The sequence below is a fragment of the Thunnus maccoyii genome, chromosome 10 (assembly GCF_910596095.1).
Source record: "Thunnus maccoyii chromosome 10, fThuMac1.1, whole genome shotgun sequence".
Classification (NCBI taxonomy): Eukaryota; Metazoa; Chordata; class Actinopteri; order Scombriformes; family Scombridae; genus Thunnus; species Thunnus maccoyii.
In genome coordinates, this window is record NC_056542.1 from 27,275,881 (window position 1) to 27,336,828 (window position 60,948).

Here is a 60,948-nt window from a genome sequence, read left to right on the forward strand (position 1 = left end):
GTCCAATGGAGCTTTGACAGTCACCAGTAGCACATTTTTAGCCCTTTGTAAAAATGTGTGTGTTGTAGCTGGGCTTGCGGTTCTAGTATGCATCTGTGGGGAAGTGTCAGTATGTAGCCATAGCCCTGCTGTTTATCATGGTTAACTTTTCCGCCATCAGTGATTGACCGATCCACCTGTCAATTTCACACTCCATCTTACCATAACTCATGAACAAGATCCTGAGATACTGAATTGAACTCCTCCTCACTCCCAACCCAGAGGCAGTAGTCCATCTGTTTCCGGCATAGCACCATGGCCTCAGATTTGGAGGTGCTGACTCTCATCCCAGCCACTTCACATTCGGCTGCAAGTGCCTGCTGGAGGTCACAGTGTGTTGAAGCCAACAGAACCACATCATCTGCAAAAAGCAAAGAGGCAATTCTGAGGTCCCCAAACTGGACACTCTCCTCCCCCCAGCTGTGTCTTGAGATTCTGTCCATGAAAATCACAAACAGAATTGGTGACAAGGGACAACCCGAACTCCCATGACCCCTCAAGTATCCTCTCGAGGGTGAAGAGCTGGTCCACTGTTCCACGGCCAGGACAAAATCTGCATTGTTCTTCCTGAATCAAAGGTTCGACAATTGGCTGGAGCCTCCTCTCTAACACCCTGGCATAGGCTTTCCCTGGGAGGCTGAATAGTGTGATCCCCCGACAGTTGGAGCACACCCTCCAGTCCCTGTTTTTGACAATGGGATCCACCACCCCGGTCTGCCAGTCCACAGGCACTGTCCCCGACCTCCATGCGATACTGAAGAGGCGTGCCAGTCATGACAGCTTTTTTGACTGCCTCAGAGATCTCTGCCAGGGTTATGAGTGAGGCTTCCCTCAAGTCGTCCTATATGATTATATGATAATGTGTGCACTGTAAAAAAAAATTGTGTTTAGTTACCCTTTAAACTAGTAGCCTAGCCATGTATGTAGTGGTTTTCACACCTTGAAACCTTGTAGTGTCCTCCCCTGTCCTTGCTAACAGACTGCAGTACATTAACACTGCCTAAAAACATTTTCCTTTAATTTTATGTTTAAGTGTAAATTAAACAAGCACATCATCTAAATAAGCTTTAGAGTTGTTTGTAAGTGTGTTTTTTTAACTTTGGACAGAACTAGGCTATTTCTCCCTGTTTTCAGTCTTTATGCTAAGCTAAGCTAAACACCACTCCAGCGCCCTTCTAAATACACAGATATGACAAATTTATAAACATTCTCTGCTCACTCAAGATGGCAATGAAGTTTATTTCCCCAAATTTTGAATTGATCCTTTAGAGGTTCAGAATACTGGCACACATGCACAGTTTAATTCAAATGTATCACTGGGCCTTCAAAAACTATATTAATTGAAGCCATTTTCATCTGTGTGGTTTTGCAAGTATGACAGAGGGATTCAAAGAAAAAGGAATTTTCCTCCTCATAATCAAGCTAATCTAGTCTTCAGACGCTATGCTCCATCTGTGTGTGTGTGTGTGTGTTTTGCATTTCTGTGTGCCTGCGTGTAAGAATTGCATTCAACTGTAATAATCAAATCAGCACTCAATCTCAGCCAACCTCATCTAGTTGCATTGTGCAGCTTTCAAAAGAAAATCAATATCTCCTGCCAGGGGGTTCTCAGCATTTCTCCTCACCCGTAAGACTCTCCTACCAATCAGATTTAATTGGAAAGTAATGACATTTCTTTTTAAGGAAATGATACACGTTTTATGAGGATCATCTCGTTGGGGAGACACAGGATAGCCTTATCTCGGTTTGGTTTTACGTGAAGGTAGAGTCTGCACCAGTCTGCTCCAATTCAAACGAGAAGTGTCTGGTCCTTTCACAATGCCCTTGTATGAAATTACCTGGCTTTTATATCAGCCCTACCATCTGGGTCCTATTACCTCAGCAACTGATGAGCAAGCCTAAAATGGTTTCATTTGTCTCTGAGAGAAGAATATTGCGGTTTACCAGCAAAGGTTATGTTTGTTATATGGGGCCGGCCTAAATGCACACCAAATTGCTTGGATCCCATTCAGTTGTATTTGCTCCTGTTGTAAATGTAAAGCTATTTTGAGACCTATGTTAATACTAGAGATGATAATGAAATTATGGTATTCCATGTTATACAGTACATCATGGAGGTCCAGATAAGAAGCAGAAGCCTAAAATGTCTTTCAAATCACCGACATGTTTTGATGAGGAGAATATGATATATTTTATCTCAGTATTTGAGAATTTGCAGTCGCAGTGTGATGGTTTTAAAGTTACTATAAAAAGTCTGAAGAATGTATATTCAAATAGAGCAGCTGGTATATTTGAAGCAGTGACTTACGTCAGGACTACGGACGTCATCTGTTTCAAGGGAAAGACAGTTTCAAAGGGGGGTCAAAAAGCCACAGCAACAAGCAGGATGATACGTGACAGCCAGTCAAAAAGGCTTTTCTTGGCCCGTCATTAAGGGTCCACAAGAACCAAAACAGTGCAATGACAATAAAATGACTTAAGATAAACATTTACTGTAATATCTCAGCATTACCTGATCTGAAGAGCCATTTCAGTTCAAACTGTGGGTATTGATTTCAACTTTTAGACTAGTTTTTACAGGCGAGTTGTTCGTGTGCACTCTGGGGGATTTTTAATGAATGAGTTCCCTCCATTCAAGCAGCTTCATAATGTCTGGAGGTCTTCTGCTGACTAAGACAGTCAATCAACTCACTGTCAGCAGAACATCTTCCAAAACATCACAATGCAGGATGATGGTATGTCAGTTTTATTTTAGCTCAATGATGACTTACCGCAAGACAGACATGAAACAAGGAATATATAACTTAGAATATAATAATCAGAGGGACACATCACGATCACATTAGGTTGCTCACATCCGATCTCTGCTGTGGTTTCTCTCCCTAATTCTGTTTCAAATGAGCACACAAACATGCAGAGATGCAGCCTTGTCCATGCATAGCCACAGTGTATTGTGCTGATATGGCTGTAATGTTGTTTACTCTGGCCGTGTAACAGGGATACATTTTATTCTCACTTGTCAAGAGTGGTTAACAGAAACCACCGTACACATGTAGACATCATATGAGACACCCATGCAGTGGCAACCGCCTGCTCTTCAAAGCCACAACACTCACAAAGCACACTAACATGTGCTGTGAACATACTGTAAAGTAAAACTCCTCACAACCAACTCTGCTAAAACAGACATACATGCCTGATCAAAATTAGTCTTATTTTTATCAAAAAGAATGTCTTCAATGTTGTATTTGCTAAAACTGCTGAAATTGTCAATTTGAGATTCTATTTGTTCTATAAATGTTTACATGTTTAATGTATTTTTGTGATATTAAATCATCTGCATGTTACATTTATTTACACAAGAAATGAAACTGAACTGATCTTACACCACACAGGTACACTTCCTCATTTGCTTTATGTGTGTGCAGGTTCTGTACAGATCCAAGGCATAATTATGGCAATGTAATTTAGCTCATGTAATAGCCATTGCCTCCTCTGTTGAGAATATAAAAGGATTAAGCTAAATTACTAGCAGCATTAGCAGCTGCATCACAGCAAAATATTAATTATTTTACTTCTATTATGAATATATTCGTCCATCCATGTCTATTCGAAATGTATTCTTGCCATATTTTTGTAAAATGTTTGTTATATATATAAATATTTTTTTTGCACACAGTGAAAAGTGTGAAAATTAGAACTATTCATTATTTTTTATAAATGTTTCTTTAAATGGGCGAAATCAGTAAAAGATAAAAAGTTATTGCACTGAATGTTTCACTCTATGCATTTAGAATACATTTGAATTATATTTTAATATTTATATACACATATATACACATATACACACATTTATATAACTTATATAACTTATATCTATCCATATATTTAATAAAAACTGAAACATGTAGTTGTTCAGCATATACAATAAACTCAAAATTCAGCCTCGCTTCCATTCACTACAATACAAACTGTGGCTTTGGCGTTTCCAATTAATACACAAGTCTGACCTTTGCAGATCCCTTTTAGAGAATACAGAAGTGTTCACAATTCTTAAACTCGGGTTCTACTACCAGTCTTACAGTAATCATCTAGCAGCTGATGACGTTCATGTGCATGTAGGAATTAGTTTCTGTGGTATATCAGATCCCCAGTTCCCCAGACATGTCACATCATCAGGTCACATTTCCATACAAACAAGATTTAGTGAGAAAACAATTGCAGCTGAGGTGTGAAAATTCACAGTAAATGTAGTCATTTCACAATGATGCAACTCTTAGTTTGTTCTGTGAAAAAGTATATTGCTTATCAAATATTTATCACACACTGTTTATTAAGATTGACAAAAGACTTCTTTCTCTCTTCTCTCTCTCTCCATCTCTCTCTTGCTGAGGGAGAGAGGACGCTCATCTGTCCTGCAGGTTCTGAGACTTATATAAGATAAACCTGCTCACCTCGATGACACTAATCTCTGAGACGAGAGGATCACCTTCCCTCTCTGCCCTCCCTCACCTTTGTGACACACATACACACATGCACACGCACACAAACACACACACACACACACGTCTCTAGTCTTTGTGTCTACTCCTTCCAATCTTTTTTCCTTTTTCCACCTCATTCCCCACCTATAACCTCATCCAGTAGCCATGAATCACTCAGCTCCATTCAGTCGTTTCAGCTTTTTATTTCCTCCCAGTTGATACGGTCAGCTGAGGTGTACTTTTACAGGAGTCGATAAATCCTCAAACATCAGCAACAACAGCCATCAGCTCCCCGTTGGTCCTACCAACACCTGCTGTTGACCTCTCTTCCAGTGTCTAGTTTCTTTTGTGTTCCCCGTAAGTAGCAGACTACAGGTCATGACTAAACTAGTGTAAAAACTGGAGTTGCATTACCTTTTGTTTGACACACCTTTTACTTCACAAGACTATGATTTTCCCAGCTCAGCTCACTCATATCTGCTCCAAATCTGCTGGACAACATGATGTTGTTACAACATGTCACCACAGCAAATGTGGAATCTTACAACAGAACAAATGTCAGCAAATATGATAATTGTAATCACTGTTAAGTTAATTGTTTTCAGATGTGGAAGCAATTTAACATTTACTCCTAGAACTGTAATAGAGCTTCTTTATAGCGTGGCCTACTTTAAAAAAAAAAAATTAAAAGGTCTTCGTATCATGTTGCTCAAGTAAGTTAATAAAATCAAATACGTTATTAAATACATCTTTCCATAAGCAAGGGAAACTGAGGAAGTCTGAGGTATTTCAAATTAACATTTGCTGTAGTGGAAAAGAACGATTTTGATCACCCACTATTTTATAATTTTCAGTTTTCCTAATCAAAAAAACAAGACATGGTAGCGATCATGTATAAGTTACTCAGTAACTTCAATTCTGAGTAAATTTCCAAGTACATTTGATACTGGTTAAGCAGCTTTATGCAACAGTGCTTTCCAGCTTCAGTATAATGTCACTCAAATGACATTAATTTTACAAGACATTTTATTACTTTTCCTACCAGTGAATGTTGGATGTATTTTCACAGCATAAAGACAAACGGTCCTTATGGTCAAACAGGTGACAGCTGTTGCAGTGAAATTAAAGCTTCATTAATTGTAGCGGCACAAACTGTAAAAATGACATATAACATGTTAGCAGTTGTCTGTTTACACATCCACAGAACAACATTAGCATTTATTTGGAGCCATGCTTATTGGCCATCACATGAATGTACACTCAGATTTACTCTCCTTTTAGCTCTGTTTTGGTCTCCTCCAACTCCAACTGTTAAATGCTCCACTGTGTTCACCGGCTAGTCGCTAAACTATCTGTTAGCATATATTTGTTTATCTTTATTAACTTTTTCACTAAAAATAGCAAATGAGGTTGGTGAAAGTGAGCCAAAACAGTAATGTCGCTGGTCAAAAAAATCAAAACAAAGAGCCCAAAGGAGCTAAAACACTCTGTAGAGCTGCGGGGAACTGCAGTGTCTGATGATAATCATCTGTTTGTCACTACAAGTAACACCTGTCACATTACTTATAGTCATTGAGTCATTGTTAATTCAAAAAAAAGATTGGTGCAGCTTTAACAGGGCATTAGAGGCCTTTTTCCTAACAGTGTCTGTTGTAGCTATTTGATTTCACAGCCTAAAGGAAAATGGTCATATGGTCAAGCAGGTGACATCAATGTTATGTGACTTTAAGGCTGAAACAAGGTCAGTATTGAGTGAATGATAGCTAATATCTTATGCTGACGTGCTGTCTTTACAGTCGACAATTTTCATGCAAAATCAATTCTGAAAGGCTTCTGAGGCTCATGAGAAATTCTGGCCACCCATGTCAGACAGATATATCAGTCTAAGTCAGCTGTAAGAGTCTAATAGTAATGTGATGTATGTGCTGATGTAAGCAGGTTGTCAGGGAAATGTTTGAAGCAGGTTGTTGGTTTGGGGCGTGGTGACAGTAGAGGCCCAGTCCATGTTGTTTTATTAAGAACAGTAACTGTCTGTGACCTGCAGCTGACTTTCACTGTAACTCTTTATCTCCCCAATGCCTGTTAACATGCATGATGAATGTTTCCTTACTGTTTGTACAAACTCACCCCTCTGGAATTTGTTTACAAGCCGGGCTTGATGTGGGGGTGAGGGGGTGGGGGAGCTCTGCTCTCATGCTGTCTGCTCACTGTTATCCCACACTCCTTAAAAGGGTGAAAAAATACGATGCTGAAATGTTCTTATTACTGGGATTTTCAAAGACTGAGCCACATTGTAAATCGAATCGGTGCGTTAGCTTGGGCGCCGTCGCAACCCCACACCAGCGGACTTGACTCTGAACCGGGCCGACACCGCCAGTCAGTTTGGTTAAACCACCCTCCAAACGGTTCCCTCTTATTCCATAAAAACTTTCAACTGGAAAAAATTCTTCACAGCAATCGAGAGGAAAAACGGAGAGAAATCCCATGATGCCGGCCCCTCTCCAATCCTTGCAGTGGAAAAGCCATTAGAGAGCAGCCGAGCCCTCAGATGACCAGGAGCAATAGGGAACTGGAGGATGAATGACAAGTGTCTAAGCTATGCAACTATCCCTTTTATTCAAAGGTAAACAATTCATAAATAATTAAAATGTAATTCACTGGCACATTTTTCTGGATTCATTCTGTGATCTGCTTTAGCTCTCGTCCTCTGCCAGCTAGCTCTCACATGCATCTCAGTATGGTAAGACTGGAGTCTTTCACAGCTCCCTTAAAACTTTAACATCACAGCTCCCTCAAATTAAGAGGGCTATTTTCTTTTATGCTGCATCTCCAATTAAGGAACTGAGATTTAGGCCCCTTGGCGCCGTTCTCACATCAATCTGACTTCTTCAGGGCAAACCACAAATGAGAAGGTTTTTAAAAAGAGATTAACTAAAGTCATTCTTGAAATTAAGACTAGAAGACTAGAAGCACAAGCAGGTACAAAACATCGATCGTAAGCAAATAAGTATTCCTGTAAAGTTGCAAGCTATTAAAACCAAAACAATTAGCTGAAAGATGCTAAAAAAACTGTAGCTGAGGAAAACTGTGTCAGTTAATAATTCACTGTGGATTCAGTACAAGTGACATCCTTCAATTTAAACATATTAATTTGATCCATTTTTAATATAAAAATATTGATTAGAGCAGCTTTAAATCATACATTTGAGTATCACATAAGTGAAAATGTTAACACATCCACAGCTGTTGAACGGGACGTACTCTGATGATGTGAGGGTAAGTTCCATAAAACTGTTCACGCAAAATCCAACATGGCACATAACATCTTTCCTGATTACTTTGCAGCAGTATTACACTCAGTGCTGCCCCTGATGGCTAGCTTGCAAATATGATAATGCAAAAGGTACTGTATATTCGCTACTACATAAAAGATGAGAGATGAGAAAATGTTCTCATCTGACACACTGTAACAAGATGTAAATGTATCTTTAAATGCCAGAAATGGTGAGCGCCTCACTCAAGTAGCTGTCCAATAGTGTCACATTCCTGCATCAGAGCCATGTTGAACATAAATTTTCATCGGAAGACTTTAAAGGATAGGTTCACATTTTGTCAAGTCTTACTTAAAAAAGCACTCACATGCCCATGTACATTTAAATTGTTAGTGATTGCTGCAATTGTTCCTCTTGTCTTTACTAGCTGCCAAGAGATCCATTCTCAAACAATTCCAGTTTAAGTGATGGGGGACCAAATCTGCAAAATCCAGCTGAAGCTAATTTAAAACTTCAGCAGTCCAAGTTAACCAAATCAAGTGGCTATCTCCCAAAGTTACATTCTTTTTCATGCAAAACTCCCACACTTTCAATGTCCATATGGGCGTGTTAATATTGTTTTAAGACAGACCAGAAAAACACGAAGTTATCGGACAATAAAACATTAAATGTGCTAATAGCCTAAAAAATAGAAAGCGCACAAACTGTTTTTTGTATTCATGCCTGTATGTGCATAACTGTTCAACCTCAACCTGTCAATCATTCCTCTCATGGCTCAGATTAATGCGCTGTAAATGCGATTAAGTGAAAGCGATCATGTCCTTATCATGGCTGCTATATATAGCAATGGGTCATACACTGAATCTCTTATTCATTCTGAGTTTTCTTCTCCATATCCCTCTGTATCTAGGACAGTTTGTCATGTGACATGTGTGACAGTCAGCTCTGTTGTGGAGAGTTTTATTTCAGTCTGACAACCATGAGACAGTTGGACTCTGGTCTCTGCGGGCCTTAGCGCTGATCGTCACTGCATTGCTGTCGGTGTATGGGTGGCTGTTAACAGAGAGAATTTGATGAGCAGGCAAAGATATTCATTCTACAAAAGCGTTAAAGTCTCTTTTTTGGGAGGATGCAAATCCCCTCACATTCAACAACAGCTCTTTCTGGCAGCAGCGGGCCAGTTCTGGACGGGTTTCTGGCTGGGCCTGTTGGGCCCGGCAGGCCATGGCAGGGATTTGCCTTTCTGAGCGGGGAACCCTTCTGAAAGCCACTGAATGGCTAACGTCAGTGAAAAGAGACACTATGACCCTCCTTTGCAAAAAGAAATCTGAAGTTAATAGACTTGATAGGCGGATCGTTTGTGGACAAATGAGTAATTTTCTCATGTTTGGCACAGTTTATGTCTGGATCTGACTACGTATTCAGTGCAATAAACTTGATTTAGATTCAGACAAATAAAAAGCATGAGGCATTAGAAATCTGGTTTTCAGATATTTTTATTGTTGAAAACATCTTTAACCTTTTGACCCATTGGACACATAACATAACATAGCAAAAAAGCTATTGAGAACATATCCTTTGAAGCCCGATCACAGATTCAAAAGCACTGCAACAACTGCAGTGTCTAATACATTTATAAAAATAACAATCATAAAAAATATACATACAAGACAAGGATCTTTTTCTTTCTTTTTCAAAGTGTGATTTGTAAAAGACTGCATGAACAGAAACATATTTGAGACAATGCATACAAGACAATGCAGGAACCCACAATCTCTAACTGATAGGCACATTCACTAATTGACAGGCAGACTGGAGTTAGCTAGCTAGTCAGCTGTTAGGACTTCACTGAGTATAAATGACAATACATTGCCTGCACAGTCCAAAGGATACTATCGACATGGACAGTCACTGAGAAGAAGAAACAACTGAGTAGAGCAGTCGTGGATTATCAGAATTATCTGAGACAGAGGACGAGAAAGAAATGCTTTTTTTTTCAGCGAGAGAATTTCTCTTTTTATCGCAGTATTGAGTTGATGCTGGTCTCCTGGGCCTAACCTTGTATAAAACCGCCATTTCCTTTTCTCTATCTACCATCGGGAAAGGCTGCAATATAGTTTGCAAGGATTAAGTGAATTGGCAAAGCTGAAGCGAGTAATCATATATGTACACAGTTCTTTAAAAACGGTGTGGAACGAAGCATAAAAAACACATTAATAAGCATCAATAAAGAAACCTCTCAAATGAAACATCTTTTTGCAACTTAAAGTCTCCTGAAGCTGGTGTGAATGCATGCAATTTTCTTCTGTTTTCATGCTTTTTTTTAACAACAATCAGGTGATTAAAACAAAGAGCTGATAACAGAATGTTTTGGTCTTCCTAAAAGAAAAAGAGAAGAGCTGCAGCACTGTCCATTAAGTTGTAATTTCACCTTAACAGAGACAGTTTGTACAGTAATACATGGTAGCCCTACGGAGATAAACCCCATCACCAGCTGCACCCATCTCTCCAGACCGACTCACTCTCCCTTCTGCCTTTTTAACCACTACATTTCCTTTCCTTCCCCCCCTTTTTTTTTTTACTCTCCTCTGTCTCTTTTTCTGCTGTCTACATCAACACAGCATCTTGTCCCTACAACAAATTGCCTCATTAAACTTTAGGGCTATCAGGGGGCCACCAAAATGTTTGGCACAACATTTTCTGAACCCTGAACAGAGCGTCTGCAGACCCAACCCCAGCTAAGTTCAAGCTCTTCAGCAGCAGCTGAGGAATTCCCTGCCAGGGTGCTACAGCAAATAGTGTCTCATCATCTGAGGTGTCTCTGCAAATATCCCTCAAGGAGGAAGCATAGGAGCACACACCAGCTCTCTGTCGGACTCTCTCAGAATGCACTCTTTCCTCTCTCTGTCTCTTATCTACCTCTCGCGAACTTGTTTTTTTTTTTTTTGTTTTTTTTTTCCTCAGATGAGAAAAAGAGAAGCACCACTGTACAAAATATACAGGAAATCAAATGAAAATGCTAGTCAACCTCTCTCATCATAACTGAGCAATACCAGTATTAATTTGGGACATGCAATACAAGCATGTGTGGTTTGACAGCATCACTCGGAGCAGATGAGATCCATTCTGAGTTTCCGTGTATCCACAAGGAAACTCTCACAACAACCTGTCATGTGACTGCTACTTTACTGCAAAATCCACAGCTTCCACTTTAATTAATACGCTAACAAATGGTGCTCTTTTCATCCAAATGTACACAAACACTGACTGTGCATGATTTCACATTTACATTCACAAGCCTCTGGGGTGCTATTGTCTTGTGTGCCTGACTATTAACAGAGTGGGGCTAATTCACAAAATCATATGGCCTGCTCATTCTTTTCTCTGCCTGCTGAGAGGCAATAGGCACTTAAAAACACATGTTCACATATACAAATAGATAGAGCTTCATATTTTGTTTTTTTTTACCCCATAAAAACTGGGTTGTAACCTTAGAAACAATCAAAAATCTTTGGTCTGTAAACAACCATAATTATATCCAAATGCAAGGCGGAGATGCTGGTTTGTTATCCAAGCTAGTTTAACAGTATCTCACCTCGGTTCAGCTGACATAAAGCAGAGTCTAGGGTGCACATTTTGGGTTTTGCCCACAGTGTGTGTGTGTGTGTGTGTGTGTGTGTGTGTGTGTGTGTGTGTGTGTGTGTGTGTGTGTGTGTGTGTGTGTGTGTGTGGGCACCCCTGAAAGTTGTGCTGGAGTAGCTGTCAACTTCAGGGCACTGATGCAGCCGTTTGCTCTGCTGATGGAACGTGCTGGCTAATCAGTTCTTGACAGATTCAATCAGTCTCGTGCAGTTTCGGTGACAGCTCCGCCGCTTGCATTCGTCGATGTCACACATCTGCATTGAGCCATATAATTAGTCTTTTCCAAACCTGGTTGGCCTGGGCAGGATCAGGTGGGGTTGGCTTTTTAGAAATGTGAGATATTCACATTAAAATACGTACTGAAAGCCAACTGTTCGCTATTTATCATTCATACTCAACGTATGAACAAAAACACAAGCTTTGATGCAAAACATTAAAAAGAAGACTCCTTTTTCTGTCAGCTGTCAAACACTGGGCAGGTTTGAGGGGGCGACTATGCCGCTCACTCCTGTTTAAACAAATCACACTCTCTCCCTCCTCCTCTCCTCGGGGCTGACTCAGTTACAGGGCAGCCAGGTGGAGTATGCAGGCTGCTGGCAAGCAAACACCGGCTGTACCTGTGCTATGTAGTAGTTACTGAAGTTGCCGTCTGCCACATAAGGAGCAGGTTGGTAGTAACAAGTGACATTAGCCACGTTGGGGATGACGTTCTGCTCTGCAAGCACACGCACTGCCAGCATGGCTATGAGCCCTAAGGTCTGCCGCCTCTCGTGTCCCATCAGACACACCGTGCTCTCGTTGACCACCCCGTGGAGGGTCATCAGGTAATCATACTTGCGGTCCTCCAGGCCCACAAAGTGGTTTTGAAGGTAGGACTCCAGCTTGCGTTGCTGCTCACCAATGTCAGGGAAGTCAATGAAGAAGCGTGAGCACATGTAGCGCTGCAGGGACTTCATCTCAGACTCAGAGGCAGCCCGGAAACCTCTCACCAGCAAGTGACAGTACTTCAGCAGACCGCCGCCTCGGATCTCCTCTGGGTTCCGGGTGCAGATGATCTTGTGACGTAGGTGGTCCAGGGCCTCGCTGAAGTCCCCGTACACACTCTCACCCATGATGGTGGGGTGGAAGGTCTCGGCCATGGGGTTCTCTGAGCACTCGTAGAACAGCAGCAGGGAGTCCAGTTTGATCTGAAAGGAGTCCACACTGAACTCAAACTGCCGCCGAAGAGAGTCCACAAACTTCAGCTCCACATTCTTTCCCCGGTTGTTGGAGAGGGAGATGAGGCTCCAGCGGTCTGAGTCGTTACACACCTTCACCATCTTCTGCACATAGGCTTCCTGTATGTGTGTTAGTGTGTGAGGCAGAGAGAGAGACAGAAAAAGCATAAACATTTAATTAAGTAGATAATTCATTTTCAGCTGTATGCACATGCATATTTATGCCTTATTTTGCAGTTAGTTCTATAGTACTAGTTATATCAATTTGATCATATTAGTACATGTAAGTTATAGTCTGATGTTTCTGTTATTTTCTGTGTTATTTATATATCTGTGTTAAGTTTATATTAATGCTACTGACCCCAATTATAAAGGCCATAGAATGTACTTGGATATGAGATCTAGGTGGCTGAGGATCACTTCCAAATTGGTTTAACTCAATCCTCTTAAGCACAGAAAATCATCATTTTACTATCACTGAACTAATCTAATTGCACATTATGCTGTGCGTAATCGTCGATAAGCCGAATGGGCACAAATGCAGTTAAATCTTATCACATATCTAAAAGTAAACAGATAATGCAAAGGAAAAAAAGTGCAAAGTTATCCGAGTGAATGTACCTTTAACGTTAACGGAGTAATTTTCTCTTTATTCACACAGTCGGGTAAAAAATCCAGGAGACAGTCCAAAACTATGTCCTTCACAGTCTGGAAATCACTTTCACCTTTCATATCTGCGCAAAATATGAGGTCTAGGTCCTTATAGCCCAGTCCGCTATCCTCGTGCAGAATGTGACTGGCTGCGGAGCCGTTTAACCGAACGTCCCGGACGTGGATCTGTTTCTCCTCCATCCGACTCCGCACCACTTTAACGATCTGCCGGGGCTGCATCTCCAGCGTGGGGAAGTTTCCTCGGCCGTGGATCGGGATGGTCTCCGTCAGTATGGCGTCCAGCCGCTGCACTTGCTCCCAGTTGAGGACGCTGACGTTGCTGCCTTCTGTGTCAGACATATAGCTGGTGGTGGAGCTACTGTCGTCCTCTGACATGGTGGTGCGAGAAACGTCCTCAACGATTTATTTAAAATTAAACTTAAATATATTTTTTTTTTTTTCAAAACAGGAACAAATCACTGGTCGCGTCTTTATGCACAAAATATATACAGTAGAGTGACTGTAACTTTATCCACATCAGGATTCTCAGTATGTGAAGTCGTCCGAACTGAATAAAACAAAAGATATTAAAAAATATATATATGCCCAAGGCAAATAGTGAGCGGCAGTGCGTTACAGTTGCGCAGTAATTCTGCGGTTGGAGATCCAGCGGACCAGTGGCGCAGCAGTCGAGCTGGTGGTTGTGTTGAGGAAGAAGTGCAGCCAGTCAGCGGAGGCGTGTAGAAAATGTGTCCTAACTTTCTCTTCTCTTTCTCTGTGCTTTTAAAACATTTGCCCCGTTGCTGCTGTCAATGCGTCCGAGCGCTGTGCATCACAGTCTTTGAAGGTTGCTGATGATCCAGGAGGGGGTTTGCTTTTCCGGCTGTGACTCCATCGACCAAAGGCACGCCTATGATTTTATGAATTTGCATGAATAAGCTGCTCCTCAAGTCGCACTTTGGCACAATCCTCCCACCGACGATCAACCCCTCAAAGGAATCTTGTGGACTTTTACGCACAGCTCCTACATATTTTTAATTTCTTCTCACGTTGCCAACAAATAATCCCGTTGATCCAGCTTGCTTTCCACAAATCTGTTTAGTTCAACACATTTTTCCCACTTGTGGAGAAGTTAACCGTTACCTGCCCACTTGACATGCCGCGTCCTTCTGCAAGAGTCGGGTCTGTAGTCTGAAGATATCAGCTGTACTTCACCCCGCCCCCCTCTGACAGTCTGCTGCTCACTGCTAACCCCGCTCAACATGTTCACACTGTAAGACTCTACTTTATAAACCAGCTCCCAGCTAATTATAAAATACTTTTCATCAGAAGACCTGGAAGCGCTCATTTATATTTAACAAGATATTACTCCATGAAATACTTTCTGCTTCAAACTCTACTTAAAGGCACCTGAATTTATTCATGAGTCACAAGATAATTACATGTATGACCATTCTCCTATAACCAAAAATAAAGTTTAAAAAAAAAAGAAAAGAGAAGACAAAATAACATTAAGTATAAAAGCATTTTCTGATCACAGTGAGATTCAACTGGTGCTGATCTGCACATTCAGTTAACTTAACGTTGTCATGTCGCCCTCTGTGGGCTGATTTAGGTCTCGAAATAAAATGATGCAGTGACTATTTCCTCTAAAGTGTCACATTAAAGAATTATGATATACTTTGAAGTCATACCACGTGATTCAGCCATTCAGGAAACGGGACCTTTGCAGTTTAAAACTGACAGAAAATATTTTCTCCATAATCTCATAAGCCTGTTACCCCCCCCAGACCCTTCAGCTCAGGGTCTGCAGCCTCTCACTGATACGTCACCCTCAGCCTCTGATCAAGTGATTGGACAACTACTTTGCCCTGTGAGCTTTAAAAAGACACTGCTTAAAATACACTACAGAATCACTTGATTGGTTGTAAGGGTCTCATTAAGGGTTTGTGATAGGCTACTGCAAGTAGCACTTAAGGTATTTTCACCTATGATGTTGTTTTAAAAGCTTATACTGTATAATTCTGATTCTTTTCTGATGAAAGTTCAGTTTTTATTGAAGGTTTCAATGGGAAACCTATTTAGACAGTCTTTGTCATTTCCAAGCCCCAGACGGTCCCTGGTTCAGGCAGCATGTGAGGGGGTCAGGGGTCAGAAGAGAGCGGGGGTGGGACCCAGCCGGGCCGAGAGGTAAAGCAGCAGCCATGTCGGGGTGGGGCAGCTGTCACGGACGCTCCATTAGGCAGCGTAAAGCCCTGCGTCACTACAGCCACCCAGATCTGTAAACCCCGATTATCCCATTTACTCTATTGCACTGTCTTAACTCCGTGGCCCACACAGGAGCTCTGCCTCTGCACAGTGTCACTCCCTCTGCAGGACGGCACACACAGTCAATTATATTCAAGTGTTCATTTACATGGTGCAGCTTTTATGGTGAATACAGCTGCAAAATGAGCTAAATCACCCAAAATTACATACAATTAAAGTGAATAGCGAAGAAAGGGAAGAGGAGGCTTTTATTGTTCTGTGCCATAATTTTAAAGATTGGAACTTCAGTTCATTTTTTAAAATATGAATGTAGTTTTGTTTTCATACTTTGCTTTGGCATGTGTCAGACAGGTTGATCACAGGTCTCTGAAATTGAATCCCACATCTGGAAACGTACATGGAACTATTAGTCAGTTACAATGGACCGGGAGCTGCCTTGTCAATGTGTTTTCCAGGTGTGGAGAAAAGGTTGCTATGGATTGGACCGAGTTCCTCAGCGATGCACGATGCAGCCGCCCTCTGCAAAGCTAAATCAAAGCAGTTGTCAAAGACGAACAGCAGGTATACACATATAGTACGTCCAAAAGAGTGCCCTGCTGATGAGCTGTTTTGTGTAAATACTTGGCACCTCATTACTCACCGTGGGATGGATTATTCATTGGTTGGACCTTATTGAAAGACATGGATGAGATTATCTTGTCAAGAAAATAAAATTGAAGCAAGAATTAAAAGAAAACAATACACAGCTTTCTCCTCTGGTAATGTTGATGCCTTTCCCTTTCGTCAGATGGGTTTGTATTCATTTAGTCAAAACCCCGCAGCAGCTTAAAATATGGAAAAAATCTTTCCAAAATAGAAAACAGATTCCTCTCTCTGAGGAGATTTCTTCTTCTTTTTCTATACCTCATAAAGCTATCTTTTACAATCACACTGAACTTGCCTCTAGGGTCCATGAAACACTTTCTGGAAAAAGAAAAAGAGAGACCTGTTTTGTATTTCTGTGCCATTTATCTGACTGCATGAATTGGATTTATCTACCATGAAGTGTAACATCCCCACTGCCTTTGAGCTTTTCTTCAGGTCAGGACTGCAACGGACCATCAAACCTTCTCTTGTAGCTTTGATGACACAACAGTATCTATTAACAACAGCACTGATGTTTAACTTTTATTCCTGCTCAACATATAGACTGTACAGCACTGTACCCACATTAACGATGATTTACAGTTCAATATTGTTTTATTAAATGTTAAACTGTCATTTACGACTATCATAAAACCTGCAGTGAAGATTAGTTTTATTTACATGTCTTGTGTAGCTGTACAACTATTTTTCAAAGGCCTTGTGTCAGCAGTAAATACTTTTTTTATGATTTCAAAATGCCCTTTTTCAAAACTCTGTCTCAACTGTTTGTATTTCATAATGAAACATTTGACAGTTGAAGTGTCCCCACTCCTTGCCTCCTAACTTTCTAGCCAATCACATGCGCCCTCAGCCTCTCTCAGTCAGCAGGCTCACCAGCTTTTACCAGAATGTAACCAGTTACGTTAACTCCTGTCAGCTAGAGCAACAACAGCTATACCGAAGTACCAAAGCAGTAAGTTTAGCTTAACAAGGCTACACAAACAATAACAATGATGAAATTCACAATTATTTAGTTTACTGATTATTGAATTATTTCATAAGTTGTTTGTTCTTTTATATAGTTTACTCAATTTATTCATATTATTATTTAATTTCATACAGTTTCATTTATTTATTTGATATTGAAGACTTTGGGTCTCCATACTGATGCTATCATCCCTACCAAAAATAACTACAGCTAGTTTGCTTACAGCGACTTATGTTTGCTCTTTATAGTCCATGTAAAGAAATAATAAATACATGTGCTGAGTTTGTCACACCACAGGAAAATGTGTAATTAACCACCCAGCCAAATTTAAATGATTAAAAAAGTCGCCAAAGTATATAAAATTAGGTTTCAAAATCATGGAAAAATAATCAGTATTCTCTGCTTTGAAATGCTGGGGTCATGTCCGCTGGTGCTAAAAGCACGGCCCAACTACAGTTAATTACACTTGTACCAAACTCCTTCATAGAAATACATAATTTAAAATAGGCCTTGTTTGTAGGTGTAAGGCAAGCAGTATGGATGATATTTTAAAAATAAAGTAATGTTAAGCGCTACTGTTTAATGCGGCACATATTTTGTAGGTAAATGTGGACTTATTTCAGTAAAAACTCAACTTAAGCGACTAGTTAACAGTCACCAACAATCGTCATGTTAAATTGTAATTTTTTCCAATGGAGTTCTGTGCACTTAACATTAGCCACTTGTCTGCTGAAAAGTGGCTTCATTGTGGCCACTTACACTGTGTTTTTTGGTGAAGTGCTGCCTGCTATATGCTCCCTCTAGCTGGGGAACTCCCAGCCGCACAGCCGGTACTGAAGCCGAAGCTGCGGGTGGTGGCTGGCGGCGGCTGGTGTCAGCTGGTGTCAGCCGGTGTCAGCGTGGCGTCCATGACTCAACCTGTCCTCAAAAACCAAATAGCCAGTGCTGGAGCTGAAGCTGCTGGTGGCTCTACCAACAACAGACACTTCAGCTGTGTTTAAAATAACTCCTTGAGCGCTAACGTTGACTGAAAATGGCCTCATTCACTAGTAACAGCAGATTATCCAGAGTGAATCCCAGTTGTCGCCGATGAAAGTTTGTGAAACTACCCAATGTTAAAGTAGTAACTATAAGTATGTGCAGCTCTAGTGTTTGTATAGTGCTGGTAACCCCTCTACATCATCGAGCCACTATTTCAGGCTCGCCCAAAGAATCCTGAACACAGAAATGGTGAAAAACGTTTTAACACTCAAACTCCACAATTCAGTTCTATATAGTTCGCAGTCTTTTCTAGTCTTTCTAACATCTATAATGTGTTTAAAAAGAAATCTCTGATTTTCCTTTACACAGGCTTTAAAATGTTCTGTGGAGAGTTTTAGTCCATGTGTTGTTATCTCCTTTACAAGAGTAATATTTTGGAGAAAACACTGAATTCTTGCACACTTTGTCAAACTTAATATGGCTGAAACATGTAAGCAATTATTGTCTTCAGACTTTTAAAGACTTCAGCCTGATTTAAGCTATCAAAAGCCACCCATGAGCCTTTGGTAGGTCATATGGTTTGCCTTCATGAATCATCTTGCAACAAGAAAACCGTATTAAAAACATATTCTTGTGGCATTTTTTAAGGAACGAATTTTGTCTATTTCACAGTATAAGGCAAGACAGACATGAGGTTTAGGTTCCTCATAATTATTAGAATTTCTGTTTCCTTAGGAGCAACCCAGCAAACCTAACCTTTTTCTCTAGTTTCACATTCAGCAGAGGCAGACAGTGGAGCTTCTTGTTATCTTGTGCCAAAATGGGAGAAAGAGCCAATGAGCTGCAATAAGTTATAAAACAATGCTTTCAAGGAACAAAAGAAAAAGCTCTGTTGGCATGTCCAGAGTCTATTGGGATGATTTAAATGTAGAGTCAGATGACAGACATTTACCTTTTACTCTGTCAATAGAAATCTAAATCCTTTTTGCTGCTGGTAGCGTGACCTAGAGAAGTAAAGAAACTGGAATAAGTGGCTGTCAAATTTGATCAAAAACAACCTCAGAAACGTTGCATCTAACGATGACGGCCTCACTCATGATTGAGCAGTCTCTGAAGTGTCACTGAAGGCGATGTTGCCTGAGAAAATATTAGCAATTACATAACTATAAAACAAAGATTCACTCGTTGTGATCCCCTCTCTGTCTCTTCACTCCTCCAACCTCTTCTCCTCCTGCTCTCTTCCCTTAAAGATAACTGAATTTCCAGGAGGGTCACTTTGTCCCGGTTGTCAGAGAGATATTCCCACTGCTGACAGCCGAGTTAGTTTTGGTTGTGGATCAGAGGCACAAGGATAGAAATGGGATTTCCATTCCTTTTCAGTCAAACTGCTTCTGACCCCCAGTAACAAAAAGCTGGAGAATCACTCCGCTGTCAAAGAAACTGTAGTGTGGGGTTATGTAGGGTCTGTGGAGACAAGAAGCAGTAGCAATCACTTCAGTGCAGAGGATCCCTTTATTTCAGTTCTGTTTGATCCCAAAGTGATAGTGTGTGGTGTATTTGGTTTCGAATTGTTCTGGTAGACTAATGCTGGAGGTTACAGAGGGGGTCCTGTTTCACAGAGAGATAGAGAGGCCCATCTCACCTAATCTGCCTTATTATAAGGTCTTTGTAAACCCACAGCTTGCAGGTCCAGGGACAGTAAAGGAGCTGAATGCTGCTAAAGCACTTGAGAGACTAATAGATGCTACAGACATGCTGTGATCTTGGTACTGTATGTGCTGTCTCTGGCTAACTCGCATTCATTGGATCTAGCTTTAAGGTATGACAGCCTCTCCCCCCACGTGGACTTCAAATATGCTGAAGGCGTGCTGGAAAATATCCACATAAAACAGCCACACCTTTAACTCAACAGCTTTCAAGCATGGTTTTCTAATCTTTGTCATTGTAACTGCACACCTAATTGCACCCTTCATCTTTTATGGGTGTGCCTATTCACAATAGCAGCATGTCTTAGCAGTGTAGCTATTGAACAAACATCTATTGTGTAACAAAATAGTTAGACAATAGGCTTATTTGCTTTCTTGCAAATAAGTGTTTGAGGAGCTTGATAACGCTCTCACATCTGTGTGTTAAATATGAAGCTACAACTAGCAGCCAGTTAGCATAGCTTAGCATAAAGACTGGTAGCAGCAGCTAACCTGGCTCTGTGCAAAAGTAACTAAATCTGCCCAGCAACACCCCTAAGCTCACAAATAACATGTCGTATCTTGTTTGTTTAATTCATTAAAAGAAACAAAGTGTAAAAATGACAATCTGTGGCTTTACAAGGGGTTATATGCAGAACTTTGAATCTGCAAATGGTGCAATGAATTTCTGAATTCTTGTCCACTGTTTATGCTAAGCTAAATGCAAAGCCTTTGAACAGGAAAGAACTGAGAGTGATATTGATCTTCCCTTTTATCTCCTGCCAAGAGGGCGTAAAAGCATAAGATGTATGTTAAGTACTCTACTTTGAATAATAATTTGTGTCTGACATGGTTTTTCAAAGTTATATAATCTTGTTAAAATCCTTAAAATTCCGTCTCCTTCTCCTCCCTCAATAAAAATTCCAATATCTAGGAATATGCAAATATTGTTCATTTCAAATTTTTTTTAAAAGGTTATTTTCATCAAGTCAGACCAGGGATGTTGCAGTTATGTTGCATGCATTGTAACTATTCAGCTCTCAGGGCGTTCTGTCTCAAAGGTTTAAGTGTTGGACACAAGATGTTTCTTAATTCACTGTAAAGTCCATTCTCAGCGTATGTGCACTGGAGGCTTCAAGTTTCCACATCACACTTGTATAAGTTTTATATTGGACCATGACTTGCTCCAAACTAGTTGTCATGTCACAAATCATGATCGTAAATACATGCTTTAAACTCAGATTTAAGGTGAGCACACAGAAACTTTCCACTTTCTGCAGATGTGAAAACAGCCTTCTAGTGTGGGAAGGTGAAGAAGATAAGAAAGAAAAAGAGGAACTCAAGTTAGAGTGGGACCATGCTGGTTTGGCAATAACCAAACTCACAGTCCTGACAGAAATAAATGTTCCATAAACTCCAAACAGCCATGTGTGCAAAGACATTTTTCATGATATATCAGTTAAAATCGGGAGGGGTGTGTGTGCATAAGTCCAAAATTCTTGTCTTACAGAAAAAAGAATAGTGCATACATAAGGAAGAAAACTTTGCAAAAAAGAACACATTCATATAATTTGTCATCATACCCATAGGTTTGGCACATACTTTGTGACAAAGCTTTGGAGACGTCACAAGACCAGCAGGTCTTTGCCAGGAGACACATGGCTCTTAGGTTGTCAAACTGACAGCAGGAGGAAGCCAAGAGCACATCAACTAATGACAGCCAAGACAGCAGGAAGGCAGGCACGTTCTGGCCACACTCTTGGAATGAAACACCTCCTGAGGCCCTAATGATCTTTGTAAAGCAGCCGGCTGAGTGACGGCTATGGAGAGGTCAAGTAATCCAGGGCTAACCAGCTCCATGTCCACTAAATAGGATTGAAAGGGCTAGTTGAAACTTAACCCCTCTCCAACTGAGGCTATGAAGAGAAACAGCCGGAAGACTCTTTGAGCCTCAGGTCAGCATTCATGCCAAAGAAGAGTATGAATAACTCTTAAGTAACTCTTAAGGTATTACAGGTGAGTGGCCATGCATTTTCCGTCATTGCTGCTAAATGACCTACTGCTCAAACTCTGCACTCCGAAGAGTTATTCATGCTGCCATTCATAGTTTTTCTTTAGAGCCTCAGCCTGGAGTACACTGTAGCAAGGCGAGAAGTAAAAATATTCTAAAAGAAAAGATTTTGGTCTTCAAAGGGGAACTCCAACGATTTTACTTGTCAAAGTCTGTTTACAGGTCTTATGGAGTGCTACTGCAAATTGTGAAAAAAAAATGTTTAAAGCATTTGAGGTAAGCTGATAAATAGCCTCAAATGACATCATTTCAGTCAGCAAGAAGGCTGCAAGTTTGAAAATGAAAAAAATCTGGCGTTGTGGAGTTAGAAAGAAGTGAGGTTACCAGACCTTGAGGCTACACCTGAATCTCTACAGTCCAGTGAATGGACTCGAGTTGCATTGTGGGTAATCTAGGTGGCAGGTTTTGTCAAGGAAGAGGAATGTGTGGACTAAACAAAACAATATCTCTGGTTCTTCTGCATCAATTTTGATCCTTTTTTATGTTAAAGGAATAGAATGCTGAATTGGTGGAGTGCTCTTTTAAACCTAATAAGAATGTATTCAACGTACCTTTAACACCAGCAGAAGGCAAAAGATTAGCTTTTCAAACTGTATAATAATAATGATAATAATAATTTTATTAATATAGCACTTTTCAAGGACCAGGACAAATAAAAGAAAGCAGGAAAACAATCAAATACAAAATCACAGTCTACAAATAACACATGAAACAGTTAAAAGTAACAATAAAATAATGGATAAAAGTAACGTATAAAAGTATCATATAAAATAATTAAACAAAAGCCATATGGTAGAAGTTTTGAGAGAAGGCAGTTAATTTTCTAGTCTAAGTTCCTCAGGTAAGCTATTCCAAAGGGTTGGAGCCCTAACAGCAAAAGCCCTATCACCTTCGGTCTTCAGCCTTGACCGGGTAATAGCTCACAGGGCCTGATCAGGGGATCTTAACCTACAGGCTGGTGACTAATGATTTAGAAGCCCAGCCAGGTAGCTTGGTGCCATACCGTGCAGGGCCTTAAGTCAGGAGTAAAATTTTAAAATCAATTCTAAAATGGATAGGCAGCCAGTGAAGGGAGGCCAAAATAGGGGAGATATGGTTATGCTTTTGTGATTTGGTTAAAGTCTGGTGGCTGTGTTTTGGACATCCTGAGGCTGTGCAATCATGTTTTGGCCAAGACGTTTAAACACGGCATCCTGACAAGAAGTGATAAAAGCATGAATCACTCTTCGAGGATCATTAGAAGAAATAAAAGATCTAATTCTAGAGATATTTCTCAAGTGTAAAAAACACGACAGAGCTAGCCTTCAGGGACCCTGGAAGTTGGGGAACTGAGGGAGCTGCAGCACCCCCTACTGATGGGGGGCTGTAACTGCAAGGCAAAAAAGTTGACTAAACAATTCAATAAAAAACTTATTTTTTGAGATTAGCATTTTAGTGTACGCAGTCTATAAAACATGATTGTTTGTTAAATGGTTGAAATCCATCCTTGTTATTTTTTTTTATATTTGATTTTAGAACATTCAGTGTATTTTCTGTGTACCTAATGCACAAATGCAGAAGATGTGACTAGGCACAATAGATGTGTTTATTATTATGTTTCCTGCATAATAATGCATGTTTACAGGCTCACTTTGGTCTTGGTTACAATATTTATATTATGTACAGTTCGCAGTAAATTTCAGATGCCTTGTCGTTTCATTGTTTTAAAGGTTCTATTTGTAGGAATCGGAAATTCCTGCTCATTAGTGACACCGGAGGCCAGTAAGTGAGCTGCAGTCAACATCCTGTTGGAGCATGAGACTATTTCAGGTGATATCTTTTTCGCTTACACTACTTATAATAACATAAAAGATCTCAAACATCTCTAGCATCTCTAAGGGTAGTTTTGTTGTGAAACGTGTAGCGGTTGGTGGAGGCATCTAGCCATCTCTTTAGCTGGAGAGCTAATATCTCTATATATTTGTTGACATTAGTGGGAGAGAGGTAATTCACTCGAGAGCATGCAAAAACGTCACATCCTTTGGATTTTCGTGGAAAATCCGGCCTGGGTCCTTCACATAGAAATCTGTCCACAGGCTGTTACAGACGACCGAGTTATGTTACAACCTGTTCACTCATTGGCAATAAAAAAAACAATTAATACATGTAAATTGCTTCACAGTTCTTACATACAGAACCTTTAAACTTCGTGTAGTGGTGCTGCTGGACGATTAGGTAAGTAACTTGCTGCCTGTCTCTCAACTTCCTGTCTCACCGGTTGCAGGGCATATGAATTATATCATTTAGTAAGTTTCGTTATTTCTTGTTTCTGTCACAGATGTGGTAATATGACATGACTTGAATGAGAGCTAGAGGATGTCTCTGTAGTTGCATTTTATTCTTCAATGAAAGCCTGTTCAGAGTTACTCATTAATGTTTTCAGTTGCTGACAAAAGTTGTGTCCCCAGTTGGGAAAAAGCTGATTTTTGGGTCAGTGGTTAAGGTTAGGGTTAGGTTAAGGTTAGGGTAGGAGTTAGGCAATTAGTAGTTATGGTTACGGTTAGGGTAAGTGTCCAGTAAATTAATGTAACTCTATGTAATGTCCCCAAAAGTGACTATGATCTGATATTTGTAAGTGTGTGTGTGTTACAAAGTTCAAAGTATAGTGTGGCTGTGGCTCAGTCAACAATAAATTGTCTTCTGATCGGAAATAAACCTGCATTCTGTGTGTCCATAGGTGAATATGGTACTATATTGCTTTGACATAGAGCATGTTGGCGTTCAAGTTTGCTGTCTGTTGTAGTGTAAAATGTTCTAAAGCTAGTGTAAAATGTGTTGGCCATTCAAATTAATACAAAAATGCGCAGCATGTTGTGCAGCATTTAATATGATGTCATTATATAGACTTTCTCTCTGCACACTTTGTAAGTGAAGAGTAGTTGCAGTTTATTTATGTCTAAATTTAGTTTTTACTGTAAACTGAATTTAACAGATCAAATACAAAATTAATAATTTTATTGTAAACATGTAGTGTATCTATATAGGAGTACTTAAAAGTAAACTGAATACATTCTCTGAACTTTATAAACATATTATTTACCTTTTGTACACTTTAATATTGACTATAATATTGAGTTTTAGCATTAAATTTGGCTTTAAACACTGATGTTAAGTACTGCATTCACTGACCTGACACTATGTGGGCTATTGCAAGAGCAGTAGCACACACATTCATATTGCTGCCATGGTGAGTGTTATCATTTTCATCAACTTCCTCCCATTTGTAACTTCACCACGACTTCAGTTTAATTCTGCTTCCTATATAGCAAAATATGACACTGCAGTTTTGCAAGAGTGAACTAAAAACTTGATGATTATGGTGCTAAAACATCAAAAACAAAAACAGCAGTTATCAACATAATATAATCACACAAACCCACTCAACAGACAAAACAACCAGAAACTCAATACAAGGTCAGTATAGACAGCTTTTCAAAAAATATAACCTTGATAATCAGTTCAATATTTCAGCTGAACTAAAAAAAGCCCAATATTTCCATATTCAGTTGTTTCCATGACTATTGGACTGGAATACTTAGCATAAAAAAAGTTGGAGAACTACTTTACGGACATTTACAGTCATTAGACTGACAAATGACGTTGACAAGCAGTCTGATGAGTGATGAAATCAGGCCAGATAAATGGGGGTTTGACCTTGTTCCTCTTACTTTAACCCAGCACTATCCAGTCCGAGCAGGTTGGAAATGTAGGAGGTATTCCGTGGAGTGTCTAGTACGTCCCTTTTTCTCCATAAACAAATTACTCCTGAAGTTATCCTTGCCGTCTGGAGGACAGCCCTATGACTTTCCCATCTGCCTGGCAAGAGGACTAGATGGACAGGGCCTATCCTCCACCATCTCTCCACAGGAAGAGTGCACCTTCCTCAAATATGCTCCACTGCTCCATCACACCCTTCATAGCAAAATCTACCAGGGCAGAGGACAGTGAAGTCGTGTCCTCAGTATTTCTGGGTAGGGGGGAGCCTGGGTTACATTCTACTTTAATGGATATTTTGTCGGCTGTTTTTTTTAAACTCATATTCAACATTGACTACTTTTAGGCCAATAAATAAATACAGGATTCATTATATACCCACCAGAATTGTATTCTGCATAATCTACATCCAGAAAACCATGTGTCTCCAAATGTGGTGTTTTGCATTTTCTCTAGTAATCTTTTCTCATGAAATAGATTAAGTATTCCTTTATTATTAATTATCCCACTCCTTAGTCTAAATATTCCATAACCCCCCCTACCCCCCCTCCCCAACTGCATTGTCACAAAGATGAAAACAGGGCTGTTTATCCCAGCTCATGACAAGTTGACACTGGAGATTCATTATTTTCACAGAGCATAGCCTATACCCTCATGTAGGGAAAATAATAAACTGAATAAATGTTTCAATGATTCAAATTCAAGACTTTATGAATTTTTTCTGGGACAGAAGGGAGTCACAACCTCGTTAGTTCTAATTGTACCAACAGGCCGCCTGTGCTCTACAGCAGTGATTCCCAACCTGGGGTATTTGTACCCCAGGAGCTACCTGTCAACCTTTAAATGATTGAAAAAGCTGGCTAAAAGAACTGGTTACAGGTTAAAGTTATGGATAAATAGTTAAAATAGCTAACTAAAGACAGGTAAAAGTAATGCAAAAATGGTACAGATAGCTAAATGTAATGGTTGAAATAGCTGAATTAATGGATATTATTAAATAGTTAAAACATCCAGCTATTCAAAGTGGTAGTTACCAAAAATGTAACCAAACTGACCTAAACATTGACAGTTCACTTCTATGAAAAAGTACCTTAAGAATATCCCCTTTAATATCATTAATATATACCTTCCATTATGTATTAATACATATAAAATAATGTGTGTCTGATATGTTTTTTTCTACAAAACAATGTATAATTACCTTATTAAAATCCTTAAAATGGCATTTAGCCTACTCCTTCTCTCTCATTAAAAATCCCAATAAGTTGCATATTGGACCAAGACTGACTTCCAAACTAGTTGTGATGTCACAAATCTTGCTCATGGGCCCGCCACTTAAACTCTGATTTTCATTGAGCACGGTGAAACTTTCCACTTTCAGCAGATGAATGTAAAAACAGCCTTCTAGTGTCAAACTGCACATACATCATCCTGCACAGTGAAGCTCAATAATCCAGCTGACGGAACAAGAAGAAAAACACATTTTTGAGTGGAGGGGGGAATTTAAATAACATCCAGTTTAAAATCAATTCAAAAGAACTTATTTGGAAAATGTGGATTTGAGTTCATCTGACTAAACAAAAAAAAAGTTGGGAACCACGGCTCTGCAGCTACCACACAGATAAAAATCAATGTGGAAAGAGTATATTATGCTCAACTACATTATGTCGGCTGCTTTTTCACACTTGAAAGTGTAATTTTAAAAGATGTCAGGTGGCACCGACACTACCTGCAAACACACTATATTTATATTCAGAGCACAGACACTCAAGGAAGATCAATCCTTTTATAAAATTCCACATTGGTTTCCAGACCTGTGGTATCAATCTGGCCCATTGTGGTGTGACGCAAAGAGGCAGACTTTCTCTCCAAGGCTTTAATTCATGTGTTATCTCTGCACCGGCTAACAGATCCTAATCTGTAATTAATATTTCCCTCACGAGCCATCTCTCCCTGACTTCCGATGTGATGCTCTACCTGTAATTACAGCCAATAAAGTCCCTAAATCGCCACACTCTCCGTTCGGATCAGGGTCATCATAGTTAATCAGAGGCTGAGACTTGATAATGGTCGTTTGCTCATGCAGGGCAGCAAACGTGTCAGGAGACAGGCAGATTAAATGTTATCTTTATTAGATGCTGTGAGAGCCACATTTTCCAGTAAAGGACTGAGCTTCTGCAATAAAAAAAAAGACAGCAAGATAAAGCAAGGGAATAATTGAGAAAATTAAATTTGTCTCCCTTTTCATTTTGTCCACTGCAATCTAATCGCACTGAAACACTGACAAGAGACAGGGTCATTGCACAGGTGAGATATTTTATTGCATGCCATTTTCTCTTCACATCCTTAAGTCTCTCTCTCACACACACTCACACAATCATCTGAAGATGAGATTACATGGTCCAAAACTGAGGTAACTACACAGCTGACATTGGCTCCAAAAAAAGAGAACAACTAAATAATGAAGAAAGAAAATAAAGAAGAAAAATGATCCTCTAGCTGCTGTATGTGGTCATTATTGGATAAAGGCACACCATCTTCTTTAAAACACTTACTTCAAAAGGCTAGAAAGCCAGTTCCACACAATCAACCCCAACTGAGCATTCAACTGCAGGAAATAAAGCATTTTAAATATGACAAATATGCATTTTATTCATATTAAATACACATTTACTGATTCCAGCGAGATTAGCATGTCACTGCAAACCAGCTGAAGCAACCAATCAAAGCAATGTAGGTTTTAATGGAGAAAAAAAAAAAAGGACCATAAAAAGAAACTAAACGTACTGCCTTGGTAAACAGCTCAATTTACTTCTCAAGTACAGCTGATGCTCTGCCACAGTTGATAATTGGCACTATTACTTTCTTAATCACTGAGAGCTTCCACTGGTTTAACACACATACATACAAGCCCTCGAGGTGATGGAGTTTGGACCCATTTAGTGGTTTGAACATCTCCATTTCTTTTCGTTTCTTTGGCAACTTCAACTTCACATTACTAATAATATTTATTTGGGAAGGTTGTTTACATTTTGTATTATTAGTTTGCCAAGCGATACATAACCCCAACAAAAAAAAATATATAGAAATGCATAAGTAACCCCAAGCCCAAAACGTCTCATCAGGACCACATTCAGTTATTATGAACATTTATTCTCTCTTTCACTCTCACACACACAAACAAACAAACAAAATGTTGAGCAGCAATCAAATAAAACTTGAAGTAACACTGCAGAAACAAGATTTGCATCAGACCCGTCCCAACCAGGGTTGAGTGAGTCTGAAGGTACATCTCAACACGGATGTGATGAAGCTGATGATATTTCGGGGGAAGCTGCCAACAATACTGAGTGACAACTGCAGGGGATGTTCTCACTTTGATGTTATGTAGCGGCTGTGCTGTCAAACATCAATGTTTATTCCAGGTTGGGGCTGCCATGGGACCTCGGGAAGACCTCTCCACCACTATCAGTTCATCGGGGTTGTCGCGCGCCTTATAATGGAACAGAAGGTCTTGGATGGCCCGCTCTTCAATCTAGAGAGACAGAAATAGACAAGAAAAGGAGACAAAATTGGGGGTATTGTGGGCAAAAAAACCCACACTTTATTTGAGGTTGAAAGGAGAAAATGCTGACATTGAGAGCTTGATGATAATAAGAGTGTTTTACATAATGGTAACCAGAAAGCCGCAGGGGAAAAAAGTGCTTTATGAAGGCGCTGACAGAAGCCTGGCAGCAGCTGGAGGGGAGCAGAGAGGGCTGTCAAAAGACACAACTGAAGGCACCTTATTTCTAACTAGCACTGTATAGAGTATGATGTTCATTAGATAAACATCTGCCAGATAAGGAATGAGAGGAGACGTGTGCAGTGGCAATATCACCCTGAAGCACGTAGTCACTCACTCACACATTCAGTCGTGGCAGGAGTGTGTGTGTGTGCGTAGGTGAGTGTGTAAGCACTAACGCACACGGACAAGACGTGTTACCTGGATGAGGGCCAGCGGCTTCTCTCGACTGCGGATCAGTGCGGCTTCCTGCTGCTTCTCCTCCTCCACTATGGAAGCAAAGGTCACCAGAGAGGAGAGGGGGGGGCTACCCACTGCTCCCAGCACCCAGGGCCTGAGGGGAGAGACAGATGAATTAAAGAGAGAGAGAGTGAGGATGGGTAGTATTACTCTCTGTTGTTTTAAATAAGCTTAGATACAGGCAAGACATCAATTCTTGTTCTTCTGCAGTGCTGCATTTGATACAGTGTATTAAAAAACATTGTTTATAGACCGGAAAATTGGGTAGGACTAATGGGACCAGTCCTACGCAGGTTTAAATCATATTTACAAGAACAAAACTTTTTTCATCTTTAATGGAGAGTTAAAGTCTAAATACACGACTTCATCAGGCGTTCCACAGGGTCCAATTCTTGGTCCTGTTTTATTTAATCCCCACATTCTTCGGTGAGGTAAGATGATTCACAATAACAGTATTTCCTATCATAATTACACAGACAATACTCAGCTTTCCATGTGACTTTCTTCTGATGACTTCCATCCTGAGTAACTGATTCAGAGCATTGACCTTATTAATAACTGGATGTCCAAAAAGTTTCTTCTACTCTAAAGGGACAAAACTGAAGTTAATTTTCTGTAGTCTGCAACACAGGTGCTCATCTTCTTTAAAAAAAAAAAAAAAACTCGGCAAAGACAAAGAGCACGTCTCACCAGTTCTTCAGACCATTTAAATCAGTAAATGATTTGGCCCAAATATATATCACTGACCTGCTTGTACAATGTGAGACACCAAGACCTGTAAGATCTGTGAGATTCTGCAAAAATAAGCTTGCTGTTCCAGAGAGTGAAGCTTCATTCAGTCACTATACACCACACTTGTGGAACAAATTACCAGAGATTGTTAAGCTGTGCCCCAACTCTGAATGCCCTTTAAAAAAGCAGGTTTAAAACTCTATTCTCTGCTGCTTTCATATGTTGTCTTTATAGCTTTTTTTGTTTTTCTGCCTTCAGTTTCATCACAGAACTGCCTCTAAATGTGTACACATGTTCACATTTTTAAAGTCAGTCTTTTAAAGTTTGTTTCCCACATCTTCTGAAGTTTTAAATGTTTGAAACTGCCTTGTGTATGGATTGTGCTGTATAAATAACTTTGCCTTCACACACACACGTAATATTTCTTTCTCTCAAAAACCAGACTGCAGAACATGTCCTCCTCTCAGAATATTTACATTCTTTGACTCTAAAACTAAACTTGTATTGCTTCCCCCTATCCACGATGATCCTCAACATCTATTCAACATATAAAATACAACATGTCACGCAAATGACATGAGCTCCCTGCAGTCTGATTTGTGTGTGCTTAAAGTGATGTCTTTTTTTCTTGTGGCCAAAAATGTTCCTTTTCAGTCACCATGATGCATGTTAAAGTAGTATGGAAAGTAGAGTCTACGTATGTAAAGAGACACCTCTGGAAACATTCACAGAAGACGTAAGCGAAGCAAAAAAAAAAAAAAGTTGACATTCAATCAAAGTGAAAATATTATAAAAGCATCTGTATTAATTTTGACTTTGGATATGGAAACAGGGTCCCAGAAGGCAGATGTGAGAATATACGACGCTGCTACTGCTGCTTCCTGAGCCTTGAAGTCGTCTGTCTCTCGGCTCATCCAAATACCACGAGGAACCTGAAACCTGCTCCCTGTTCTGTATGATGTGGTGTGACATGAGGGCTGCCCTTATCGATTCTGATTAACATCACCGGCTTCACTAGAGTGACTCACGCAACTGTTTAATATCTAGTGGTCTTCTCTAGAGATTGCAGCATGAAGCGTGGGCAAAAACATACAGCGGAGGAAGTATCATATCAGATAAAATATCAGACGCTTACAAAAAAACTAGGAACATGATATTTCATCACACGAAAAGACTGATTGTGACTATCACTTCCACAATTACATTTATGTGTCTCTTTCACACAGGCTGGCATCAGAGATAAATATAATACGGAACAAAAGATTTTCTGTCTTCATGGACTATAATTCAACAAAGAATACATATTTATGGACTTGAACTCACAATCCTGTGTGTGTGTGTGTGTGTGTGTATGTGTGTGTGTGCCGTGTTTGTCCAGCTGTGTGGAGCCGCTGTAAAGGTCAGGATGACTCAGTGTCTGCGGGCAGGTCAACACAGCTGTACCGGGTCATTTAGAGCTGTTCGCCTCACTCTAACCGGAGCATCACGCCTCTCTCTTTCTGTCTCACGAGAGGAGACCCTGTCAGTCGCCACTTACATTCGACAACCTGTCCATCCACACTTAGTTTTTTTTTTTTTTTCCACTGTCACTGGGGAATCAGTCATTGTTACTTCCTTTTTTGTGTTTTAATTTCAAAACCACTGTGTTTGTGTCACATCTTTATTCCTGTTTTTAATCTCCAAATAACCCCAAAAGATTAAAAAAAAGCTTCATTTTTTAGTGTTTTTTGGAGCTGAAGAGATGAGAAAAATAATTAAGAAAAATATAAATTAAGTTTTTGTTAAATAAAGTATTATAATAAGGTTAGTTTTAAGTTAAAGGTGGTATCCTGTATCTTGTGTATATATTGTGTGCGTGTGTGTGAGTTGGTGCTTTTAACAGCAGTTTTATGAAGACACTCATTTTTACTTCCCTTTTTATGTCTTAATTTCAAAACCACTGTGTTTGTGTCATATCTTTATTCCTGTTTTTGGCTCCACAAGATTAAAAAAAAAGCTTTATATTTTGGGTATTATAATGAATTAATTAATTACAAATAATTAAGTATTATAATAAGGTTAGTCATATGTTAAATGTGGTATCCTGTATCTTGTATATTTATATATAGTATATGTGGGGGCTGGTGTTCTTTTTTAAAAAAAAAAAAACAACCCTAACAGCAGTTTTATGAAGACACCTCAACAGCGCCTCCAAGTGGTAAACAGCAGTACAGTCTACATGCAGTCGACCTCTCTGGTGTGTGTTGTGTGAAGCCACCATTCTTACCCAGTGGGTCTCTCTGGCTCGCTGCTGTCAGCACATTTGAATGTGACCCTTCTACTAGTAGGAGTAGCACTGACAGGGGACCCCTGGGCACTCTGGCTCCTCTGGGCTCCTGTTTGCCCCAATCTGATCAAGCGGTTCTCCTCCTCCTCCAGCAGGGCCCGAAATGAGCATGAGGAGGGCGGGGACTGGACTGCTGTTGCCCTGAAGATGGAGATGAAGGAAGGAAAAGCATGAAACATTGATTCAAAATAAAAAGGTGGTGGCACTTTCACTACTTCTGCTCCTATTCGGTGGACCTTCTTTATGAGTTTCAAGAATCGGCGTGGACAGTGTTTATTACATTGACAAAAACTATGGTGACAAATATCCAAAGACAACTTTTTTAAATAAAAAGTCATCATTAAATACAGGAACTACTATAAAATGCATTTTCTTTTGTATGACCCATCTCTGTTTAGCACCCATCTAGTTCTAACTTGTAGATATACGAAACTGTCTGTTATACCGGTGAGACTATAAACCCATCAAGAGGAACCAGGAAGTTATTTCATGACCTGTTGTGTCAGTGGTCTCCATATTCGGGTTCACTCACCAGGCCTTCCCACTGCTGCTTTTGGATGGGGTGACTATGGGGGCAGGTTTGGATGCCGTGGACTCCACACTGGCCTCCTTGTTGGCCATGGCCAGCATCTTCCTCTGCTTCTGGGACAGTTTAGTGGGAACAGGGGAGTGCTTGCTGATGGTGCTGACACTGCAGGCAGGCGGAAAATTATGTGCAGTTAGTTGAAATGAATAACAGTGAAAAAAAAAAAGGTCAGTCATGTGTTGCAGTACAGAGTAAACAGTCACTGTAAATTGTTTGTAAATCATCTCCTCACGTCTTGTACCTTCCAGGGCTTTTAGGAGTTGCTCCGAGGGGCTGCAGAGAGTTGGCTTCCATGTCCATGATGGTTCTCAGATCCATGACCGGGGGCGGACGAGCAGGACTGCAGATTGTAATAACACAGTCACACATTCTACGTAGGACATACAGCTCAATTTACAAACCTTTTTTTATTAACTCGTCAAAAAATTTGCTTCTTTCTCCAAACCTCCTCTTCAAAATGAAGTGGGAGGATATTAGGTCTGTTGTTGAAGTCAGAGTTATACCAGATTTCCTAATACCAGATTTCATCAGAAAGCGTGTATCAAATTTCAAACCTGCTTTTCAAAGCATATAAAATAAGTCAACTTTGCCTTGTGAACGTTTTGCCTCCAGCGTTTTTATAGGGAGAAGAAGAGTAAAACAGTAAGATTTAGTCCAGTCCATCTTACCTGGGAAGGAGTTTGGGGATGATTTGTGGAGCAGAGTTGGGGGGAGTTGGGAGGCCATTCCTCAGGGAGGTCGGGGTGCTGGGTGGGGTCTTTAGCCTCTGACTGAAAGCCTTCTCATCCTGCCGATGAGAAACAGACCGGTTCTAATGAACGAATGTAACTTTAGCTCCTTCAGTCTAGCTGTGCAGGCTTTATAACATTGTTTTATTAAACCTCACCTACCACTGATTATAATAACAAACACTTGTTTACCTGCAAGCCAATTTCTGTTAATCTACCATGATCATGCAATTCCTTGAGCACAAGTGGAGTTTTACTTTTTGTAATCATTTTGTGATGGACCAACGTCTAGTACTTGCACAATGTCACATATAAAAATATGTGTCATTGTTTAATGAAGTAAATGTATATGATTGTTATAGCGATCATATACTAACCTCCGCTCTGTCATGGAAGACGGGTGACTGCATGTCTCGGGGACTGCCCACTCCCATGCAGCTGCCTTCTGAGTCCGACGTGAGCAGCTCCTGCAGGGACTCGGTGGAGTTGGCCTTTCCTGACTTCACCAGACACGGGGAAACCACTGAGAGGGGACAGAGTGTGATAGTGAAATTATTACGTATTACCTAAAAATAACCAAATGCTTTAAAAGGGAACTGATGGATGTGAGACATAAACAAAAGACTTTGGTGTAGTTTATCATAATGTGTGAATATGTGTTGAGTGTAACGTGATAGTATTTTTTTTTTCTTAAATTGTATTGCATCACAGTTTTGTCTGTGTGTGTGTGTGTTTGTACAGTATACCTGCAGCAGTAGGGCTTTGGATGATATCAGAGAGAGTGTAGCCCCCTGAGCTGTCAGAGCGTCGCCTTGGTTTCTTTTTCGCCTTCATCTTGGCCTTCTTTAAAAGTATTTCCCTGAGGGAGGACAGTTTTATACAATCAGTGACATACATTTTTGAGGGCCAACAATCTTTAAAGATGTTAAAGCGGCTTTTCAAGGACTTGCAGACATCCTAGTTAGCTCCTTTTGTAAACTGTATATCTTAAGTAAATACAACTTTGCGGTTCATTAGTCTGTACCCATGTTAGAAAAACAATTTGAAGAGGATTGTAAAAGCACGAGTTTCTTTTTAAAAACCAAATGTAATCTATTAAGACATTTACAAAACTACAAAACTCTGCACAGCTGCCCAATAAGAAAACAAGCACACCGAGACTTCAAATGAAGATACTGGAACTGATTTCTGCTTGTGTACCTGCAGGAGTGATCCAGTTCTGCTTCTGGTTTGGGGCTGAACGCCGAGTCCAAATCCTCATCCTCATACACACTGAGGTCTGGAGCACCTGGGTACGGGGTGATAATCCTCTTTTGCATGGCTGGGATCTGTAATATATGTGGAAAACTATTAAAAAACACTGTCATAGACTATTGTTCACTCTCAGTGAAGCATCGTCAGCACAAGGTGTCCTTAAGTATCGACTGTACACAAAATAAAAATGATTTTCCAAATGAAATAGAAATACCGCATACTGATTTCATACACCAAATATTCCGATGTCAACCACGTGCCAAAAATAAATAAATACATTAAAACAAACTGTGGGCGTCATTGGCAGCCTTAAAAGGAAAAATCTCACCCTGAGTGCCTCTGACACTGCTCATCACATTAATCTACGATGTTTAACACATGTTGTGAGTTATTTAGTCGTTGCATATTTTGATTTACTTTCATGGTGCTTTTCTATTCCCGAACATTTCCCACAGCTCTAAAGTGTGTGTGAGAATTTGCTGCATTCAGCTGCAAGTTATGGGAACAAAAACAATAGTTACATGAGTTTTTCCCGAGAGTCACTCCTTTTATGCAAGACAAAAATTGTCTTGTAGCTACTGTCTCCTGAGGCAGCTACTGTGAGAGAAATGGATTTCTCTGCTCTCTAGGATGGATTTCTCTCTGGATGATTGTTGAAAGAGTAAAATTTAGTTTTTTTGTCTCTTTGATTTTGAGACCAAAACCCAACAGTTTCTAGCGATGCGTTACATTTGTTAGATTTCTTGGACACAGTTTAATGGTATTACATTCTCATGCTATTTTACTGAAAAAAAAGACCAACGATAAACAAACATTAAAGTGTTGGAAAGTATGACACAGACTGGGATGCTTGCAGGGGAGGAGTGAGGTGACTCACCATCCTCCGGTAGGCTGCAGAAAGCTCCACCAGCACTTCATCACTAAGAATATCCAGCGCTCTGAGGGCAGCACGAATAAACGAAACAAACGCAACAAAGAGAAGACACACACACACACACACACACACACACACACACACACACACACACACACACACGCACACACACAAACAGGTGAAGAAATATTTTTAGTTTTCTCCTGTTGGAGCAAGTATTTGTCCTGCTGAATTTATCAAAATGTCCCTTCCCCCAAAATGTACTGCAGCGGAGTTATAAACAAATAAATATATAAACAAAATAAAATGAAAAGCTGAAATGTTCTAAATCAAATTGTATTAAAAGATCTTTCAAAATTCATGCGAGGTTATAATTCTGTTTCTCACTTGGACTCCAGCAGGGCGGCCATGTTGAGCACAATGAACTGGAGGCAGGAGAGTTTCAGCTGTTCGGCGTTGTACACGGTGGCGAACTCCAGCAGCTCTGCAGCGTTCTTCAGAGTCACTGACAAGAGCAAAGCAAGCAGCTTCATGAAAAAAAATGTTTAAAGTTGTGCAATTATGTGTGATAATATTCTTTTCTACTGATTTCTTTTCTATAATAACATTGCATTCACATCATATATAATTTGTAGGCACAACTTTTAAAAGGGGAAATGCATGAAAACATCTGTAGTTGATGCTTCCTGCATTCTTAGCCAAACTTGTTGTTTAGTTGATGTTTATGATATTAATACACATGGACTGGCCAGCTGTAGATGATGCAACATGTTGAACTTTAAGACAACACCGGATCAAGTCTCTTAGGAAACTGAATAAAAGAATGGAAAGCATTCTGTTAGTAGTTATTACTGTGTTTCAAACACTGTCACTTCACTGTGCCCCAGTTGTATGTATCAATATTAATTTAGGTTACAAGAACTTCCAAATTATCAGTCACTTATCGCTCATTTTAATCAACACATAGCCAAATCAGATTTCATATCAGATAAAGTGCATATTGTAGGAACGCGAGAACTACATAGTTTGCAGAGAACCTCTATCAAAGTGTTTCTGATGGCTTTAAAACTACCACAATGCATGAATACTTTTAAACTGTTGCTTTTAACCTTCAAAATCTATCAAATTGTTACTTCCACATGACATTAATGCACCACTATGTCAAAATAAAGGAAAAGGGCAAAACGACTCTAGCAGGAAGGATAAAGGAATAAGACAGATAGGACATACGGTTCTCAGTGATGACGACCTCACACATCTCCTTCAGGCGTGTGACGAGCAGCTGGTCAGCTACAACCAGAACGTTGCAGACAAACTCTACATTCAAAGACTCTGTCGGGGGGAAAGAGGGCAACGATGACTTCCGTTAATATATTTCTTTTTACTGTTCATACAAATTCAGTGTTTATAACTAATACGTCATCATAGAAATACATATTCAAAATGTGCTGTCAGCCAACATAAAATTTGAGAAGCTACCTTTAATGGTGGGAGACTCATCTGTGTAAATATACTCGAGAATGACCTGCAGAATCTCTGAGCTAGTGGGCATCTCCAGTGCAGAACAGGATGTGGCCTGAGGGGAGATAAGACAGTATGATTATGTCGATGAAACAGCGATGATATCACAAGGTTTTTAAACACTTACACACTGATTAAAGAATGAAGCAGCATGAAATCGCAACACACCTCAATCCAGGGGTTTCCAAGCATACTGTGGAAGTATTCTGCAGTGAAGACGGACACGAAAATAAAAACATTGCTACTTCTAGATTACAGACGATATAGAACTTGTTTGGCATGCTTGTGAGGCCCATTCATTTTTTTTTTTCCTTACACATCTAATGGCACATATGCTACACATTTTACATACATTTACACACACTTACAGTTTCTATGAATGTACATTATTAGAAACATTGTTGTATGTGTGTCTTTGTTGTGTGTTGGCCCATCTTACCTAGTCTCGCACAAAGCACACTCTTGTGACATGGAAACTCTTTACCATCTTCAGATTTCAGCGTGACATCACAAAGGTAGGAGCTGTGGAGACACAAAAAGACAAATCTCAGTAGACTGACATTTTCATATCAAATGTATTATCTAGAATCTATTCTGTTGTAACAACTGTTAATAAACACTTGTATACTCACCATTTTTTCTGGTTGAATTTGAGTTTGTTGCCAGTTTTTTTGTGTGTAACATTGATCTTTCCACTTTCATATTTGACTCCATCCAGTCTGTCGGGAAGTAAAGAAAGCACGATTAACAAGAAATGACACCGTATCTGATACTGCGTCAGGGTTTAGATCACACTGGGTTTCTCACCGTGCAGACAGGCTGCCCATGCCCAGCTTCTTTGCAATGCCCTGTAAGTTTTTCACAGGATTGGCCCCTCCCTCGTTAGCTCCGGCCTTGTCACCTTTGCCTCCTTTCCCCTTCTTAGCAGGCTTGGAGCCCTTGCTCTTGGCCTTGTCACCATCTCCTTTGGTTGCAGGGGGGAGGGAGCGGTACACCTCGAGGGCTGAGCGACCTCTGAGGCCCAAGTCCTGCAGGCTGCTGATAAGCCTCTCCTGCTCTGAATCCTGGCCAAGACAACAGAGCGAGTGAGTGGAACACACGCTTCATGAAATAACCACAGCTGAATGAGAGGTAACTGTACTGAATTCCCACAGTATTAACCAGGTAAATGAGGGAAAAACTGACAGGTATTAGGTAGGATGACTCAGCGAGGACTGGGGTCAAGAATTGGCACTCGAGACTGCCAAGGAATGAGCACTGTATGCGTGAATGAGCAGCTGGAAGTTTGTTAAGTAAACATGTTTCAGCTACTTTGGTGATTTGTGGTCATGGTTTACTGTGTTTTGGGCTAATGAGAGAGTTTGTTTGTTCCCAGTTATATTTCTTTGAGTAGACTAAAGCCATACCACTTTCACACCACTACTAATAGGCTAATGCGCTAAGGCTAACTTGTGAGTGTAGCATGCTAATGCTAAGTTATGCTAATGTGACAGTTTGTATTGATTTGTGTCAGTTTTACTGTTATATTGACTCACTATTGTTTATTATTGTGATTATTATTCCATATACCATCCATACATACCTACTAACATACAGTAGGAAGCTGTTACACTTGATTCTGCAACTGTGCCTGATACTGAGCATCTGTGTCTATCTCTCTAACCAGAGACCCACTGTAGATGAGGAACTGGAATACAGCTTTTAAGGAATATGCATCATGTTAGTCCTTCTAAACTTTGCAGTAACACTTCTTTAAGGGTTAGGCACACATAGTAACATCATCCTAACAGTTACGTGAATGATGGCCCAAGATTTCATGCTTTTCTTCACCTGGTTTTGTCCTGTCAGGGCTACTGAGGCTCTCGGTCGGGCCCCGTGCACCAGCAGCTCACAGGAGTCTGTGTAGATGAAGTGCAGGGCATATTCCAGCATGTCCGGTGGGACCTTCTCCAAAATGAGTAAATCGCAGCCCACGGCGTCTTCACTCTTCCTCACTTCTCTATCGAGCTCCTCGTCGATCTCGCGGCACTCGGCCATGAACTGTTTCCGGAAGAACTCGGACCTCATGGACAGGATGTATTTGTGGGCCGAGAAGGTGCGATCACCAGCCTGAAGCGTCACATCGTGTATGCTGTCCATCTCATCGGCCTCATCCAAGAGGCTCCGGAAGTGTTGGGAGAAGGAGGATGGAGAAATGCTGGGAATCTCATACAAGCTGCACAGGGTGGAAATATCAAGCGATATGATTAATAGTATCATAGAAAAAGGGGTGAGAAGCTTCCATGACTCCAGTACAGTAGTATGTTATCAGCAGGGAAAAGATCTAAAAATAAAGATAATGACACTCAAGCAAGATAAGACAAATATTCCTCTATTTAGAGTTATACCCAACTGACTAAATATGACAACATAACATTTGGTCTTAAATCATCACGGAGTCACTGGGGAAACAAGGCTTTTAAAGTAGATATCTTCTATGCTTTACCTCTTGATAAGAAGGTCCAGGTTTCCACCTCTAGATGGCAGAGCAACCTGTTCAATGCTGATCATGCTAGATATTCTGTCATTTCTCTGAATACTCTTTTCCCCTTTACTACTTAGTCGTTTTAAATTTAGATGGTTTGTCAACACATGCTTAGCCACAAGGATACCAAAGCTTGTAAAGAGCAAGTCAAAGTAACAGTAATAAGACTCTTATAGTGTTTTTTAATTCCAGTGTGGATGATCAAAAGCATGTTAGTTGAATGAGGAAGATGATAAAGAAGAAACATATACTAAAAATTGCTTTTCTTTTTATTTCTCTCAGGCAGTACTCCACTGGTAAAAAAAAACATTTTGGTGATTTCTTTTTTTTTTTTGAACTAATGGACTGTCAGCTTATAATGCAATTTTTTTCTTTCTTATGACTTCTTTACTCGATTGTGTGCAGTATTTCTCTGTATCGAGGGAGATGATGTACCTTGTTTTGGGGTCGGCCTGGAGCACTCCAAAATTTCGACCTTTAGAGTCCATGGTGATGTTCACAGCTCTGTGGACGTAGGGCAGTTTCTCCAGACGAATACGCTCGTACACTGTGCCAGCGTCTGAGTGGCCACAAACCTCGACACTGACGTCTGCAAGATTACAAGAAGCATGCAGATCAGATTTAGAATTATATTCTGTATAGAATAAAAACTTATGTCAGTCTTTTTATTAAGCAGTTTGTAAACATCATTGGCAATAAATGATAAACACATTCTTATTTTACTGTCAGACCAAATGAAGTGATGGATGCGATCAATGCAAGCATCAAAAGAAATAACTATAGCAAAACATTTTGCCAACTCAGTGTTTCAGTATACCATGTTCCTAAATTCCTCACCTTTCTTCTCTCCGTACTTCTTATATTCTCCGGCCCACACTCCACTGAAGCCCTCCCCCTCCTGAGTCACAAACATCATGCCGTTTTTGCTGAGCGCTATGTCCGACATGAAAACCTGACGCCCATATGCCCACCGGCACTGTCTCACCGAGCAGCCGGAAGAACGCCAGCAAAACACCTGACAGAGGTGGAAAAATACAAGAGAGAGAGAATTGATGAAAAGTTACATAGACAAGTCTTAGTCACTATTTCATCTATAGCACCTCGTATAGGAAAGACTGGTTTGGGATTGTATAACTGTCTACTATGCGCCATAGCTTAGATAACAATCGGGGAAGCAAAGAAATGTTAAAAATAACAATGTCAACATTTAGAAACTGAGGCAGAAGTGAGATTCACCCACAGTTCTGTTGCTCCATAACTGATTTCTCCCTACCAGGTGCCTCAAAAGCAAAATGAAAAGCATTTCCATTTATACTTATTGAATGCACTTACCCTCCCAGCTTCATCTAAAGCCAAGATGGCCACCTTTTGCCCTCCTCCCTCATTCAGAATCTGTGGATCCACACGGTGGTCCAGACTCCCGCCGCTGACCAGGACCTTCTTGATGTTGAGCTGCCTGAACAGAACAAAGCCAAAAAGTTCATCAGCAAAAAAGAATATTAACTGTCACATTCAAAGGTGCATCTGTCAAACTTTCGGTCATGATTGCATAACAGTTATGTTACAGACATCACCGAAACTAAAATATACAACGCAGACATGCATGTGAATGACATACTCTTGTCAGTATTTAAGTATAATGTACTACATTAATCACTTTGCTTAACTATGGGTTAAGATCTACATTGCTAGGTGAAGGATGCTCGCTTAATAATCAGTTGATTTCATTTGCATACAGTTAAAATTCAGTGTTGTGTTTTTTAATAGAAAGGTGCATTCCTGGCCCTACTTCCCTCTCACACATAGTCACAGAACTACACAATGCCAATCAGAGAAGAAGATGAGAGCACAAAGCTGTCAATTTAACGGGTGATTTGCTATCAGCTGTCATTCAAATTAGGTCTGATTAGAGTACCGCAGGCGCTCCCAAACAAAAAACTGCCTTCACATGCAGCTCAGTATGAGTGTGATACAGAGCGACAGTGCCCTGTTGGTTTGAACAGGCTGCACGTAGCACTTCCATCTATAAGCAAGGCATTATATTACACAGTTTTTACATATGGCTTACAACTACCTGCATCATTGGTCTCTGTCTGACATCTTAAGGTGCAGTGTTTTGTTTCTTATGAATGAATCGTGGGCTGAAACAGGGAATTTACACACTGTGCATGTGATGTAGTATTTTCATATCTCAGACAGTGTATAACAGGACGATAAAAATTTGTTTAACTGCACTTATAACATAAACATTAATGAACTGTCACCCTGCTTTCAAAATGTTACTTGCTTCAAGAAAATAAGATTGACTCAGTCTAGTTTTTCTGTGTAATGAGGAGGTGGTTTAAGTCCTACTATTTTATTCACCTTGAAGCCATTTTCTTGCACTGGTAGTCAGCCAACAGGTAGACGTCCCCCTTCTCAGTCACAACTACTGTTGCTCCATCGCTTGCAGCAGCCATTGCTATGGTAACATCCTTGTGGTGCAGGGCTGATACCTGCCGAGGAGCTGTCACACATTTCTCCCCGTTGGGGTCCAGCAGGTAACCTGAAAATCAAATCACAATTAAGTATAGATACTATGCATTAATACCATATCCAGTTGTCCAAATATATATCCAATACTAGCATTTTACTGAAAAAAATAGATCAATAAAAATAAGAATTCTACCATGACATCAAGATCATTACTCACTATGGAAGATATGCCTGCAAAATATTTGACTCTCTACTTTTACGCTGGCATGGTAACACTTAAGCATGCTGCAGGTTGTGAGTTTCATCTTCACGTGCTCAGATTTACATCAGTTCTTCAGTCACATCAGAAAGAAACATCACTAAATTTATAGTGATGTTAGAGGACATTTCAATGTCGAGACGTACCCAGTTGCCCTCCATTGAGTCCCATTGTATAGACAGCCTCCCTGGTCCACAGCACTGTATGGAACCTTCCTGCTGCAACTCCAATCACTGTCCTCCCTTTCAGCGTCTTGGAGAACACCTACAAACAAAAAAAATACTATTAAATCTCCAAAAGACACATACACCCTATTAAACAGACAACTGATTTAAGAAAACTTCATATTTATCATTTCATACACCACAGTGATTCAATCTCATTTAGCTTACAAACAATGCTTGTTACATGCTGCCCATCTTCATCACTCCTCACCATCATCTGCTACATCCTACCTGTTTAGGAACATGTGCAGAGGCTGGAGGAGGAGCCAAACCTAGCTGGTGGAAGGTGTTGAGGCCAAAAGTGTAAACGTAGCCTTCCTCTGTCAGTACTACCGTGTGGTCTTTAGCCGCTGCCACCTGGGAGCAGTGGTGGGACATCAGACCCTCCACCATCCGAGGAACCTGAGTGACAACATAGTGAAAAAGATGAGAAAAAAAACAGACATTTCAACAGCCCAAGCTCTCTGCTAAACAGTTTAATGAGGTCTCTTTGGGTTTGACCAATAAGAGGTATTGAAGATTGTTTCCTCTACATTTACTTGTGACTGAGTACTTTGCCTACATTTTTTGCACAAGAGCAATCTACTGTGTACAATACTGCCTTATTTAAACTATCAGTCATTCAGATGGCATTGTCACAGCAGGAGCCCTGCAGTTTTCCAACAATGAATTGATCCTAGTAGATAGTATTTTCTGTGTATTCAAAGCCAGAGAGCACAAAGCTCTATTGTTGTCCAAAAACGATTAAAACATGTCACACTGTTGCACTTGGTCAGATGTTCTTTCATTAACATCAACATGGCTGCTGCAGTTTATTTTGAATCAGTCTCACATAAACCATCCTGCTGTTATAAATGCTATGCATCAAATGTGTATTAATCCACAGCTTAAAATAGTCCACGACAAATACATGATTTAGCCCTGTTTGCGTAATCTTTGCTAAAAACTACATTTCCCAGTTGTTTAAAAATAAAACTATAGATTTTTTTTTACCTATTTTTAAAGATTTACATCTCCTGTGGAGGAGAAAGGGCTTGCGTCAAAGAGCCATAGACAGGTCAGAAAAGTTAGAAAGTATTAAGAGACGGACTAACATATTGTTGATTTTCAGTCTTTTCACAAGATTTGTTGACAATAAGAAAACAACAGATAACTCCAGACTTATGCTTTAATGCATAAAACTACTGTTGATACTAACTCAACAATTACTTCACAATAAATGTATTTGATGTTTTATATGAGGTGAGATGGTGTATGGTAAAAATGTAAGTGAAGTTAAAACAGGATTTTTCATGCAGGGACTCACATGAGGCTCTCCTTATTTACATCAAGCAAATCATTTTTCATATTATCCAACATGGATTGCAGAGAAGATGACGGTGCCTGCTCCACCAAAACTGCTAAAGACATTTTTTGCCTTTTAACTCAGCCACCACCGATGCCGTGCCTTATCATTTTGTGGCACAAACATCTTTTAGACTGTACGTTCCAAGAGCCAACACTCCTTTCACTTTCACTTTTCACACCAAAACAACCAGTTTCCAAACAGGAATGTCTTCTTCTCAGAATGGAGACACATCAAGACTAGCGTTTAGACACTGAATCTGCACTAACTAACTAAACTCATCTCCAGTCTAAAAATGAGTGAGAGGGTCAGCAGCTCTTTCAGGAATATTTCATTGCAGATTTGACAGACTCTGTTTATGTAGCTGTGGTGAGGGAGGAACCACAATGTTTTTAATCAGTTTTGGACAACATGACTGGCTGAAATTGATAAATAAATTAGTAACATTCAGTAGTATTTTAAGCCCTGATATGCAAGCCTAAACTTAACATTCCTTCGTGTTTTCTTTTTTCAGTTCACAAAGAATGATAACACACTGAACCACCGCTGAATATATCAGTATTCAGTTACTTTTATATAAGGTTGTACCTACATGATGCCAGAGGAAGACTTACCAGATAAGTCTGTTCATCTCCATGACCAAGTCGTCCTCCCTGTCCATGCCCACAGGTGAACACCTGGCCTTTCTGAGACAGGAACACAGAGTGGAACTTGCACAGGACCACCTAAAAGGAGAAGGAGATTAAACATGAACATAAGTGTGATGTCTTGAATGTGTGTCTGAGGTACTGTTTTGTGCTGATTAAGACTCTTGTTATTGTAATTTTGACCTCATAGCAGAGGCTGCGGTGCATCTCTTTCCATGTCCCTCAGCCAAGCCCTCTTGTAGTGATGGTAAAACACTATGCCAATAAAGGGCAGGGCACAAGTGGAAAAGCAAACATCATTACTAATACATTGCTCCCCTCAAGCCTTCAACAGAGCACAGGGATGTTTCCCAAAGTATCACATTGATGTGGACATTCACACACACGCGTACACATCATAGTGGTTCATTTAATTAAAAACATGTCATTGTGGAATTAATATTTAACCTCTGGCACCTGCTGGATTGGACTAGAAAGACAAAGACTATATGCTGTGCCACTGGGTCATTGTGTGGTCATGAAATGAGATCCATCTGTTCTCTACGCTTCATGAAATTACTCTGCATGACAAGTGCAGCTGGCCAAAAAAAAAAACAAAACACAGGGTTTCTTCTGTAAACAGTAATAAAATAGTGACATGTAAGCCCAGATCAATCTTTTCATACCAAATGCACAAACCACATATCTGCTTACAAATGCCAGGTCTTAAGAACAGGTCATTATGCATTGCTTAATCTAGTATAACCAGCATCTGGTGTGTACAAACACTACTGAGGGTAGCTGCACTGGTGCCAGCAGCTGTATTAATCACACTAAGAGCATTCACATGACAAGTGCATGAAATTGTAGCCAGGCTGGCACAGCCTGGCAGCATGGCTTAACCATGCACACACAAGCTCAACAAAGTCACAAATTAAGACTACAAAGAAGAAGACAAACGCAATCGCTCCATACTTGACACACCAACTCTGCCCTCTGTTTGACTCTGATGCCAACCGAAGCATCTTTTTTTCTTATATTCCACCTCCAGTCCAAATATAACTAAGAACAACCATGCCTAAAATACTGTGGCTGTATCACAACTTACTTCATTTATAAAAAGAAATACAATTTGTACCTCTCAAGCAATGCCAATATTCCCACAGCTGTGGTTTCACCAAGAAAGTATGAGCCATGCTTAGAGGAAAAACATTTTTTTTTTTAATACAAATGCTCATCTACCCTAAGGAGACAGTTGTGTAATACAGGACACTGGGGAGGGGGTGTTTTTGCTGGTTTACCTAGGTGGTGTGCCTTATCTGAAGAGCCCATGTGCATTGGCTTTTTTTCATGTAACACATGTTCACACAGAGTCTAAGCTTAAGGCCATAATTGGTGTGACGGAGGCGCATGCAAGTGGGGTTTTCAGGGTGGGGAAGCCCTAAGCTGAAGTCTCGACAGGATTGTGGAAAACACTCTCTTATTCCCCAGAGATCTGAGACAACAACAGTGTGTTGTTCGCCTACCTGCTTGATGTAAACTCCAGTCCTGGCAAACACATCGACTAGCTCAGGGTGCTGTCGGCTCTCCTGATTACCATGCCCAAGACTGAAATTGGTATTGTTTCCCCACGTGTATACTTCAGTTGGGTCTGTAAAGCGGAAGAAAAAACACAATCACCAGCACAGCCGCAACACCGTCTCCTCCTAAAGTTTGACTTAAACCACTGGTTTTTTCTACCATTAAAAAGAGGATGTCCTGCTCAGCTTCCAGGAAGTCCTCTTGTCATATATATTGTGAAAACACATCCTAATGGCTAGAAGGAAATCTGATATTGCACAGGCAGAATTCGATCTCATGCATGTACAAATGTGAAATAAATGAATCACCATGACGCTCATAAGCCTCTTGACAAGCCCAAAACTAAAGGAGTTACTACTGCATCATATTGGTGTACAATGTCAACTCATGTGCAGAGGGCATCAGTTTTTCTTACCAGTGTTTTTAAACACAACATGTGTTGGTCGGTCCTTCATTGTCAGGTCCAGAGCAGAGAGACCCTCCTTGTCCTGAGTGGAGAGGAGTCCGCCATGCTGAAACAAAGTTAAGAAACAAAAGCTCAGATGGAGGTCTTGGAAATGACCTTTACGCCCTACACTTTTGGCACCATTTGGCTTTACCTTGTTTATATGCTTTATTTCTGACGCTTGATAAAAACAGAACATGTTTAGGTGGTCCACCTTTAACACATACCTTGACCAGAGAAATGAGACAGTGGATCTGTCCGTAGAAGGCGCTGCGGTGCACAGCGGTCCAGCCTGATTCCTTATCCTTCACCATCAGATCAGCACTCTTACTCTCCAGCAGCCACTCCAGCAGGGCCTTCTTACCCAGCGAGGCTGCCAGGTGCAGGGCTGTGCGACCAAAGGCATCCCGCAAGGTGGCCGCATTGTGACAGTGTGAGGTCAAGAAGGCCCGCAGCTGCCCCTCAGAGCCACCCGTCAGTGCTGCTACCACCTCGTCCGCATGCTGCAGTGAGCGGCATTTGGGGCTGCAGTCCGGCAGTGCCAGACTCATCCTGACCTCCGCCGAATCCTCGCAGCGAACCCTCCTCCCTTTCTTATTACACAGTCCCTCTGACAGCCCACCACCCACAATTGCAAAGAAACTCAAAAACAACACAATGCAGGGATATAACCCAAAACTATATCAGTTAAAATGTGTTTTGTAACAGAGCTGCCCTCCAAGAAGAAAAAAAGTACATAAGGTGACAAAAAAAAAATATGTAACAACAAAAGGTCGAGATGGTTTTGGAGTGCTAGAATTGTGCTTGTGTTGAGGTTCCACCGCACCCTAGCGACCCCAAAGCCTTTGTGTGACTTGCTTCAATCCACCATTTCGACCACAAAGTGAACACAACCTAAGGTGCTTGCAGCATACAATGGCATCAAGAATTCAATAAATACGAAACGTCCTATGTGTTTTATACAAAATCGTACATTTCAATGTTTGCAAAAATAGTTTTTCCTCTATGTACTCTTTAAATAATTTACAAAAGGCAACAGTATCAACAACCCTCTGACCTTCTCATCCAGCAGTCCAACCACCAAATTTGAGGGGAAAGGCCCCCTTTCCCCCCAAAATTCTCACTTTGCTTTTCAAAACTCCATAATTGTAGAGTGCACCTGAGGAAGAAAGAGCATGATCAATGAAAGAGCACCTAAATTAAAATACTGTTTACACATACAGACCACATTTCAAAAACAGCTTTTGCAAGATGCAGTTGAGGGGTCCGAGTCTGCAAGTGCAAAGCTCAAAGCAAGTTTGGCCTACTTACTGACCAAGATAAACTGCAAAAATCAGCTGAGTTGACAGATATGACAAGGCTCTGCAAATAAGATCGACACTCTTAGATTTAGACTTTGCATATGGGTTATATTATGTGGAGAAAATGCACTAACGTTAATAAGGGAGGATCGTAACGTTGACTAAGCATCAGGATTATGTAACATGCCAAGTTAGCCCAATGTTATGAGCTGGTTAGCTTTCCATGTTGGCTGCATCCCAATTCATTGCCCTTATGTTCTGGTTTAGAAAACTGAGCTGTTTTGAGCTATTTAATCCAATTTCTTTATTAGGATAAGCTTAACCTAACCGGTATATATCCCATTTCCCACATAGCTTCACTGACACATCATCGCACGTTAGCATTAGCGCCCTGCGTTGCTAAAGAACATTAACGTCGATTCATTTCTTACCTTCCGCTAGTTAAAGAAGAAAGAGGACAAGCAGAAAGTTGCATCAGCGGTGTACATCCACTGTGTCATTACTACAATCATGCGACGCTAGCTTTTTTTTTAACTGGAGCAGATTTTGACAGAACTGAACGCCTGGAAACCTGCAGGTTGGGTAAAAACGCCTAACAAACATCGAGACTTCTGATTGGTCAGAGCGTTTACATTCCAAGATCCTATTGGTTGATTTTTGGGGGTGTTCGCTGTGCTTAGAGTTTGCTGTTGCTGTAAATATGACGTCATTGGAATTTTTTTTAAACGTTTATATTGGAAACATAATTTTAGAACTAATGATAAATATCTTATCAGAAAACCACATATTATAATAACTAAAAATGTAAAAAGATAATGTCGTTATAAGTGTGTTACAGTACATTCCCTTCATGTAAGACTCAACAGTTCAATCTCATTCACCATTTCAGTGAAAATAGCACAGCATTCTTACATAATGGTGATGTTTATCCTCTCTTAAATTAAGTATCTCACAAATATAAAATTGTACGTGGGTTTGTTGTTGTTGTTGTTATTGTTTTTTTTTTGTTTGTTTTTTTTTACAATTAACACTTGAAATGATGAAGACACTCACAAATGAAAGGGTCATAGAAAATATGACCCATACATTTGACTTCTTTAAGATTTCATTAAACTCTTTTTATAACACAACTCCAACTAAACTGATGTTATAGCTGTATTTGACGTATAATGCCTTCTTTGTCCTGACAAAATAATGATCTGTTCATTTAATAGAGAATAATACTCATTAGATAGATTCTGGGTACAGTATCACTTTCAGCCTCAATCCAGGTTGAAATACTCAGATGATTGTCACATTGACCCCAGCTAAGAATAGGAGAGGGTCGAGGGAGGGTGAAGCTAGGGTTACACTGGGAGCCACAGCGGGGTTTCCAAATATGACATATTGATGAGTACGCCCTCTCTCGCCATTCAAGCATGGGCACATCCACAGTTTTGCTTCTAAGCAGTATAATCCTGCATAATCCAGCAGACAATGCTCTCACAGGAAGGTCGCCACTCAAGTCAATTCTCAAAAGGAGATGTGGAAATAGAGAATATGTAAAGATACAAAGAAATGTATTGACCCACTAATTTTTTTCTGAAATAACACTATGTTGATGAACCCTTGATACTGTTAAGTGTTGCAATTGTCCATTTTTATGATTATTTGGTTTGGGAAATTATTTACAGGTGCAAAAACATCAACAGTCCTGGATGCTGCACATAGAAAAACTAGAACAACTCATATTCTTCTCACATCAGGAATTTCAACACTCTTGTTTGCAATAGTAACAAAAAGATCAGTTTCGATCCTTGATCAAGGGATCAGAACTGATTTTGTTAAGTGGAGAAATTGAAACATCTACTCAAAATACTATTTTATAAATTGTTATACAACTGTAATTACTCCATTAGGATAAAATAAATGAAATGTTCTTGATTTTTCTGGGTTTTTGACCTTTTCCAGGTAACCCTCACTGCACCCTAGTTTGAGAGACAAGCAATGAAATTTGACCACACAGTTTCAAATTCACATTTATGTCATGTAAAAAATATATTTTTGAAGATAAAAGTTATACATGTCAAGTTTTTCAAATGGCTCTGCATGAAAGGATAACAACTTCATTAAGTTTTTCTTTAGACCTACCTCGAAGCTTCATCCAAATGATGATAATTCATATTTTGCCTCCCTATTATTCTGAGGTTTTTGCCTGTGTGGTTGTGTGTTGTGTTGACAGAAAGTAAATTGTAGTTATTCTCTATTTCATTTAGGTATATATTTCATATACGGCATATTTAAGGTTTCGCATCCATCAGTAATGTGACATCAGTGATCAAATGATTAATGTGTATCCTTTACTAGTTGTCTTTTGGCTTCTCATCTCCTTTATGTGTGTTTTTCCACTGTGATGTATTTTGTATAAATCTTATAATGAGCCTATGATTCAAACTGTTTTTTCTACATGTACAAACAAACGTTTTCATTTCCCTACCGAGCACCACTGATTTTATGTAATCTCATCTTAGAATGACATAGCCAAGCCGTGGATGTATTATGAGAAATCGTTAAATAGATTATAATAGATGAGTGAGGCTGAATTGTTCTTCACTTTGTTTGGGACGTCACTGAACTCCCCCAGGGACCCCTAGAGGTCCCTGGACCCCAGTAAGCCAAAGGGTTTCATATCAGTACTGGCAGGCTGTAGGTTCCTTTTAACAACACTACTTACAATTTTCACATTTGGATTACAATTTTAGATGTTGGGGCAGTTTAAATAAAATAATTCCTCTCCAACAGCATCATCATAATAAGCGGAAACATGGAAACTGATGCCTAAATAAATCTCGCAAGTTTTTCTGTTCACCCCTCCATGTGATGAATAATGGTATGCTCCTTCCCTCCAATGGTCTGCTGTCTTCAGTCTTTCTCTCTAGTCTCCCATCGGTTTGGAGAGCAGCAGTCTGGAAGTGCGTATGTGATACATGGCACCGTTGGGAGACAGGGAGCATTGTCTGTTTCGGAACTAGTAGTCCGCGTAAGTCCTTTGCCCACTTTCAAATTCTACATCGGACGTCTTTGTTTAGCCGGGACTGGGAAAATATCGCGTAGTTTTTACATCCTTCAGGATAGCTTGAGGTTTGGAATAGTAGTATTGCCAAAAAGTTTGCGATCTTCGCCACTTTTCTCCTCAAGGAAGTGCAAACTTCTCCTCCTCAAGGATGGTGTGGGGGTAGTTATATGGAGTTTGAGTTGGAACTGGGAGCAGTTTTTGAACGGATAAAGGTGGGAAACACAATTGAAAAACTTTCCCTTGTTCCCCGCGGAAGAACGAGGCGGTAACTGGGTTGGATTGTTATAAAGTGATCTTGACGCACGGTCTGCGCACGCAAAGTATAAATCTAAGATGCGCCTGTTGAGCACATCGTGCGTGTGTAAACGCGGAGAAATGCGAGGGAGAACACAGAAGTCCGCTATGATGCATTTACTTTTCCTGCTTGCGGTCGTAGGCCAGCTGTCCTGCCAAAACTGTCCGGACAAATGCATGTGCTCCATGCAAACTGTAAAATGCCAAAACCAGGACTTGGACGCGATTCCGCATTCTTTACCGGCCTACACCAAAGTCCTATTCGTCACAGGAAACAACATTTCCCGTATTAGCGTGAACTCTTTCCCAACCCGCCTGGAACAATTAACAGATCTCTATCTCAGTGGGAATGAGATGGAGTATGTGGATGAAAACACATTTGACAACTTGCCAAACCTCGTGCGGCTGGACCTGAGCAACAACAAATTCCAGAATATCAGTCTAAAACCTTTCCCTGATGACAACAAATTACAGTTCTTGAACCTCAGCAGGTCTGTTCACAATCATTCCTTCATAGATGATGTCTTCAGTTTCCTGCAGAGTGGAAACCTCCACCAGCTTAAAGCCATGGACCTGTCCAACAATGACCTTGTGTTCCTTCCAGACGACATACTCACCAGCCTCTCCAACCTCGTCAACCTCAGCCTGCAAAACAGCTCCATCATCGCCATCCAGAACGGGACGCTGAAGATGCCGCCTCTACAGGACCTCGACCTGAGGGACAACGGCTTCAGGTATCTCCCCACCACCACCCTGGCAGAGTTCAGCCTCAAGCCTGAGCTCCACATTCGCTTGGCGGGGAACCCCTGGCACTGCAACTGCCTCATCGAGGACATGCTGCTGTGGCTGAAGAACTCCACTCAGGTCACTGACATGCAGAACCTGACCTGTGCAGACCCAAAGGGCCTGAGACGCCAGCCGCTGGTGCAGGTCGAGCAGTCACAGCTGAAGTGTTTGGGCGACTTGGAGGGCGTGCTGGAGACTTCGTATGTTTTCCTGGGGCTGGTGCTGGCCCTGATCGGCGTCATATTCCTGCTGGTGCTCTACCTGAACAGAAAAGGTATCAAGCGGTGGATGTACAACATCCGGGATGCTTGTAGGGACCACATGGAGGGCTACCATTACAGGTATGAGATCAACTCTGACCCACGTTTGGCCAACCTGAGCATCAATTCAGATGTGTGAGCAAGGATTGGACACTATCTGGGACCCCGCAGTGAGATATTAAAATGACTTTATACTATTAAGATTTGCATGAGAGTCTTCCTCCCATTACCCTTTTCCCCCATGATGCCATTCAGATTTTACATCTGTCATGGCTCCTAATTAACCCTTCTTAACCACTGCCGCATGTCCTATACAAGTACCCGGCAGCTGTGATGTCAACTGCGTTTTTTTTTCCCCTGTGTAACATTGCATGGACAATGAATCATGGCAAAGGGTTGGAAAGAGTGATATGTTCTATTTTTACTTTTCCTAGAGGATAAATGGATGGAATACACTGACTTTTAAATAAGACGTGAAAGAATACCTTAAAAAAAACCAAACACGTACTGCTGGTCATTGCAACCTTCTCATTATGCCTCTGCTGCAGAGAAATGCCGTACTGCTTGTCTGTGAGTTTGTTCTTTTTAATATGTGAATTTGTGATATACAGTATAGCTTCTTTGAATGATTATAGTGCACATTGCATAGTTTTTGGATTTAGTAGGTGGATGTAATTTCTCTTTTTTTTTTTTTTTCTTGTGAAGACATTCAGCTGAATAAAATGCCTCTGGAATGCTGGTATCTGTCTCGACTAAGGCCCTTTAATCATAAGACTGAGGAATGTGATCCAAAGGAGTTCAGGGCCACACACACACACACACACACACACACACACACACACACAATATAGGTGCACGCTCATTCCCGAGGCAGTGCCAAAGCTAGCATGGACCATATGGCTAACACTAACTCTTACAAGTTTAACAATGTGTGAAACGTCTGCACGTTTGCCATGTTGCTGACATTTATAGTATCTCCACTGCAACAGTTAAAGTGCTATTTCAGTTAACAAGTGAGTAGGAAATAAAGTCAAATTGGAAAAAGTAAAGTTGAATAGAGGACGTTCTGTCTGAATTTAAATGAGCTCCTATCTGTGGGTCTGTAGGTGATGAGTGTAGCCAACGGTTATCTCCTGTCCAATTTGCTTCCTGCTGTGAATCTGATAAAAATCCTTGGCTCCGCTGTGAATTCCCCAAAATAATGTCTTTGAGCCGTAGCCAGTGGGCAGGTTTCACATCCAACAGCCCCTACCAATAGTCTCCGATATTATAATACACTCCAACAGCTGCAAAAACCGGAAAAGATGTATGCAGTTTCATGGCACATGCAAATGAAGGCGAACTGAACCCGAGATTCTCATGGGGCACACAGAGGTATTATGGAAATGAGCTCAAGCGGCTTTTCATGTGACCCTGTTTTAGAGGAACTAGCATCCTTGGAAAGAGGGTTTCCCATCAGTGTTTATTCTGAACTGTCAATTGCTATTTTTTCACACCGTCCACTGTGGTATGGATTAATAATTAATGTGATGGTATTCCTTTGAAGATAGTATGCCACGCATGTTGCCGTGTAGCAGTCTAAATTAATGAAGATGTTTATGTCTGCACACGGATGACTGTGAACTTCCTTGGCCTTTCTTCAAGAGCACCCAGAGATAATAATTTCCCTCTGCCTCCATCTCTCTGTCTCATGCACATACACATAAAAGATCTCTAACAACTGGCCCTGTGTAGCCTGCAGCTACATGTAATTTGTAGTACAGCAGCATGGCTCGTGCACAGATTTCCCTGACAGTTTGCCAGGCCTGTATCTAGCAGCAGCATGCTCTGTCTTTATGGCATATCTTTGTATTTCAGTGTGAAAAACCTTTTAATTATTTTTTGTCAAGTTAACTCCAGCGGCTGCTATAATTGTGATTGTCTCAGGATGTGTCTGACATGAGGAAGAGAAGAAATGTGTAACACTTTGTGTCTGGTCTGGTGCTCCGGCTGGTGTTAACGCTCTATATGTCTCCTGACAAACACAGCAGCCACTCACTGACTCTGTGGGCTGAAAACATGTTGTCACACGTTTAGTTTCACACTTCCCTTCCTGGAAATCTCTTTGGGAGACGTTTGCTCAAAAACAGCATTGCCAATCTTAGCCATAAGAAGGAATGTATGCTGCACATTTTTAATAGGATTATTATTCTCATTGGTTTGAAGGTGTGTTGCTCAGGTTTCTCATGATCAGCTCTTGGTTCATTTCAGCTGGTTAAACAAGCCCGAGCCAAAACACCGTTAGTTACAAGCACTTGTTTCCTCACTATGGATTTGTAATTGTTGCAGGTTCATCTTGAAAATGGATGCTCTCATTTCACACTCGCACTCAATTCCCCAAAGCAAGGTTTCCTCACCTCTACGTCCCAGGAGGCACATACAGGTGCAGGCTGCTTACAACCTAATGTTTCCACAGAGACCGTCAGTGAGTAGTCATCCTCCTCACACATACTGCATACTTCATATTAACGAGTGATTTTTACCCAGCCACGCCTCAAGTTTCGCTTGACGGAGCAGGTGTAATTACAGTGAAAAAAAAAGAAGAAGAAAAAAGCAACTGAGAGAGTGAACGGCTGAAGGGGAAGAAGTGTGAAACAGATGAGTGCGGGGAGAGCTCTCTGTTCTATAAGCACAATGACCCCTTCTCTGGTTCACTTAGTGGCCCCTTTGTGCTTGTTAACACCAGTCTCCAAACAGCTTCAACGTCTAAATAGCCAGTCATTGACTTATGGTGTCAGCTCGGGTCCAGAGAGGCAGCAGTGTGTCTCAGGCAGCTCCCTGGACTCTCTCAGCTGTCTGTTTGGGCCGTTGCCTGAAGCTCGTTTCCAGACAGGAACAGGACTGATGTTTGTTCTTGCCACTAAACAGAGGCTTTGCTGCAGATACTGGGAGCTCTGGGATTCAGAGTCAACACTGTTCTGTCTCCTCCACTTTGTTGTTTTATTTGACCTACTGACTATTACTGACACAAACATTATTTTTATTCCACTGCTGTTGTGTCTTGTCTGAGCAGTCTCTCACCTCTGTAGATCTTTTTAGTAGTTCTAGTTAAACCGGTCTAGTTTAGTTAGTGTCATTTACCTCTGGGAATTTGACTTTTAAATTTGATTTTACGTAATATGCATAGGTGCTCTATTACTATTACCCTGTGTTTGAATGGCAGGTTTCACCCATATGCCCATAATCATTCCTCCTGTTTGTACTGAACACAATTAATTAGTAATTACTAGGTGGTGGAGGGCGACAAAATCCACAGCCCTTGTTCAGAGCAAAAATGGATTTTTAGGTTCAGCCAAAGCTAATATGACACTTCAGCAGTCTGAGTCAGGTGGTTATCTTCCAAAATTACAAAATGTTCTATTTGTGTTACTGTTTCTCCACCACAGCTCAGCAGGGAAGCACAGTCTGTGGAAATAAAAAGAGTGAATTCGGTACTAAAAACATCTTTGATATGGCTAATATAGACTGCTGAAGCCTCATATTAGCTCCAGCCAGATGAACAATTTAGTCCTTGGAATGAAATTTGCCAATTTAAGGGTGCTGAATAATAGCGCAGCTGCAGTTGAAAAGCATCCTGGCCTTCAAAACCTGATATCAGTCAAACCCTGTCCCAACCACCATCCCTTACCCCGTAAGTCTGCACACACAGACACTCTTCTCCGCTCTCAGCCATGTTTGTTGAGCCGTATTTAATATGCCAGTGCACTTTCCTAGTGTTGAGAGACAGACTGGCAGGTTATCAGATTGCCAGAGTGCCGTAATTACATTCACCGCACCACACTGGTCTGCTGCTCCACAAACACCTGGCAAGTTGCCCCAGCCACTGACCTTTCTCGGAAAAAATCAGGCTATGTAAATTGCAGTCATATAGAGCATAGACTGAAATTACGATAAAGAATTTAACAAAGCAGCAGAATCTCCCTGATATGCCTCCATTGCTCCTGATCTTGTCAGTTCTTTATCTGAATGTTGCTTTGGCGGGCTAGGTTACTTATTATCACCCCCCCTCACCACCTCTGCAATATACCTCCACAGGATATGCCTCATCTTCTCTAATATGGATTTATGATGCCATACATGAGTGTGTTGTGGAAGCCTGCCTCCTGTTGAGCCATGTTGGGCTTAATGAACACGCGCCCTCCCAAACGAAGACGGATCTGAGCTGACAGCATTCCGGCCTCTCCGAGCGAGCTCGACCATGCAGCATCTGCCACATGTGCTCAAGGGACAGATGCAACAAGGAAATGCAGAGATGGGAGCGATCAGGAGGCGAATACAGCGTCATATTGACTCATGCTAAGATATCTGGTGGATTTACTTGCTGAACTCGTACAAAGCAAAAAAAAGAAGGAATTCAATGTGATACATGTAAAGTGTCAAAATGCACACAGAGAGTGACCTTTATGAGTAGAGTTGCCGTCACTAAAGGGTCAGGTGAGGTTACTAGTTTGTTTTTACAGAATGTTGAGTAACCACATGATAGCTGAGGATGTAAAATGTTAATAATATACTGACCTTTCCTGGGTGACCTTTACTATTGGAAGACTTTAGAGAATAGATTTAATAATTTCAAAAAGCTGTCATTTATCTTTTTATGTTATGAGATATGCATAAGATTTCCCTCTAAAATATATGTCTCATGATGTTCATCATGTCTTGACTGTAGACATGAAAATCTTCCTACAGTATATCCCTGGTAGATGCCATGCTCTGGGGCATGGTCTGTGTTAAAGATAGTAAGATAGTACTAAGAGCAAATCAGTGAGAAAATGAGAACACATGCAGCTCAAAAGCTAAATCAAATCAAGCCTTTTGAAATGGAGATGGAGATTTAAAAAATTTGTACAAAATCTAATACAGAATAGCATACGTGATCTGATCTGTTTATAGCTAAAATCACAGAGAAGCAGATGAATTTAAAGCAGCATAATCAATGTTTTTCTATTAAGAATGGATCACAGGACTACTTGTTGGAGTTGAGCAAAGGGTTTGCTCAAGCACAGAGAATTATCACCAACTCTGCAGTCCCTCTCAGAGTTTTTAGCATCTTTCAGCTCACTGTTTTGGTTTTCTGGCCCACTTTACTGTTTTGGTTCACTCTCACCGCTCTCATTGTGTTGTTTTCGGCTGCAGCAAGCAGCTATTTTTACTGTAACAACTAAATCAGACTGTAGGACACCTGCCGAGCATCAAACTGCAGACAGACAAAGTTAGCATCTATCTGGTAAACAAAAAAGCATTTAGCGACTAAAGCGACAATTTCCCTCTATTCACCATGTGGCCAGACAAATGAATGATAATGTTTGCTAACATATTCACCATATCAGTGGTGATAATATGTTAGTGTTGTGTTTACAGCTTGTGTTTGCTGCTACCAAGTGGCCAAAAATCAGTTAACGTAACTTTGATGTTGAACACATGAAATAAACCAAAATAAACCTGGTCACATGAGTTTAGAGTTGCAATGATTAATCAATTAGTTGCCAACTGTTAAATTAATTGGCAACTACTTCGATAATTGATCAACCGTTTTTAGTCATTTTTTAAGAAAATTTCCAAAATTTTTCTCTGAGTCCAGCATCTCAAATGTGAATATTTAATGTTTTTTAGTCCTCCCTGATAATAAACTAAATATCTTTGAGTTGTGGACTATTGGTCAGGACAAAGCAAGACATTTGAGGACACCACTTGGGCTTTGGGAAACAGTTACCAACATTTTTCACCACTTTCTGACATTTTATGGACCAAACAACTAATCAATTTATCAATAATGAAAATAATCGTTAGTTGCAGCCCTCCTTGAGTTATCTTCAGGTAATGATATTTCATTTTTTAGTTTTATGAATCTAGTGGTCACAATGTGATGAATGTCCCACAGCTTTTCATGACTTAAGTCAGTCTTCAGTCAACATAGTAAATGCTGTTACCACTGAGCAGTGCAGCTAACAATCTATCAGGCATACATGGATGATTTTTGTGTAGATTTCTCAGCACTCAGTGGCATAGCCAATCAATGGGCCAGTCTCTAAAGCATTTGGTGTTTTCCTTCAATACATTTGCTCTGAACTCTAACTGGAAACCCAGCCAGCTTCTTTTAATATAACATGAGGGACAAGGACAGCCTTTTCCATTGTATTTTAAAACCACTGTAGACTAATTAATGCGTGGACATGTGCATCTAATGCTTGGCTCAGCCATCAAGTGCTCTCTTGTGTGTGCTCTTAAACAGAAAGCGAGACATTCAAGTGTTTTAACACTAATTTGTTTCTTACATGAGCTGATATCTTGACAGGCATGCTGGGAAGATTGCTGGCCTTAAGCTTTTACATCCAATCATCTTTGGTTACAAATAGCATTACCCAAAACAGGTCTGAAAATTCTTTTAGTCTTGTCTGGAGTCTCAGTGGTTTGTGTCAAAACAATTATACAATGTGTGTTTTTGGTCATATTTGCTCAATTTAGAGTTAAAATTTAAGAAAAGACCAGAAGACAGTCAACGTGTCTAGTAATTATTAACACTATTCTGGTCAACTGATGGCCCATGAAGAGTGCCAATGAACAAACTACCACTGATACAAGACCTTGGTATTGGGCCAATTAGTTATAATATGGTATGCACTGTTTGTGTAGAAGGGAAAGGGAAATGTTTACATTATTAGATTAACTACCACTATCTGTTTGGATTCAGTAGTCAGGAAATCTGATCTGGACCAGATAACTACTTCACCCCTGAGCTCATGGAAACATCATCTCTGAGCATGTTGTTCTGCTGCCTTGTTATGCCACCAGTGTATACCATCAACAAATCCATAGCTCTGAGAGAGCAGGTCACACATTTGCCATTTTGGTTCTGTTTACATTAATGCCTGAACACAGAGTTCTTCCCTTTATCACTTTTATACTCTATGTATGAAGCCATGATGTCTATAGCACTTTTACCAGCTTCTTGGCTACAATCCTAGCAAGTAATGGATGTATTATCAATACAGTAATTGTATCAAGGAATGTTATTGTTATGGGACTTTATGCTGTAGGAGAAAAGGCATTGTTCAACCTATATTTTGTAATTTGCTACCATTGCAAAGGTGATCATTTTATTTATATATAATATATATATAATGTAATGCATGTCTGCACTTTTTTCTTGAGTTTTCTGTATTAAGATGTTTGTTAGTATACAGTGTGAGATATACACAGTATACAGATGTTATGACAATCTGGTAACCGTTTATTTCCATAATGTAATAGTGATAACTCAACAATAGAGTTTATTTCTAGTGTGAATGAAGTGATGAATGTTGCACGATAGTGTAGCTGATTTATTATGCCTGTGTACATTGTGTATTTATATTAAATTTGAACAAAAGACATGAAACACGAAAAGGCACACAGCTGTATTTGCTTTATTGAATGAGGAATAAAAGTAATAGTTCAACATTTTGGGAAAATATGCTTATTATACTTCTAGCCAAGATAGGAGGATCGATTCTAACCTCGTGTCTGTACATCAACAATGAAGCAAGAGCTAGGAGTTGTTTAGCTTTGCTTAGCATAAACACTTGAAGTAAGGGAAAACAGCTAGCAGCTAGCCAGCCAGCCCTCTTCAAAGTTTAAAAAATATCGATTCCAATCTCATGTCTGTACATCAACAATGAAGCAAGAGCTAGGAGTTGTTTAGCTTTGCTTAGCATAAACACTTGAAGTAAGGGAAAACAGCTAGCAGCTGGCCAGCCGGCCCTCTTCAAAGTTTAAAAATATGCCTATCAGCACCTCTATAGCTCAATTTTTAACATGTTGTCTTTCATTTGCTTGATTCAAACACAAACTAAAATATAAAAAAACAGAAGCTGTGATTTTACAGGGAATGACGCGCTGTAACTATTTTTTGGTGAACACGTCTGGGTCCAGTGACTTCCTGGAGTCTCCACAGGTGCCCTGGAAACACCACAATGACCAAAAGACCCTGTGGGAAGTGTTTATTAGTGAGATTTAGCAGTTCTGGTTAGCTGCTAAG

The 60,948-nt window shown here is 40.3% G+C and overlaps 3 protein-coding genes across 4 annotated transcripts; 1 reads left to right on the top strand and 2 right to left on the bottom strand.

The window, feature by feature from the left end:
* Positions 1 to 9,273: 9,273 nt before the first annotated feature.
* On the bottom strand, positions 9,274 to 14,511 carry tent5aa (terminal nucleotidyltransferase 5Aa). The gene is made up of 2 exons (XM_042425303.1): positions 13,276 to 14,511; positions 9,274 to 12,774 (listed from the first exon to the last, which is right to left on the bottom strand). Exons 1-2 carry the CDS (start codon positions 13,699 to 13,701, stop codon positions 11,995 to 11,997), a joined length of 1,206 nt encoding a protein of 401 aa, XP_042281237.1. The 5' UTR covers positions 13,702 to 14,511; the 3' UTR covers positions 9,274 to 11,994.
* A 13,460-nt stretch (positions 14,512 to 27,971) lies between these two features.
* On the bottom strand, positions 27,972 to 49,102 carry ibtk (inhibitor of Bruton agammaglobulinemia tyrosine kinase). Of its 2 annotated transcripts, XM_042424067.1 has the most exons (30): positions 48,932 to 49,102; positions 48,257 to 48,358; positions 47,427 to 47,809; positions 47,170 to 47,266; positions 46,700 to 46,824; positions 45,162 to 45,272; positions 43,434 to 43,604; positions 43,125 to 43,242; positions 42,609 to 42,789; positions 41,577 to 41,700; positions 41,082 to 41,259; positions 40,680 to 40,833; positions 39,551 to 39,935; positions 38,528 to 38,784; positions 38,353 to 38,439; positions 38,160 to 38,242; positions 37,889 to 37,926; positions 37,679 to 37,775; positions 37,430 to 37,531; positions 36,587 to 36,704; positions 36,203 to 36,263; positions 35,272 to 35,399; positions 34,818 to 34,930; positions 34,449 to 34,594; positions 34,012 to 34,133; positions 33,585 to 33,683; positions 33,290 to 33,448; positions 32,698 to 32,898; positions 29,661 to 29,793; positions 27,972 to 29,210 (listed from the first exon to the last, which is right to left on the bottom strand). In XM_042424067.1, exons 3-30 carry the CDS (start codon positions 47,748 to 47,750, stop codon positions 29,085 to 29,087), a joined length of 4,038 nt encoding a protein of 1,345 aa, XP_042280001.1. In that variant the 5' UTR covers positions 47,751 to 47,809; positions 48,257 to 48,358; positions 48,932 to 49,102; the 3' UTR covers positions 27,972 to 29,084. The 2 variants fall into 2 exon arrangements, with proteins under 2 accessions (XP_042280001.1, XP_042280002.1); XM_042424068.1 differs by having other exon boundaries at positions 34,012 to 34,130; positions 47,427 to 48,358.
* A 2,331-nt stretch (positions 49,103 to 51,433) lies between these two features.
* On the top strand, positions 51,434 to 53,647 carry tpbgb (trophoblast glycoprotein b). Its single transcript, XM_042425229.1, has one exon. It carries the CDS (start codon positions 51,889 to 51,891, stop codon positions 53,032 to 53,034), a length of 1,146 nt encoding a protein of 381 aa, XP_042281163.1. The 5' UTR covers positions 51,434 to 51,888; the 3' UTR covers positions 53,035 to 53,647.
* Positions 53,648 to 60,948: the final 7,301 nt, after the last annotated feature.

What these genes read in the sequence shown, in the direction of transcription:
- tpbgb (XM_042425229.1), top strand. Translation starts at nt 51,889, where the DNA reads ATGCGCCTGTTGAGCACATCGTGCGTGTGTAAACGCGGAGAAATGCGA.
- ibtk (XM_042424067.1), bottom strand. Translation starts at nt 47,750, where the DNA reads ATGAGTCTGGCACTGCCGGACTGCAGCCCCAAATGCCGCTCACTGCAG. An exon ending in CTGCAGCCTACCGGAGGATG is followed by an intron (nt 35,400 to 36,202) that starts GTGAGTCACCTC and finishes CATATATTACAG; the next exon opens with ATCCCAGCCATGCAAAAGAG. An exon ending in GAACTGGATCACTCCTGCAG is followed by an intron (nt 34,931 to 35,271) that starts GTACACAAGCAG and finishes GTCCTCCCTCAG; the next exon opens with GGAAATACTTTTAAAGAAGG.
- tent5aa (XM_042425303.1), bottom strand. Translation starts at nt 13,701, where the DNA reads ATGTCAGAGGACGACAGTAGCTCCACCACCAGCTATATGTCTGACACA. An exon ending in TTACTCCGTTAACGTTAAAG is followed by an intron (nt 12,775 to 13,275) that starts GTACATTCACTC and finishes ACACACATACAG; the next exon opens with GAAGCCTATGTGCAGAAGAT.